General features: G+C 44.4%; 1 protein-coding gene across 3 annotated transcripts; it reads left to right on the top strand.

Annotated features, from left to right (window-relative positions):
- Positions 1 to 21,058: 21,058 nt before the first annotated feature.
- Positions 21,059 to 60,633, top strand: COG2 (component of oligomeric golgi complex 2). Of its 3 annotated transcripts, none has more exons than XM_019757371.2 (18): positions 21,059 to 21,283; positions 27,772 to 27,933; positions 29,010 to 29,075; positions 31,190 to 31,270; positions 32,812 to 32,915; positions 35,334 to 35,442; positions 36,017 to 36,196; positions 38,040 to 38,164; positions 41,580 to 41,706; positions 45,069 to 45,208; positions 50,897 to 50,958; positions 51,993 to 52,144; positions 54,044 to 54,241; positions 55,051 to 55,123; positions 55,413 to 55,555; positions 56,979 to 57,118; positions 58,336 to 58,516; positions 60,020 to 60,633. In XM_019757371.2, the coding sequence occupies exons 1-18, from the start codon at positions 21,212 to 21,214 to the stop codon at positions 60,119 to 60,121; spliced, it is 2,217 nt and encodes a 738-aa protein (XP_019612930.2). In that variant the 5' UTR covers positions 21,059 to 21,211; the 3' UTR covers positions 60,122 to 60,633. The 3 variants fall into 3 exon arrangements, with proteins under 3 accessions (XP_019612930.2, XP_019612931.2, XP_074172540.1); XM_019757372.2 differs by having other exon boundaries at positions 21,080 to 21,283; positions 55,416 to 55,555; positions 60,020 to 60,260; XM_074316439.1 differs by lacking the exon at positions 21,059 to 21,283 and having other exon boundaries at positions 27,861 to 27,933; positions 31,190 to 31,269; positions 32,810 to 32,915.
- The last annotated feature ends 315 nt before the right edge of the window (positions 60,634 to 60,948 follow it).

Raw genomic sequence — 60,948 nt, forward strand, 5'->3', positions numbered from 1 at the left:
AGTTTGGAAGGCACTTGCATTTGGCTCAGTGCATCCCAGTCTTGCTTCTATAAGCAATCCTCGTTCGTGACAGTGTTACCCGAGTCCCACATGAGTACCTTATTCTTACCTCTTCACCTGCTTCTGAGGCCTTGCAAGGTGGAAACTGGCCCAGGAGGAGGACCTGACTCAGATGGGTGTATCTGTTTCTGAGTCTAGGACTGACACTAACCAGGTACAGACATGGTTTATGGTCTTCATTGGTTCTACACGTATTAGTTATTCATGGCCGTGTAATAAACTATCCCAAAACTTAGCAACTTAAAATAATAAATATCTAAGTAATTTTTATCTCATACTTTCTGAAGGTCATGCATCTAGAAGCAGCTCAACTAGATGTTTCTGTCTGAGGGTGTCTCCTGAGGTTGCCATCAAACTGTCAGCCAGGGCTGCAGTTTTCTGAAGGCTGCACAATTCACTCTCAAGGTCACTCATGTGATTGGCAGGCCTCAGTTCTTTGCAGGCTGATAGGTGGAGGGCCTTGGTTCCTTGCCACATGGTTCTCTGCAGGGCTTCCTGAGTGTCCTCATAAGCCAATAATGAGAGAGAGAAAGAGGGAGAGAGAGGGAGGGAGGGAGAGAGAGAGAGAGAGAGAGAGAGAGAGAGAGAGAGAGATCAAAACAGAAGCCTTAGTGTCTTTTATAACCTAATCTTGGACTTGACTTACACTCAGTTTTGCTGTATCCTATGGTCCCACAGAGTGGGGGAAGGGTACCACACAGGGCATTAGTACCAGAATGTAGGGATTTTGTGTCACCTGGAGGCTAGCTATCTCGCCGAGTCATGTTTTTACCGCTCACATTCTAACATATTTGAAATTGAGCTACATCTTACTATCAATTGGGTATCATACTTTAACTGGCAAACTTCCCATTTAGTGGTGTATAAAATAGTCATGTGTCTTCTAATCAGAATGTCTGGATCAGAAAATATAGTACATGGAGCTTCAGGCTATCTATCAGGAGGCTCCCTGGCTCTTGGCTACTCGACCAGGTTCTCACGGTCCCATCTGACAGTCTTGCCATATTCCCCTCAGCTCCTCCTCTGTACCCTTGCCACACCAGCCCTTCTGAAATGCTCCCTTCATGACTTAAATGACCATGTCAGGCACTGAGCCCTCCAGAAGCTTTTCTGGACCACCTCAAGCATCACAGTTTCTCTCTCCCCTATATTCCTATAGCTCGTGGTGCCAGATCCACTCATGTGATTTTGTGCCTTGTAGTAATTGTTGAGTTTTCACGTGTACGTGTTTCATGTGTACCTACTATGTACCCACGCAGTATGCAATAAATGTTGCTGTATGCATTTAGGGGTCAGTTTTAATACAGTGGCCCATGAAGTGATCCAGCATGGGGTGGCTGTGGTCCAGGTTACGTATTTGTGAATGGTGCTTACATTCTGATTAGAATTCTCAGCAGTTAAAGTCAAGTTCAGAATGGAGGAATTCAGGAATTCAATTTTACAGAAGATGGGATGGATAAATAAAAATATATCACACATTTTAGATTAACTTATAATAAGATATGACAGCAATAAATAATTATTAAGTCTTACAGCAAATTAAGTAATTATTTAAGAAAATATCTTCTTTCAGCCATCATCTTACAGTAGAAATTCCAAGAAAGTATAAATACAATATCCTGAAAATATACGTAGGTTATATTCTATATTAAACCTTTCATGAATTATTCTTTATTAAACTTATTATTTTGTGTATTTACAGAAATATCTCCTCATGGTGCCATTAAGATAGATCGTCATTAGCTCTTCAATATTGTACATAAAGCCTTACCATATTTTTGTAATAAATTTAAATGCTCTAAAATATTGGTTTTAGATGAATAGATTAGTATTTAATCTATCACATTAAATTTTATGTAACTATGGATCCAAATTTAATTACAGGTTATCTGAGTTAATCCTGGTAGAGAGGTGTGGGAATTTCCGTTAAAAGGGCAAAAAAGTGTTCAACGAATGGATAAACTTTGCTTTTACAAAGGGAAATGAAGTATGTTATTTTACAAGTACTTGAATTTGTAACGTAAATGGTTCGTTTTGAGCACTTGTGAGCCACAGAGCATCAGGAACCTATGCCATGGTGGTGTTCCCAGGTAGCTGCTTGCCAGGGGTTACACAGTTCATTCTATTTACAGCATGATATTTCTAAATGAGAAAGAAGAAACAGGGAGTTTCAGTCTTTTATAAATGCATAGCACAAGTGTGAAATTGAATATTTATAACGTTTAATAGGAATTTTAATATGATGGCAGGAGTTGTGCTGGAATCGGCCAACATCTGTGAGGGGGGAAGGGGCTGTAATACAATGTGTCTGAGAAAAAGGCCCACTTGCCCGGTCCTGGATGGTACAGAAGATGGTAGTTCTGTGACTCAGTGCACAGTGGGAAGATGGGGCAGAGGAGGCAGGAGCCACGGGTTCCCGTGTGCTTCAGGCAATGTCCTGGCCCATCTGGAGAGGGTTTTGCTAGAATGGAACAGTGGTGGGTGTCAAAGAGATGTGGTGGCCCTTCTCAGAGGGTGTTCACCAGAGGAGACTGTGGTAAAGCTGAGTATTCTTCTAAATAACCCAAGGAAAGAGAGACAGACGGAAATGAGAGAACAGAGCACAAAGAAGGAAGCGTGTAGGAAAGAATAAACAAAGGAAGGAAGGAAGGAAAGAAGGAAGGACGTGGCTTCTGCGCCCTCTGTCACATAGGATAGGAAAGGGAAGGGGTGTCTGGTCAGTTTTTACTCACAAAAACAGGGGTTTTGTCAGGCCATGGGATTAGGAATAAAAGACCAGTACATATGAAACTCTTGTAAGTAGGTTTAATTTGTTGTCTTACAATGCTTAATTTAAACAGGTGAATTGATTTTATCTACAGAAGGCAATTAAAGAGGGGGTGGAGAAAATGCATGGAGTGCAATTAAACCTGATTAGAAAGCAACAGAGAATGTTGCTGAATTTGAAAACTTTCTTTCAGTGATTTGGATCATCAATCAGTCGCCCCCTCAGACGCAAAGCAGCACTGGACCCGAAGCACAGCAGGGAAACAGGGCTGGCTGTCAGGGACTGGCTGGCGAGCATTTCCATCTCTGGATGTATGCACGGGAAAATGAGTCATCACCTTTACTCATACCACATCCAAAAATGAACTAGAAACTGATCAGACTTAAACACAAAAGCTAAAACCAAAAAGCTGCTAAAATAAAACAGAACAAGACCTTCATATCCTCGGGGTACGCAAAAGTGAGTGGAGCCAGGTGGACTCTTCTCTGGGTTCCACTTTACAACTTGGGGGGCAGGAAGTAGGAAGTCCTATTTTGGTCTTGGATCTAAGTCATACTGACCCTGCTAGCTCTAAACAGTTGTCCCATTTAACTAGATTTGGCTTGTATCTATCATCACCCTAGGTGGGAACCCAGAAGAAAGATGACTCGTCAGCACCATCCCCACCATCCCTGACCTCTAAGAACACATGGATCTCATATGCTTTAGTTTTCCTGGACTTGGGAATAATTCCCTTATAAAAGGCATTGCAAGGGTGGCTGAGAGGTGTCTATACTCTGAGATCTCTAGAAAGACGCCTAAGAGCCACAAGGCACCACGGGCGTAAACGTTCTTCCCAAATACACATTCTGACTTGTTGCTAAGGGCCTGTCCTTGATCCGTGCTGGGATGTCTGTGTTTAAACATACACAGTGAATTACTGGGTTGGGGGTGCGGGAGGGGGCGTGGTCATTTAACACAATGTACCTCACCTCTTCTGTGCCCTCTGTCTTTCTCCCTGTCCTCCACCTCCCCTTTAGCATATGACAAGCAGAATTAGCTGGAATAAAGCTATCAAAGAACTCTCCAGTTAACTGTCCTCCCAACCCAGTGTCAGAACGAGCAGCCTAAGTCCCTGAAATATGAAACGGAGACGTGTCCCCAGCTTAGCAACGTAACACCCATCCCTTGCACACTGTGGGCAGCGCTAATCATATCCATTAGGGACCCAGTTGCAGTGCACATGTCAAAGGAGAAGGACGAGTGAGGCAAAACAATTATGTTTGTCTAACAGGCGGACTGAAACAATTCCTCAGCCACCCCGAGCACAGAGCTTTGAATGCGGCTTCAAAAGAGATGTGAACCGCTCAGCTGGGAGACTGTACGGCTCCCAGGGGGACAGTGATTCCAGAGCCCTTTTCATGGGATGAGTACACCGATGCTATTGGTTAGGGAAGTCTATTTAATTAAGTGTGTTTTTCCAGATCCCACCAGCTCCAAGTCAAGTAGTTGTGGAGGGCACAGCTCACAGTGGCCCATGTGGGGATTGAACCGGCCACCTTGTTGTTAAGGGCACCGCGCTCTAACCAACTGAGCTAAACGGACGCCCTGGTTAGGGAAGTCTAAAAGGTCCTCTGTTATCAGATCTCCTCTGAGTCTATAGTGATGTGTAGTCATCAGAAGGCGAATAAGAGCCTCATTAAAAGCCTACCTCTGGTGGCCTTATGACACCTAGTCACAATTGTCACAATGTGTGACTGCAAGCATCTTTTGGACACTCTCCTTATGCTTGAGGAATCCCCCCATTCTACCTTCCCTCTCCAAACACAAGCCAGAAATATACTTTCCCACCGTTCCTTGCAACTAAGGCAAGGATGTGACCTTGGCTCCACCGGTCAGACATGCCCACACGAGGCTTTGATGGGAGAAGCTGGCACCAAGTGGGGCCTGCTCCTAAGAGGATGGGGACAGAGGAATGCTGCTTTTCCCCCAGTGTGGCTGTGGCTCTTGTCAGGGCCACCATCGGGGTGTCACTGCAGTATCTCCTCTGGACAGTCCTGAGCCCAGTTCTGCTTGTGGCCCAGCCCCAAGCTGCTGCTGGTCCTCCTGGGGATTCTTCACGGCCCCTGGTAGCCTTTAATAAAGTCCTTTTCTGCTCAGTTAGAATGTAGACTGATACACATTGCTTTTTCAGAAGCTAACAGGAAAAGGACACATATGTGCTTTAAAAACCGTGAAAGGCTGTACCAAGCTATGGGAACAATCAGTATTTGGCTTTAAGAGGTAAGAAGCATCAGCTCAAGCTTACAAATAAAGAAACCCCTCACTAGCTTGCCAAACGTTTGGCATCCTACAAAGTAACATATGGGTCACAGGACAAGTGTCATAGATGATCCTTTTTAGCCACATGTCAAAAAGTCTTACCCAGGATGAAGAGGTGGGTTTCTAGAAGATTCCAAGACCACTCTTAGTATAGAAACTGAGATTATTCCTGTTTCCTGTCCTCTGACATTATCCTTTAGGAGGGCAGACAGCAGGACACACCAAATTGGAGGCCAGCCCCTGAGGGCTGCAGACTTCAGGTTGGTTCCCTATAACTGGGGCCGGTCGGGGCAGAGACAGTTCGCAGAGGTGTGAGGCCTCCGTGCTCTGTGGTCTGAGCCCATCAGCTAACCAGCTCACTAATCACAACCCCTTCTGTCAGCAATGAGCAGATATGGGGCAAGATTATTATATAGGATTCCCTAAACCAATGTCCTTACTGCAAGATCGTTCTACAAATATTAGGCACTGAACACGTGGAGCAAACCAACGGGCACTTGTCTAGGCAACTCTTTCGTGGTGTTTGGCCAGATCACGCTAATTTCACTTTGTGGCTATGTATTGATAGTTGGGGGACCTGGCAGAGGTGTATCTTTGGCAAACTAGTAAGGTTCCCTAAAATTAATTTTGGGATTCTGCACCAGGCCGTCTGTCTCATGTTAAAGAAAGTCTGCTGTTATCTCAGAAGATCAGGGCCTCGTGTGGAAAGAACTGGACACGTTGGGAAGCAGTGCTCAGTGCTGGCTGCCACTCAGGTGGGCTCTCAGCGGGAGAGGTCGCTCCTGGGCTGAGCTATCTGTGGCAGACGCCCTCAGCAGCAGACGCCGTCTGACTATAGGGCTCTGTCATGGCTGTGATTCGCCCATGTTGTCACTTCTTCCTCTGCTCCTGCCACTCTGAATTATCCTCTCTCTCTGCCCCATAATTCTATCTCATGGCTTTGCTTACTCATAGATGCTGCTGGCTTGTGTCTTCAGTTAGATGCCCCTTCTCTATGCCTTTTAGCTTCTCTGTACTCTAACTGCTGGCAGTAACTACAACAACTCTTGTCAAATTGCTTGTGAGAGACTCTGATGATTTTGTCTAGTCACCCTCTGCAAGTTGGGCAGAGCTCCCCAGCGGTCCTCCAGAATGTAGATCTGGGCCTCGGGATAAGCCAGAAGTGGTGATGTGCCTCCCTCCATCTGGCCAGTCACCCCCTTGTGTCCCATATTGAACTGTACTCATGAATGGATGCTTACACTTTTCCCATCAGCTCTCTATCACAGGTTAGAGACTGTGTAAGAGGTGAACCGCCAGCTCACAAACATCCCGAACCTACAAATAGCAAGTTGTGCCAAGCACATCTGGGTGGATTCCGTTTTCCAAAGATGGGTGCACCAATGTAATTCCATGCCACATGCTCTCCTTAGAAAGACATGTTGACACTCTGGGTCTGTGGTCCCTCCCCTTGAATCAGGCAGGCCTGTGAGCACGTGAAGTGAAGCTACATGACTGGCAAGGCTAAGTCACAGAAGGTGATATGCCCTCCACCTGTCTCTTTGGGGCCCTTGCCCTTGGAATCCAGCCGCAACATTGTGAAAAAGTCAAAGCCATGAGGAAAGGTGCTGTGGAGATGTTTTAGCCCATCCCCAGCTAAGGTCCTAGCTGACGGCCAGCATGAACCACCAGACACATGAGTGAGTGAGCTCACCAGTGAGTCAGCCTTCAGATGGTCCCAGCCCCAGGCCTCTGAGCCGCCCCAGCTAACGCTGAGTGGAGCAGGGACAAACTGTCTCCACTAAATGGAGCACAAATTGCAGATTCCTGGGGGGGTGGAGGGGACCCTTCATTTTGATCTACTAAAGCTTGGGGCACCTTGTTACATGGAACTAGATGACAGTGTCCCTTACTGTCTCCTCTGTGATTTTATCCCATCAGCAAATCCAGTTCCCTCCTGTATCTTCACTCTCATCCTCTCCACCTGCTCCTAACCATTAACCCTTAAACATGCTCTAGCAGTTTTCAACCTAAAATTCATCATCTTCCAACCTAAAAAAACATTCTTTATTAAACCAGAATCTTTCTAAAATCCAAAATATATACAAAGAACTCATATAATTCAATAGCAAAAAAGCAAATTCTGATTGAAAACTAGACAGAGGATCTGAATAGACATTTTTTCAAAGAAGACATGCAAATGACCAGCAGGTACATGAAAGGGGCTCAGCATCACTAATCATCAGGAAAGCCACAGTGAGATGCCACTTCACACCTGTCAGAATGACTGTCATCAAAAGACAAGAGGTAACAAGTGTTGGTGCGGATTAGGGAAGCCTCAGGCACTGTTGGTGGGACCATAAATTGGTGCAGCTGCTTGGAAAACAGTATGGAGGTTCCTCAAAAAATTATAAACAGAACCACCGTATAATCCAGCAATTCCACTTCTGGTGTATAAATCTGAAGGAAATGAAATCACTCAAAGAGATACCTTCATCCCCATGTTCTTTCAGCATTATTTATAATAGCCAAGACATGAAACAACCTGTGTCCATCAATGGATGAATGGATAAAGAAGAGGTCGTACATCTATACATATACATACGACAGAATATTATTCAGCTATAAAAAAGAAATGAAATCTTGCCATTTGCAACAATATGGATGGACCGTGAGGGCAGTATGCTTAGTGCAGTTATTACTCAGTCTCTACCTATTTAAATTTTTGTGTATGTGGTATAAGAAATATATTTGGTCTTAGTGCCCAGTTCCTGGCACAGGGCTCCTAAAACCCTTGGGATTTCCTGAGATAGGAGTGTGTTTTGCTATTGATAAGGAGCTCCTTTTGAGCATACCTGAGTTTATACTACTGTAGTGACTTAGGGTGTTATCCCTTGAGAGTTTCAGGATGGGACTGGTCACCAGAAAGACCAAGTGAGTAGAGAGATGGAACTTTCAGCCAACCCACCTACCTACCAGGAAGAAGGGTCAGGGAACTGGAGATTAAGCCCCATAAACTCTGGAGCAATGAGATTGGATGGGCTTCCTGGTTGGTGAATTCCTGCGTACACCAGGAAGGTGTGCACCCCAGACTCCAGGCGCACAGAGGCGCCTGTGCTCAGGACCCCTCTGTACCTCGCCCTACATGTCTCTTCATAAAGGATGTTCATTCATATCCTTTATTATATCCTTTATCATAAACCAAGGGTAGTAAGTAAGGCTTTTCCTGAGTTTGGTGAGCCCTAACAGCAAATTATCAAAACTGAAGAGAGAGTCGTGGAAACCCCTAATTGCAGCCAAGTCAGTAAGAAGTACTGGTGACAACCTGAGACCTGCAACTGACATCTGAATTGGGGACAGCCTTGTCAGCTGAACTAACTGCAGGTAGACAATGTCGGGATTGGGTGAAACTATAGCACACCCCACACATGTGGTAACCAGAATTAAGTGTCCTGAGTGTTAACAGATTATTGGGAGCAGAGAATTTTGTGAGTAGACAGAGAAAAATGGAGCTTTTTCTTTACACTGTGGTTACCAAGACACAATTCTTACAATGGCCCTCGAGCATAACAGGAGTGATAACAGTGAAGGGACCACTCAGATGCAGCAGAATTGCCTAAAGGTGACTTTAAACTGAAGACATTTGAAACACAGCAGATGCAGAAAGCTTTTCTCAGCTTCCTGTGTCTGACTAAAGACAGAGCCTCCCCAGAATGAAGCTGCCATCAGAGCCCCTTCTATCCAAGGAGACTGACCGTTAGCGCTGGGATGAGAAACTGTGTAACAAACTTGATGGAAACTGTCATGCCTTCCCTCTGTCCGCCTAGAAGCCCATTTGTTCCCACAAAGCTCTGTGTGGGGACAGAGCCCCAGAAAGTAGTTTACAGGCTCTCGGCCTCACGTGGAAAGGTGCTGGCTCGGCTGTGGCTGATTGGCTGTCGCCGGTTAGCTGATTGGCCGCTGGTATAACTGCTGCGGCTACGGAGGAGAGCCGAGGACTGACGAGGATTGCTGAGGAGCCGAGGAGCCGAGCAGAGCCAAGGAAAGCGGAAGAGGAGAGCTGAGGAGAGCAGAAGAGGAGAGCCGAGGAGAGCGGAAGAGAGGAGAGGAACAGAGTCGAGAGAGTGGAGGAGAGTCCTCGGTCGGTCGGTTGGCAGAAAGGCGGACGGCAGGTCGCACGTCCGTTGAACCCAGCCCCCAGTGAGACCATAGTGGTATGACTCCCCTACCTATGGCTCTGTGGGTGTTCCTTTTCGGCCTCACCATATCCTGCGTTCTTGTGTGGGGAGCGGGAGCAGAGACCCCGCAGGTCGCTCCGCCTGAAAAATGGCGCAGCGAGCAGGCCTCCGCGCACGACACTCTGTCTCCCTGCTCCTTCTCCGCTATTAAGCTGACATATAAACCCTTACTCCTGGCTGGTCAGTGAGTCACTCATTACTGAGTGCTCCTGTGTGCACAAGATGAAACTTTACCTCCTCTTCTGTTCGTCTGTCAGTGAATTCATGGTCCCCCCAACCCACCCACCACCACCTGGATCTAAATTGGTAGAGCAAAAGCTTTCCTCCCAATAGTGATATAGCCGCTTTGAGGAAGACGACAGGTGGTAAACTAAATTAGAAGGAATGAAGAACCAGCCTCATTAAGTGGGATTCAGAGAACCTGAGCTCTGGGCTCCATTTCATCAAATGCTGTGACGGCATAATGCAACTTCTATAGGATGCTGAGCGGGACCCTTCTGTCACCCTGAGACAAGAACTGTCACATACATGCTTGAGCCAATAAAAACTACTTCCTGTAACAAGAAAATTTTCAGAAAAATTCTTCTGAGCCAGCGTCTGCCTGCAGCCTGCTCTTACCTTTGATAGCAAACCAGCCACTCTGGCTTCCAACTTGCACAAAAGCAGGTCACAAATCTATCACCACTCAAATCATAAGGACTGAATATCACCTGCCCAGACATAGCCAATTTAGTCTTTCTCACTTTGTTCTCTGGTCTAGGCAGTCCCCAGGACCCGAGTGTGCTTACACTGGCCCCAGGCATCTGCCTTCTAGTCGCCTTCCACCTGCTACCCCTGCTGGTGCTCACAAAGCTTTCCTTGGGGTTGCCAGCTCTCCAGCCTAGAGCTCGAGAGAGGTCCTGAGTCCCTGGCCACAGGCCCAGGAGAGGCCGAGTCGGCACTGGAGCCATGTCTCTGGGTTGGAATGAGACCCGCGGAGCCTGAGGTAAGCATACTGGCTACAGCGTGGTTGGCAATGTGGAGAACAGCCTAAGCGCCATGCTGGGAAAGACTCCCCACATTCCCTCCTTAGGAAAACAAAGTCCTGTTGTTACCAAGGGGCGAAAGTTCCCTTTGGAGGACCCCAAACAGGGTTCTTTTCCCATTTGGTACCACCAAGCCAGTTACAAGACCAAAGATGAACATTAACAGTGCAAGCTTTTATTCTCCGGCCAGAGAATGGAGAAGTGGGAGCACAGCTCTCAGATCCACGTCTTGTCCCTTAGTAGTCCAGACAAGGCCGAAACAGGATAGTAGAAGTGAAGGGGAGGTTTAGGTAAAAAGGTAGGAGGAATATTCATGGGTTATTTTGAGAAAAGGGGTACCAGCTTTCTCCAGATCAGGGTTCCACCCGCTTTTTATTCATTTATGGTCTCTTCCAGCCATTGTCATGGTGACTGTCAAGTGTCAGAGCCCTGGTAGGTGTGCTATTTGGCATGCAAGTTATATTATAATGCTCTTTAAAATCTTTTGGAGGTCATTTAGACAGTCATCTTAGTTTTAACTGGTTTCAGCTAGTCTTGACAAGTTCTTAACTGCTGACCACAGGCCTCCCTGTTCTCAGAGATAGTTGGAGTTAGAGCTGGAAAGAGGTTCAGTCAGGCCCCTTAAACCTTCAGGCAGGCCCTGCAGGCCTGTCATGGGGTAACACTGTGCTTAATAAGACCCACCCTCTTTTTTTTCTTTCCTTTAAAAAAATGTGGAAAATATACATTTAGGTAGATCCAAGTTGGCAGAGTAGATGAACACTGTGCTTGCCTCCTCCCGTGACCACATTAAAATAACAACTAAATTATAGAACAGTAAACCTGGAGAATCACATGAAGTCTAGCTGAACAGAAGTCCTATAACTAAGAAAATAAAGAAGAAGCCATGTGGAGACAGCAAGAAAGGGCAGAGATGTGAAATGGACCAGTCCCATACCCATGTGTGGCGGTTGAGATGAAGAGGGATATCTCAGCCATGGAGATTCCCCCCAGAGGAGAGAGGGACCTCAGCCCCACACCAGGCTCCCCAGCCCAGAGTACTGTTGTGGAGGAGCCCCCACAACATCTGGCTGTGAAAAACAGAGGGGATTCTGGCCATCCAGGTGAGCTGGAAGGCTGTGGGAAACCCAGGCATCCTCTTAAAGGGACTGCACACAGACTCACTCGCTCTCAAGCACTCACCTTGGGCTCCAATGGAGAGACAGTAACTTGGGGGTGTCAGAGACATACAGGGGACAGACTGAGTTGTGTCACTTCCAGATGAGTCAGCACTTTCCCTATGTGGGTTCCTGATCCTGTGCAGCTGACAGGCTGCCGCCATCTTTGCTGTGTTGAACCCAAGCCCTCCCCCTATGCTTATAGCCAAATCTGAATCTAATCGGTCTGGTGAGCTCTGCAGCTCTGCTCTGCTGACTCACTGGGATCCTGACCCACCCAATTCCCCCAGTGTGGGAGGTACTTTCTCCAAGAGCAGCCAGCCCCACCCACATTGTACTCTTTCTTGGAAAACTATCAGAGTCCGACAGACCCCAGGCAGGTGGCAACTGGCCTCAGTGTGCTCTGAGACTTTTGCTGAGTAGCTTCAGGCTCAGCACTGGCACCAAACCGCATTTACATTAACCTGGTGACCACAACTTTTACCACTCTAGTGACTCCCTGAGAGGCTGTTTCACCCAAGTTCCCTGCTGCATGAGGTTTTATCAGTGGCTGAACCTTAGGGAGCTGGCAGGTGGTAACAGGCCTCGGGATGTTCTGGCATTTTGTGAAGCTATCCCAGGTCCAGTAGTAGTGGCAGACATCCTTGGTTTGCAGCATGGCCTCTCCCACGCACCTCCAGGGTTAGCACAGGAAGCAAACAACTGGGGATTGCTTTGTAGCTTTTACCAGATAGTCCCCAACCAGTCATAGGCAGTGGGTGACCTTGGCCTGCACCGGCGCCCTCCCAAGAGGCCCCAGAACCAATGCTTGGCTTCAGACCACAGCACAGCACTGCCCAATAAGCTCCATAAGCAGCACACCCAAAGGGTGGTCTCAACAGGCACCAGAGCCCACTGGGGTGGATCCCACTCAGTGAGGTAAGCCCTCCACAAACAGCCAAAAGCTGTGAACATGGCCAAACCCCACAGCCAGTCAGCCTGAGAGTCAATCCACCCTCTGATATGCCAATAGCAATCAAGGCTCAAATCTAACAAGAGGGCACTCACAACCCACACAAAGGACACTTCTGGAACACCCAGTGCAGGTGACCAGGGAGACTGTACAACTAAGCCTCACAGGGCACCAACTACATAAGTCCACCCAGCAAGACTGGGAGACATAGCAGATCTACCTAATACAGAGAAACAAACATAGGGAGACAGACAAAGTGAGGAAACAGAAATATGTCCCAAATTAAAGAACATGAGAAAACTTCAGAAAAAAACTAAATGGAATGGAGGCAAGTAACCTACCAGTTACAGATTTCAGAACAATGGTTATAAGGATGTTCAAGGAACTTAGTGAGAACTTCAACAGAGAGATAGCAAGCATAAAAGAGGACATAGAAATCATAAAAAGAATCAGTTAGAAATGAAGATTATAATAACTGAAATGAAGAATTCACTAGAAGGAATCACCAGCAGAGTATTGAATCAGTGATTTGGAAGACAAGGTAGCAGAAAACACCCAATCAGAATAGCAAAAAGAATACAAAAAAAATGAGGATAGTTTAAGAGACCTATGGGACAACATCAAGCCTAACAACTTTCGCATCATAGGGTTACCAGAAGGAGAAGAGAAAAAAAGCAAGGGATTGAGAACGTATTTGAAGAAATAATGACAATAAACTTCCTTAACCTAGTGAAAGAAATAGACATACAAGTCCAGAAAGCACAGAGAGTCTGAAACAAGATGAACCCAAAAAGATGCATGCCAAGACATGTTATAATTAAAATGCCAAAAGGGAATGGCAAAGAGAGAATCCTAAAAGCAGCAAGAGAAAGGCAACTAGGTACTTACAAGGGAGCTCCCATAAGATTGTCAGCTGATTTCTCAACAGAAACTTTTCAGGGCAGAAAGGATTGGCAAGAAACATTCAAAATAATGAAAAGCAAGGATCTACAACCAAGACTACTTTACCTACGACTCTAAATGAAGGAAGGCTATCATTTAAAATTGAAAGAGAGATAAAGAGCTGCTCAGACAAGAAAAAGCTAAAAGAGATCATTACCAGAAAACCAGTATTACAAGAAATGTTAAAGAGAGATCTTTAAGAAGAGGAAGAGAGGGGGAAAATAAATATGTATACATCAATAATCACTTTAAATGTAAATGGATTAAACACTCCAATCAAAAGACACAGGGTAGCTGAATGAATAAGAAAACAAGACCCATACATACAGGAGACCCACTTCAGATTGAAAGACACACACAGACTGAAAAGAAAGGGACTGAAAAAGATATTTCATGTGAATGGAAACAAACAAACAAACAAAAAAAGCTGGGGTAGCAATACTTCCATCAGACAAAATAGGCTTTAAAACAAAGGTTATAATAAGAGACAAAGAAGACATTACATAATGATAAAGGGATTAATCCAAGAGGATAAACCCTAGTAAACATCTATGCACCCAACATAGGAGCACCTAAATATATAAAGCAAATACTGACTGATGTAAAGGGGGAATTCAACAGTAATAAAGTCACAGCAGGGGACTTTAACACTCCATTAGCATCAGTGGATAGATGTTCCAGACAGAAAATAAACAAGGAAACAATGGCTTTAAATGACATACTAGACTAGATGGATTTAATAGATATTTACAGCGCATTTTACCCCAAAGCAGGAGAAAATACATTCCTTGCAATTGCCCATAAAATATATGCCAAGAGAGACCACATGTTAGGCCACAAAACAAGTCTCAATAAATTTAAGAAGAGTCAAATCATATCAAGTGTCTTCTCTGATCACCATGGTATGAAACTAGAAATCAATTAAAAGAAAAAAACTAAAAAACATACAAACACCTAAAGCCTAAATGGCATGCTACTAAATAATGAACATGTCAACAATGAGATTAAGGAAGAAATCAAAGACACCTTGAGACAAATGAAAATGAAAACACAATGACCCATATTTATGGGACACAATGAAAGCAGTCCTAAGAGAGAAATTCATAGCAATGCAGACCTACCTCAAGAAACAAGGAAAATCTCAAATAAACAATCTAACCTTACATGTAAAGGAACTAAATAACAAACAAAAACCAAAAATCAGCAAACAAGGCCCAAAGTGAGTAGAAGGAAGAAAATAATAAAGATCAGAGTGGAAATACATGGAGTAGAGTCTTAAAAAAAACAATACTAAAGATCAATGAAACCAATGGCTGGTTCTTTGAAAAGATAAACAAAATTGATAAACCTTGAACCAGACTCATCAAGGAAAAAAAGAGAAAGGACCCAAATAAATAAAATCAGAAATGAAAGAAGAGAAATGACAACTGGCACCACAGAAATATAAAAGTTTATTAAAAAAATACTACATACAATTATAACAATTATATGCTAAGAAATTGGACAATCTAAAGAAATAGATAAATTCCTAGAAACATACAATATTTCAAGTCTAAATCAAGAAGAAACAGAAAAACTGAACAGACTGATTACTACAAATGAAACTGAATCAATAATAATAATAATAATAATAACAATAGTAACAATAAAAATAAAACTTTCAACAAATGAAAGTCCTGGAAAGGATGGCTTCACAGGTGAATTTTACCAAACATTTAAAGAATTAACACCTATCTTTCTCAAACTATTCCAAAAAATTCAAGAGGAGGGAAAGCTCCCAAACTCATTTTAAATGGCCACCATTACTCTGATTCTTAAACCAGAGAAAGACATTACAAAATTTAAAAAAAAGAAAATTATAGGCCAATATCCCTGATGAACATAGATGCAAAAATCCTCAACAAAATATTAGCAAACCAAATTCAGCAATACATTAAAAAGATCATATACCATGATCAAGAGGGATTTATTCCTGGGATGCAAAGTGGGTTCAATATCCACAAATCAATTAACATGATACATCACATAAACAAAATGAAAAATTATATGGTCATGGGGCGGCCGGATGGCTCAGTTGGTTGGAGCACGAGCTCTGAACAACAGGGTTGCCAGTTCAGTTCCCACATGGGCCATTGAGCTGCACCCTCCACAACTAGATTGAAGACAATGAGCTGCCACTGAGCTTCCAGAGGGGTGGTTGGATGGCTCAGGTGTCTAGAGCGTGAGCTCTCAACAAGGTTGCCAGTTCAATTCCCACATGGGATGGTGGGCTAACATGGCAACTGGACTTGGAGCTGAGCTGCACCCTCCACAACTAGATTGAAGGACAATGACTTGGAGCTGATGGGCCCTGGAGAAACACTGTTCCCCAATAAAAAAGAAAAAAAAAAACAACCTTAAAGTTTAAAAAAAAATTATATGGTCATATCAATAGATGCAGAAAAAGTATTTGACAAAATCCAGCATCCATTTATGATAAATAATAGTTGAATAAATAATTTAAAATGAATTAAAAAATAGATACAGATGCAGTTATAGATTTGATTTGATGGTAGGAAGATAAGGGAATTCGTGCATAAATTTTCTTTTATTTTCTCAAAGGGTAACACTAGGGCATGAGCTGAGAGTGAGGGGATGTTGTTGGGAAGAGGTGGGGTGTTGAGACAAGTCTTGGAGGTGTGAAATGCTCATCTCCGTCAGAAAGATGGCAACCCATTGGAGAGACAAGCAGGTTTGCAGTCAGTGCTGAGTATCCATTTGAGGTTTGCAGTAGAGTGTTTTAAAATGTGACAAGCTGGCCCAGTTGTGATTGATTCCTGGGTTTCTGGCCTGTGCAACTGCAATTCAGTGGAGCCATTTATCAAGAAACAAAATGAAGGAGGATATGCAGGTCCTCATAAAGACGATGAATCATTTTGGACATGCTGAGTTTGGGGCACTGGGAGGCCATCAAAGTGAAATAAGACAAGCAGGTGGTTGCTTACATGGTGGGCAGGAAAGAAGTGGATGGTGGACATGCAGTGGGAGAGGTGTTAGCGCGTGGATGGGAGCGGAAACCAAGGGCATTGTAGAGATCACTACAAGAGAGGCTAGCATGGAAGAGTGAGGTTAACTGAACCCTGAGGAACACGGATGAGAGTCACACATGTGTCACATGTGACAGTGTCTAAGCAGATTACGGCTTCTCAGAGTCAGATGCCAGGTTCAAGCTCCATCCCTTCTCAGCCTCTGGGACAGTGCTGGCCACACTGAAGGAAATTCTAAAATTCGCTTTGACTTGATGTTGCTGCACTTTCATTCACTAGACTTCTACCGCAATTTGTTATTTGAAGTACTGCTGGCAGGTAATTTATTTAAAAAATAAATTTTATTGGGGAATACTGGGGGACAGTGTGTTTCTCCAGGGCCCATCAGCTCCAAGTAGTTGCCCTTCAATAAAGTTGTAGAGGGTGCAGCTCTGCTCCAAGTCCAGCTCCAAGTCCAGTCTCCATTTTCAATCTTTAGTTATAGGGGACGCAGCCCACCATCCCATGGAGGGAATTGAACTGGCAAATCTTGTGGAGGGCTCGCTCTCTAACCAACTGAGCTATCTTGCTACCCCTGCAGAAGCTCAGCAGCAGCTCGTTGTCTTCAATCTAGTTGCGGAGGGTGCAGTTCACCGGTGCATGTGGGAATCGAACTGGCAACACTATTGTTCAGAGCTTGAGCTCTAATCATCTGAGCCATCTGGCTGCCCCGCAGGTAATTTTTTAAACATGGTAAAATCATGACTTCATGCAACTACAAAAGATTTTATTTAATTCATTAATTAATAAGGGAACCAGAAAGATGTTATCACCACTTCAAGGGAGAATCCAAAGAATAGACACATATGTGATCAGTGATGCACAAATGAATTTGGTTTTATAGATGCAAATAGATATGCAAATAAAATGTAGATAGATGCACAACTGGCTTCTTCCAAAGGAAAGAGGGGGTCAATTGTAGACAAAACTGTAGACAAAAATTCATTTCCATGTCTATAGACAAGAATCATTTGCATTGATGTTAATTATCTACCATTTACAGAATTGTAAAATAGCTCAAAGACAAGAAAGGCACAAAATGCTCCTCAGAATCAGATAGCCCAGAAGGATGCAAGACAACCTTTGAAGACTCTGTAATCTTTTAGATTCATTTCAAAGTCTTTCCCAATTTTCCCTATAAGGCTAAAAACAACAACAACAACAACAACAAAAACAGTTATCCCTAACTTTTCTACTCATTGGGTCTGTTAGAAAATATATATGGACATAATTCCTGTACTACCACACCAAATTCAAGGTCTAATTGATTAGGGACATGAGGCAGAATTTGAGACCCCTGAGGATTATCTGCCTTCTAGGCGGAATGGGAAATATTTAAGAATCAAACCAAACCACCTCACATCCACTCTGGAATGAAGCAGGGTATAAGTAAAATACTGAAGATGTTGAAATGCCCTGTTGGCTCATTGTGAGTTGGAATGGAGGCCTTGACCCTGATGATTGCCCCCCTCCCCCCATGTCTGCCTTCTTCTCAGGATGAAGGACTGGAAGCCTATATGCACAGCCTCCGTTCAAGCGCACGATCCATTGAAAAATGAACCCTCCTGTCCCGTGGTAGTGAACGGGGACAACCCTGATTGCCATCGGGAGATTCGGCTGTTTCAGTACAATAGTTCAGAAGGGGGACAGACGAAGAACCTATTGATAACTGGAGAAAATGCTCATATGAACTTCCTGAGCACAATATTTGTCTCTGCAATTTTTGCGCGTTCTGTAGGAAATCTGCCAAAAGTGTGAAAACTATAAACAGGGAAGAATGGGAAGCAAAAATGGGGACCTGTCATAATGCCACTGAAAATAGGGAACTAAGAATTCTCCAGAGATTCAAAATGAAAGAGCGATTAATATTTACTTAGAAATGAAGCAGCAGGCACATGCTTTATAACAAAATGAAGGTAAGAAAGGGTGAAATTAGGGAATATACATGTAAGAGAGACTTGAAGATAGACACATGTTTCAGCTTAAAGTCTTGTTTGTAAGAAATGTACAGATCAGAGCTCACGGGAAGGCGATCAGGACACGGTGACCACTTACTGTCTTGCACTGACTGCATAAGAACTTCGTGCTTACTTTTTAATTTAATCTTCCAGCTCTTATTTCCTAGGAAATAGGTATTGCCAAAGATGATATTTGAATATATAGCAGTAGATAAATATTTAACAGCACAAACAACTAACCAACCAGAAGCCGGCCAGAGGACCCCTGCTGAGCCAGGCACTAACCCTCTAATGGCTGGGTGCTGAGGCCACAGAGCGGACTGTGGGAGGGGGACGGGCAGCAGGTGCTGGGCAGAGGCTGCTCACCAACCTTCGCACGGCTGTTGGTGGACCAACTGAGCATCAGCTCCAAGTGGACACCTGGGGAGGCTTAGGCTTACTGTCCCTCTTACCTCTGTCCTCTCCAGGCTGCTCCTCTAGTGTTGGGGGTCTTTCCTGCTGCTCCTGGTCTGGGGGCTACACCTCTGCCACAGTCTGGCTCCAAGAGGCAGCCCGCTCTCTGGGGTCTTGGCTGCTGCCTGCTGACGCTAGGGAGGAGAGCAGGCAGCAGAGACCCAGAGACCCTCCTTCTCTTTTGTCACCTAACCCCTTGATTAGCACACCAGGCTGTACAAATTTAGGTTTTTCTATACAAAAGGTCTGGAAACAATTTCAGAAGGGAATTAAAATGAAGGAAGGAAAGAGTTCAAATTCTAGCTCATCTCAATGTGTAGAGAAGGCAGGGCTTCCCAGGCATCTCTGTTTGGACTCCCAACATTCTCACCACCTCCTGATGCCGTCATTCAGAGCATGGGCTTTGAAGTTTGTGCTGTCTGGGTTTGCACTTGTCACTTGTTAACAGTGTGGCCTTGGGCTAAAAGCCATGCTTCTCAGAGCCAATGTGGATTGGTGATTAGAACTGGATTTTGTCAGGTGTGATGATGGTGTTGCGGGTGTGCACGGAAACATCTTTTTTTCTTCTTCTGTGATGTGCAAACTGAGGTATCTGGAGGACAGGAGATGCTGCAATGTTTGGCATTTGCTTTAAAATATATTCCAGAAAGAAAATGGGTGGAGGTGCGGTGATAGGAAGAGGACAGATGAAGCAGGCACAGCAACACGTGGGTGACTGTTGTTGAAATGAGGTGATGAGTCCGTGGGGGTAATCCTTGTGCTCTGCAGAGTTTTATGTAGCCTTGAAATTTTTCATAATAAGAGGAAACAAACAAAAACCAAATAACAAGGCTTTCATTCCCCGTGTCCAAACAAGCACACCAAGGGCCAGGATGCACTCGTCATAATTGCTCCTCTGTAATTTATTTTGATTCTCGGGTGGATTCCAGCTCGCATCCTCCCCACCGTCTTCACTAGACACTGGCAAGGTGTATTCTCTTCAACAAGGCTTGCCAGGCCCAGTGCTAAGTAGTACATCGTTTCTGATTCTATACCCACACTTTTAAAGCGACCAGTTTCCTCTTTGGAGTAACCTGAATGCTGGAGTCTCGTTTTAAGGTATTACCTTCCTCTGTGCCACTCCTTTTGGGGGGCTACTCGGGGTTAATGTTATTTCCAAGGGGAAAACAGCGTTGGGAGGAACAGCCTAGACTGGTCTAGAGTCTGCAGGAAAAAAACGTGAAGAGTGTGAGTTCTCAGAATCTCAAGGAGAAAAACAGAAATGAATCATCATCATTTGACCATGGTATTCACAGCTAGAGGAAGGAACAATGGGAGAAAGGGCAAGGGAAGAAAAAAGAAAGAAAATCTGGGAATAAAATTGGGATGCGTAAGGGGAGGGGGAGGAAAAAAGTCTGAGAAATTGGGGAGGGGGCACTAATACTGGCCACAAATACAAAAATTTGCTTATGCCTGGTTTCAATTAAAAATAAGCATGCATGCACATATATTTGCCTGCTGTGTTTTGACTAAGCAGGTAGTGAGGCACTCCTTTAAGAACCTGGATACCCAAGGTGTGCCCCGAAGCTGCCCACCCTGGAGCTGAGCCCAAAGGTGAGCAGGTCGCTGCCCAGCTGACCACCTTCTTCCCTCCAGCTCCCGGAGCTCCCTGACCTGTCCCACTCCTTTTGGGGGCTACTCCTCCCTGGGAGGAGATGCTACGCTCGCCTGTGGGTGCCAGGGCTAAGCGCAGAGGCCCGAGTCTCACACAAAGGCCTCAGCGCCCAGGAGGCAGCGGCGGCGGCAGCGCACCTGGATGAGAGGAATGAGAAGGTGATGTGCCCGACCCTGGAATACGGGCCTGAGAACCGAAGGGCTGACATTCGGCCACGGCTATTCTTTCAGTGGAGCAATCTAGGGAGAAGACCGTAGAAGAGTGCTGCGGTAGATTTTTCCCAGTGGAAACGGCGGGACCGGGAGGGAGTCCCACTGGCCTCTCTGGCGCGTGACCCCCCAGGGCTCAGCCTCATCTCCCCCCAGCCCAGCAGGAGCGTGCGCGAGGATGCAGTGCCAGCCTCCGCCGCACGGGGGCAGCACCGCCTGCCGGCGAGACGCGGAGACAGCGGTCCGCGCGCCCCTCTTAGCGGCGGCAGGTGGAGGCCGGCCCGCGGCGCCCTCGCTCATTGGCCGCGGCACGGGCGCTGCCATGTTGGCGGAAGCGGTGCCTCCTGTGAGGTGGAAACTGGCGGTGGCTGCGGCCGCCCCGTCCGTGGGCGCAGTCTCCTGCTTCTTTGCCTCGCTGGTGTCTCGGCGCTGAGAAGCAGCGGCCGACGGGATGGAGAAAAGTAGGATGAACCTGCCCAAGGGGCCGGACACGCTCTGCTTCGACAAGGACGAGTTCATGAAGGTGCGCGCCGGGGCTCCGCGCCCCGCGGGTGGCCTGCCCTCCGCTGCCCTCCGGGGCCTCCTCGGGCTTCTGCCCGCGTCCCCTCGGCGGGGACGTCGCTCACTTCGCAGTGAGTCTCCTCGCCTCAGGTTTGGCAGGTGCAGCCTGGAGAGCGCACTTCTGTGAAATCGTGCGCATCGAGTTAAACGGCCTGGAAGTTCTGGGCAAGTGGTTTTGAGCTGAATGGAAACGCCCCTGTTATTACCCGACCCTGGTACCATGCAGTGCAGTCAGGTGGCCTGTCCCCTTGCCGGACAGAAGCTTTATGCCGATGTCTTGTACCTAAAGCTCAGTAAGAATGTGCGGAGCAAATCCCTGAACCCTTGTACCTACCCGGGGATCGGGTCGGAAAAAAGGCCACTTACTCTACAGTTTGCCTAACGTTCGTCTAAAGCTTCTGGAATGAGATGTTTAAAAAATTCGGATTTTTTTACTGATTTTGCTGCGGTACAACAAAACAAACCATCCTCTTCTCAAGTTGCCCTGCTCGTTATGAGGTGAACTGGAAGTTGGTGTGCAGGTAATTGTAGGGCATAAACTTACAGAATAGACACATAAACCGAAAACGTTTTACTGATAACAAAGGTTCATCAGGTACAACCTTGAAAACGTCCAAGATTTGAATCGGAGCTAGGAAGAACTTTGCCCATTTGGTGAATTTCTCTGGGTCTGCGTGTCAACCATCAAAAAGTATATTTGTTTAATTTCTAAGGATTGAGATTTTTGGCACAACTTAGTAGCTGGTTTCAGTGTTAGAACGTTAAAAGTTTAGGCTCAGTAAAGAGCTAAAATTTTGAGCAAGTGAGTTTAAATCTCTTAGTCTGTCTTTTTGATGATTTCAAGTCATAATGTTTTTTCTCCCCTAGGGTAGTTAGCTTTTTTTTTTTTTTTTTTTGGTATTTACATTCAGATCACATCTCCAAAACTGTGGGTTGTTTTTTTTTAAAAAAGCATTTACATCTGGAGCCTCTCCAGTGTGGCCATGTCAGTTTTAATGTGAGGGCTACCTAGACCCGGGAGTGCTCTGCTCTTGTTCTTTCTTGTACAGCGATTTTCCTGCTAAATCACTAATAAAACATGTAACTTGAATGGGAATATCTGAAAGAGAGTACAGGGTGAAGTTACCATTCCAGAAACCCTTTGTTCCACGACCCTGATGCCAGGGTAGAAAGAAAGAACTAAGGATACATGATGGGGAGGGGAGCACTGGGAGAAGCAAAGGCACACGCAGAGATCAGGGCCTCTGACTTCAGGAGTCTTGGAGTACAGGAAACTCTTAATTTGTCCATTTTTTGACTTCAGCTTTCTTCGAGCCCAGCACTGGTATCCTTTCTGACTCACTAGCCCCACCATCTTTCTCTAGAAAGATTCTGCACCTTCTAGGTCTCAGAATATAAGTCCTAAAATAGGTAGAGGTAGGGAGAGGCCAAACGGGAAGTGGCTGGAACGCCAGCCACTTCATATTCTTGCGTGGCTCTTACACCTGAGTATGCCATACAATTTGGAGTGCTAACAAGTGCGAGCACTTCATATGTTGAAGAAAAATGCATAGAACAGCTGTTCTGTGTAAAATATTGATTTTCTAGGTGGGGTCTGGAGATAAAGGTTAATTGCAATTTGTTTCCTTTAAAGAGATATTTTACAAGGGATAGTTCTGTGGCACAGCATGGTGGAGAGCTTGCTGTCGGGGTTATAGTTCTGCATTTGTGTCGCAGTCAACATATTTTGTAATTGGATAGGTTTTATGTATGTGGGAAAGTTAGAGAATATCAGATTTATATTAGGAGTTGATGTTACTTGAAATCCAGTCAGTTGATTGGAAACGTCTGCCAAGCATGATGGGACCTGGTAAGACAGTTGTAACAATTGCTCATTTAACTAACAGGCTTTCATTGGTCACCTGCCAGCCAGCAGTCTAAACATGGTGGTACAAGGCTGGATAAGGTAAGGGTTGGCTCTTGAGCATGGTGATAGAAAGACTGTACATGCTGAAAAACTGCCCTTAGAACAGAGTGGTTGGAGTGTGGCAGCATGGCCAGGAGCGAGACTGGGAAGGTAGAAAGGCAGATGGGGGGGCTACACAGTGTACTGGGCCTTGTTACTGTAGTGAGGGGTTTGTGCTTGATGCCGGTATTCATTGTGGAGTTACAGTCAAGTTTAAAGCAGGAAATTACATGGTCATTTGTGTTGCATTGGAGCTGACTGGCCTCAGAGGCTACTCAAAATGTTCTTTCAATGGTCCTTTGAGATCTAATGAGAAATAGAGTGGAGCGGGACAGGTTTGTGAAAGATGTAGGTGATCAAAAGGCAGGAGTGACAGAAGGAAGAATCATTTGGGGCAGAGGTACTGGCAGCATACTGTTAGCTTTGTCAGCTTTAAAAGGTACGGAAATCCTCAGAGGGTTGACAGCCAACTAATAGATGAAATAGGACCTAAGGCAAGCACAGCAGGAGGGAGAAAGCGGCACGCTAGGATCAGTGAGACCCGTTGCCTTAATGCGCCGGTGGAGTCACAGCCGCCCTCCCATGTCAGCACGTGACTTCATCTCCTGCTTCACAGGAAAAGTAGAGGCCATCGAAGGGGAACGCCGTCCGCCTGCTGGTCCCAAGCCCGTTCTCTGTCTCCTCCTCACCCTGTGTAGAGGGCCTCACCTCCTCCCAGGTGAACTCTCCCCCCTGGGCTTGGAGCGCATGCCCCTGGTCTTCTCAGGATGCTGTTATTGTCGTCCTCTGTGCTCCCCGTGGCTGTCCCACACTCCTCTTTTAGTCTCTTCTGCTTGTTCCTCCCACCTTTCATTAGTGCCCAAATGCTCTCACCTTTCACTGGGAAACACATTCCATTCTGTCTTCTGGCACCATCATTCCACTAATGAGTTGGCAGCAGAGTTAATCGAGCGGACCTTTTCCTGCCTCCTTGCTTGACCTCAGCAGACCAAATGCTCTCATCACTGCTTTCTGGTTTCCTTCATACCTCTCTGGTCTCTCTGTGTCTTGTACATAATCATTGCCCTCCTTGCAGCCATTAAATGGCTGGTTATGGGCTCAGTCACATGTCCTCTGTTTTCCCTAGCTAACCCATGAGCTGCAGTGACCACCTGGAGGCAGGTGGCACAGATTCCTATCTCTGGCCCCAGAAGCTCCTGAGCTCCACTCCCACGCACCACACTTGTCTCTCGTTGGGTATCTCCGTGGCACTCATGTTCAGCTGGATCCGGGAGTGCTTTCTCCTCTGCAAACCAGCTCTGTGTCACCTGTGTCGGCCAGGGTCCCACTGTCCACCTGGCTGTGAGTGAGAGCACCGGGGTCACGTCCTCTCCATCACCTTTCCAAAACGCCATCTGTTACCAAGTTCGAGGGATCTCGCTTCCTGACATGTCTGGCCTCCCTCTGCCTTTCTCCACCTGCTGCCGTGCAGGCTGTCCTCACGCCATCTACCATGGTGGTTTCTCACCTGGTGTCCTGCACCTTCTTTCCTTGTCCAGCCCGTGTTCCCACGCAGGCAGCGGGCTGTGTTCAGAACACACATCGCTGTAGTAACAGGCGGTGGATTGTCCGCCTGGTCATGAAGAAGCACTTTCCAGAACATTTGAAAGTGTTTCAAAGCGGTGCATTCCACTGTTGGGTAGTTTTTACTAGTGGACAGTTTGTCTCTGTGCTGAGCCAGACCTGCCTCCTTTGAACTTCTGTTCATCAGTTCCTTTCCGAACCTCTGCCTTAGTGGCTCGTTTGGCAACTGGTAGGCACCTTGCTTCAGAGAAATCAGCCCCCTCCTTGTGGTGACTGAGCGTGGCAGTGTGTTAAAGAACTAGTAGAAGGTAAACAAGTCACGGAGGCCCCTTTCTGTTCTCGTCGGATGAATCATGAGTGTTGAAACAGGAAGGCCGTTCCAGGGCGTCCCAGTTCTCAAGGAGCGTGTATTCTGACGGAGAGATGAGAAGGGGAAATGGCCAGCTGCTCAGATCTGGGTCGTGCTGGAGAAGGTGGTGGCCTGGAGATGTGGGTCCCTGTTTCGGTTCTGCTACCCCCAAGTATGCGCGTGGGGCAAACCCTGGTCTCTGGGCTTCAGTCCCTCCTCGGTGTAACGGCTGGTGCTCGTCCGAATAACTTTGCAGCTCTTGACATTTTATGTTTCTGAGAAAACACAGTGGTCATTTTCTCTGGTTTGCAGTTAAGGAAACGGAGGACAGGGGTGTCATGACTTCCCTAAAGTCACCCAGCTAATTGGGGAAAATCGTGGCCCTTCTCTCCTGACTCAGCCTTCAGTCCTAGGAAAATAATGTAGCACTTTGCTTTCCAGAGGCCACAGCTGGAAACTTTGGGAAGTGGGATCATCGGAATATGAAGAATAGCCCAAAAGATGGAACCAAGTCTGTACGCCAGAGCTCCAGCATCCTACCAATGGGGAAGAGATTGAGGGCCGCCTGTGATCTTAGCAGAAATTCTAACAAGTCTACGCATAGTGAGCTGGACTCTGGTCTGCAGATTCAGTATAGGAAGTAGGACGAGAGGGAGGTGGTGGACTTTTAGGTAATCATTACACGTTATGGTTGGTGTTAAATAGGGGCAAGGAGTCAGAAAGGAGAAGTCAGCCGCTGGAACAGCATATTTAGGTACTCATAGTTGTTAGATGGATGAATACATTTGCAGAATAGACGTTTTCTTTGCCTTTTCATAAATATGTCAAACACGGGTGGGACAGTTCACAGAGGAGTTGGATGTAAAACGATGACTCCGTTAGAACGGAAGCTCCTCAGAGTTGACGTGTTACGACCTCAGAGTCCTTGTCAGAGCCGCTGTCCGTGGTGGTGCCAGAACTTCGTGTACGTTGTTGACCCTGAAGTTGGAATAATGTGCTAACCACATAAACATGTGGAATGAGCTTTGGGAGACTTCAGTTCTGGGCTGACTATGGCACGTGCCTTGGGGTCCCCCTGCCTCAGTGACAGGACTGGATTTGAGGGCGGGAGCTGCAGGGAGGTCCAGGGACGTACTTGCACACATGGCATCCCCTCGTCCCCTCGGGCGGAAACCCTCTTCTCTCACCCTTTCCATGGCCAGAGAGCAACTTGTGTCATTCGGATGTCAGCTCAGCGGGTCGCTGTTCTGTGGGGTCCTCCCTGTCCTCTGAGTAAAGCTCCTCCCCTCTGCCAGCCCCCTCTTCAAGTCCCAATGTATTTGCTTTTCAGCATTTATCATATTCACTGATATCACACTTTGTTTACATGTTTATTTGCTCCTTTTCCCGTTAGAACATATGCTCCATGAGAGCAGAGACTTTGTCTTCCTTTTCATGTCTATGGCTGTGTCCCTAGTACTTAGAACAGAGCCTGAGTCACACGATAGATATTTAAGGTGTATTTATTGAATATAAAGAACATTTATTTGTCTCTGCTGTCCACTGGTCTTTAAGAATGGTTCAAAACACACATGAGCTCATGCTAATCTCTTAACGTTTTCCAACCCCTATTTAGTGCACAGTTTAGCACTTACTGTTTTGTATTCATTTTTGTCTCAGTGAAACAGCATGTTTTGAGGACAGAGTCCTATCTTGAACTTCTCGTCCCCTCTTATTATGTACATCCCATGATTATTAATAAAGAATGATGATGCCTGAGGAATTTGCCAGAGGCGGGGGTGGGGAGACGGGTGCAATGGGTGCAGGGTCAGATGGTGCAAACTTCCAGTTAGTAAGAAGTCCAGGGGATCTAATACACAGCAGGGTGACGCAAGTAAACTACTGGCTTGTATGTTTGAAAGTTGCTGAGAGTAAATCTTACAAGTTCTCATCACAAGTGAGAAGAACTTTGTAACTGTGTGATGGATGTTAACTAGACTTCTTGTGGTCATTTCACAACCTGTACAAATACTGAATCATGTTGCACCCCTGAAACTAATATAATGTTATATCGTATGTCAATTACATCTCGATTTTTTATAAAAAGTAATTTATATTTTAAAGGGAGAGAGTAGAAAGTCTGGAAGGATGTGAACCATAGTGCTAAATAGGGAAAAACCTTGACGTGCTTTTCTGGGGCACGTCACAGAGTGGGTGCATTTTTACTCTGTTGTGTAATCCTTTGTCGGTTGAAAGTTTTAGTTTGAACATTTGTTTTCAAATTAAGGGAAAAGCTATTTCTATTTTGAGAAGAGCCTATGTAAAATGTATAATAAAAAAATAGAATCCCTTGTAGAATTTAGGGAACAGGAGAGGATGCTTTTGGTGGGGGGTAGGGGGAAGGGGTGCCCTTGAGGCACCTTTTTGAAGTGAGTGGCACGCCCCATGGTGTCATCGCATCACCGAGTCATCGTGTGTTCCCAGGGGTACTTTGCCCTGCAGCGATACAGCCATTAAATGAACAGAGCAGCGCTTCCTTCTCATGCTTCCTCTCATTTTAAGTGTAAAATGAGATGCCATTGCAACAATGTTTGCCTTTCTGTTCTGTTTTCAGGAAGATTTCGATGTGGATCATTTCGTGTCAGACTGCAGGAAGCGCGTCCAGCTGGAGGAGCTGAGAGATGACCTGGAGCTCTACTATAAGCTTCTGAAAACGGCCATGGTGGAGCTCATCAACAAGGATTATGCAGATTTCGTCAACCTGTCAACCAATTTGGTAAACTTTATCCAGCAGTTCTACCCACACCCACACTTCTCGCTCAGATTTATTCGGAAAAGTGCTGAGTGTTTTTAGAAACCTATTAGTTGATTTTCCCCTCAGAGACTTGAAGAGATTACTAATCTCATTAATTAATAAAAGAACTAAATTTTCCTGGTGTACATTTTTTGTTTTTAGTTTTTACTCATTTGAGATTGTTCTAGCTTGATTATTTTTTAATTAGTTATTAAGAAATGGTGAAAAATAAAGGATAATACTATCAGAGTGGTTGTTTTTGCTAGTGCTAAGTGACTTCCCTGAAATCTCCCTGGTTTAGACTAATTTGCAAGAACAAACATCAACTATTCTTAAGGAAATGCTTCATTTATTTTGGGGCAGCTTTAGGGTGAAGGACACTTTGCCCGCTCTGTAGGTAGGCGGCTGGCTTTGTAAGAATGTGAGACTGGTTTGTAAGGAGCATACCAGTTTTTTTGTGAAAGTCATTTAGAAGTGCCTAAGGTTTAATACTTGCAAAAATGTTGTTTTGTTCATATTTTATTTTGTTTTTAAATCTATTTGTCCAAAGCAGTACAGAAAGTAGTTATCTCTGTGGGAATTTCAAAAGACATGAGAGTTCATGAGCCATACTTGCTTTGGGGGATACACCACTGAGACTGTTTCAGTGGGATTATAATCCCCCCACCCCAAAATTTTATTTCCTCTCTATTTAATTTGGATTTTTCTCAAGTCTTATAAGTACGTGTAGGGGAAATAGAACCCATCCATCCGACTAGAAATATTCACCTCCCATTAAAATTTTTCAAATTTCATATAAAGTTTCATCCAAGGGTAAATTGTATATAAGAAAGCTTTTATTTAATATGACTTCCCTGATTTTTATTGTTTCATGTGTAGCAACAGATTTTTTTGGTTCTCTGAGCAGTATTTATGGCAAAACGACATTTCTGCTATCTAGTTATGTAGCACTACGTGGCTGTGCAGAAAGAACAGCCCTGGTGCTGCTTTGATCATTAAACCGATACTTCACTGTTCTTCCCGGTCGTGATGTTTGTGCCACATGATTGTGCCTTTAGGTTGGCATGGACAAAGCCCTCAACCAGCTTTCCGTGCCTTTGGGACAACTGCGAGAAGAGGTTCTGGTAAGTCCCTAAATCGTATTAAACAATCTGCCACAAGCCATGTTATGTTTATTTGCCTTCTGGAATCCCTGTTATCTGGTTGGTTGGTTGTTGTTCAGTGGTCCATAACTACAGCACTCACCCTCAGAAAGGTCATAAATGAGTCTCTTTTTTTTGCATGTGATATTACAACCTAAAAAACATGTTTGATTTGAAGGTAAAAGATTCTCAGTATATAGCTTTAAAATGTCAGAGGAGGGAAAGGAGGCTATTTCAAAACTTGTTAATGCCACCGCACTCCTATGTAAGTGGTCTCCAACTTAGGGATAGCTTATATTTTTAAAATTTGTAGGAATGTTACAAGTAATTTCCCAGACAGTATTTTACACATGGGTAGGTTCCTGGAGCAGTCCATGTTAGGGGATAAACAGGATAATATAAACGTAATGTACTACCTAAGGAACGCTACATTTTAATGTTTCTCAGAGAAAATCTCTGCTGTGGGAATAGGACTCCCACCCCTAAGCCACTGGGCTCAGGGACTCCACATGGATGAGCAGCGGAGGGAGCTTTAGCTTCGCTTCCAACAGAAGACGGTGCCGCCCAGTCCTCCCTGGCCCCCAGTCTGTGTGCGGCGCCCTGACTTCCAGGCTCCCCTAAACCTGGCGCACTACACTTCCGGTGTGTGTCACCACTAGACCATGCCCCTTGAGTGGCCCCAAGCACCTAGCCGCTCAGACAGTACCTGGCACCTTTGATGCTTTCGGGACATAACTAAGTAAAGACAAAATGCATGGAACAAGCTGACAAAGTACAGACTAACAGACTGGCAGTGCTGAGAAGTCCACAGGAGGGGCAGGCAAGAAAGAACTCATAAAGGAGAGACATTTTGAGCTGTGCCTTGAGCTGGCAGACATTTCCGGCTGTTCTTTCTGTTTCGTTTGGATGTTACAAAAGCTCGGGATGGGGGAGAAGTGTTTATGGTCCACTCCTGGTCCCACATCCGCCCCTGCGAGGCTGTCCTGCCTGCCCGCTCTCCCTCCCCACCCGCAGCTCTGGTGTTTCCTGGGCCTCGGCCTTTGTTAGCCTTCCACTGTGTCCTCTGAACTCTGCCTGTAGAGGTACATTCGCTCCGGACCTGGAGGACCACTGTCACACGCAGTCTCGAGTCCCGTCCTGCCACGCGCCCGCCCTCCTCCGGCAGCTGTCTGCAGCCACCTCTTTCCCCATCAGCCCAAACCTTACCTCCCTTTTTGAGCTCAAGTCATAAGGCTACTGTGAATTCCAGGGTTACTGAGGGATACGTGTTTCTGTCTTGCTCATTGTCGTGTCCTCACTGGCTGCCTCAACAGCTGACATTTAATAGGGGTTTTGTACTGTTTACTGGATGAATGAATTCACTTTCCTGTAGAGTGTTTGTGATTTGTCCAGTTTGTTGTAGTTCTTCCTTACCTTCATTTGGCCCCCATTCCTAACAGTCTCGTGCTTGGCTCAGTGCGTGAGCTCCCGGACACGCTCCTTCAACGACAGCCTCTCCCTTTTCCTAGCCATGCTGTTCCTCATGTCTTGGTTCCTAGTATTCCCAAACAACATCACATCGTGAGATACCAGCACTTAAAAATCTCTAGATTTCCAAAGTAGGTAGGATCTAGTCTGAAGACCTTGTTGGAATAAGTCTCCTGCATCAGGCACTCCCTTTTTTCCTACTTCTCTCCGAAACGAACCCTGCAGTGCACCAGGCGATGCCTTTCCACCCTGAGTGTGTCGTACTCAGTCACAGCCCTCTGCCCTGTCAGCCTGCACCCGTGTCAGTTGAACTCCAGTCCTATCCGGTCAGCTACTCTCCTTTCTCTACCCTGACCACCTGTGACAGTCATTGCATATTTGTATGTATTAGCATTCCTTTGGCCATTAATCCTGTGTGACCTTGGCTTTCTGCGTCATTTTGCCCCCAAATCAACAGCAGTTGTATCTGATACTTCGTATTTTTTGTCAATACCTGCAAAATACTGGCCTGTACTGGAATTGAATTAAATATATGAATTTAATTCAGTTCTGTGGAATTGAATTAAATGTGTAAATTTCATAATGTTACCAAACAACTTTTGCAATACATGTTCTTTATTCTTTTAAAGAGTCTTAGGTCATCTGTGAGTGAAGGAATCCGGGCAGTAGATGAACGAATGTCTAAACAAGAGGACATTAGGAAAAAAAAGGTAAAGTGTCATCCTATTAAAACATGGATCGCGCTAGCACCTTGGAGTTAGTTAGGGCGCTTTTGTGCGTGTGGTCTGGGTCCCTCTGGGCGCCTTAGAGAAATGTGAGGCCTCTGATCTTTAGAGACCGGTGTCCAAGCAGGGCTGGTGAGGACAGAGCGGCGGGGCTCAGGTCTTCTCACTCCTGGTCGGATTTTAGTCCTGTTAATAAGACGGGTGGGGTAAAGTAAATAGTTTTTTTTTAAAAAGACAAAGAAAGTTGTATATTCTCCTTGTGCTTTAATTTATTCATGGTAGCATTAACATTTTTAAAGAAAACTGGATTTCATATGCTGCATGCGAGCTAACAGCCCTCTCTCATGTCTTCTCATACTTTTGAGTCCTATGAAACTGACTTTTTCAAAGCTCATTTGCATGTATGGATGTATGTATTATAATGTCATGTTATCTGTTTGAAATGATAAGACAGAATTTTAGAGACACCCACGTGGACACAATTAAAATTCCTCATTTTCTCCAGAACAGGAAATAGTAATAACTGACCTCAGTGAAGCACTTTACAGTTTCATAGGCATGTAAATTTGTAGCACACCTATAAAGGTGTTCATACTCTAGACATTAGGGAGTAACGGGCCTTTCTAAAGCAAACTCTTTCCATATTCTAGTGTGGGTTTATTACTTTAGGAAGAGTAATGTGTTGCTGTCATTCTGCCATGCTTATTTCTTCCTTTGTTTTCCCTTTAAATATACCTGTCGTGCACTGCCTTTACTTTTTAGTAGTCCTGTGTTTTAATTTTATAATCGTAATAATATAATGGCAGAGTTGGAATTAGGATCAAAAAGGACTTCTGACTCTAGTCTGGTGCTACATCCAGTAATTTCTACATTTATTTATTAACATACATCTTTAAATGTCAATGGAGAGAAGATTATTTTAGAAACCTTCTGTTTAATTCTTTAGATCTCCCCTCAGCTATTGTCTAAAGATTTCGAGACTGGAGTGCAGGAAATTTTTCTGTTTTATTCATCCATGTCCCACTGTCTAGAAGAATGTCTAGCTCATAATAGGTGCTCAGTAACTATTTGTTTGGTGAATGACCTTATATCTTCTTCTTTTCAGGATGAGAGTTTTTATAATATTCCTCAACCTCTTTGCTAATGTTTGTCACAGTGTCTTTAATGAATTGACACATTAAAACATGAAAAGAAGGGTTGTAAGAAAATAAATGTATCAATACAGAGGTTCACTTAAGATGGGGAAAAGAAGGAAGGAATAAGCGTACAGAATATGAGAAAGCAAAAAAGCCCAGTTTTGTTTTAACTATAAACTTGCAGTAGAATATTGAAATATGCTTGTACTAGAAAGCCAAAATTAAGGTTTGCATTCTTGGGAATTCAGTGTTAATGTAGATATTCAAAATGTAGGGTGCCCCAAATATTCTGAGTTGACTTTTGGCTTTGTATTTTCCTGCATTAGGCACAGGGAAATAAGATCATTAAGATTACACATCGTGATAAATTTTCTTGCTTGTTTTTCACAGATGTGTGTGTTGAGGCTTATCCAAGTTATTCGATCAGTTGAGAAAATTGAAAAGATCTTAAATTCTCAAAGTTCTAAAGAAACACCTGCGCTAGAAGTACGCAGGTAAGTGTTTTTTACTGAATAGTGCATCAATTCACACCTAGGCTAACAACACTTGTTTAGTTAGAACTCATGTCTGCAAAAGAAGAAAATCCCAGTGTGTGGCTTAGTGTTTGTGAATGTAGCTCAGGAAAGGGGAGTGCATGGAGCGCCTGCATGTGTGCTGTGCCGTCACAAACTGTTGTGGTCACAGCCTCAGTTAACAGTCACCTTCCCGGGAAGCAGAAGGAGTGTGCGGTCAGCGCAACTGCCTTCCCTATGGACCAGCAAGACCTTGTGGACCTTCACTGTGCGGCATGGCATAGGTCGTCTTTCTTAGGCGTCTTAGGCATGCTGGGAGCCTTCCCACTGCTGGACCTTGCAGCAGCATTACGTCAGTAGGAAACAGTGTAGGCACGTTTAAGTTACAGTTGATAAACAGGAAAGAAAAAGCTGGGAAATAAGAAAAGATGACCATTTCCTCAGCCGTACGAACTGTGACTATCATTCCTTCCTAGCCTGAGTTGTAAATCACCAGGTGAAGAGTGACTCAGAAGGGGAGTTGAGTAGATTGTAGCAGCAGCAGTGCACGTGCCCTGGAGCAGTGGAGGGAGCAGAGGTTTGTGCCGCGGGTCCCGCTGGGCAGGGGGTTTCAGCTCCGTGGCATCCGTAGCAGAAGGCTAATCATGACCCTACAAGTGCAGACTCGCCTGCCAGTCACTGGGATGCTGGCAGCCAGTGCCTGGCATGCAGCCGGCCCTCAGGCGTGTGTAATTTGGGTCTGACCCCCGCTTTTCTTAAAGTCATGTTGATAGCCCTGACATTTTTCCACGAGTGATATTGGATAATCTGCAAAACCAACTGAAGCCAAGTTGAATACACCTGTAGTTCAAAGTCTTGGTCATACTATAAAGGTACGTTGGATTTCTGCCCAAAATTTGAGATTTGGAAGGGGCCTTAGAAACAACATGCTCCATATCTCTCCTACGTAGATTAAGAAATGAGGCATCCAGAAAGGAGGCGATTCTCATGTCCTGGGCCTCCATGCCTTTCATAACCCAGATGTATAAGCAGAGCGTCCGTCCCCGCCGTGTTGGTTCTTCAGCCCACCGCACGGTGCTGCACCTTGTACCCCCTCCCCATCCGAGCTCGTCATCACCATTCACAACCACCCTGACCAGCACGGCACGGTCCACTGGGTGGCACTGCCCTGCAGCCCCTTCGAGCTGCGTCCTCACGCAGCGGCCATGATGTCTGCCTCATTTCCTGCCCGTCTGCCCGCTCCTACCCGTTCCTTTGGTAGGAATACCTCGGTGACCTCCATTTCTCTAATACTAGTTCTTGACAGTGTTCCGTCTTTAACGTAATAGGCACTGTGCTCTTTGCCGCTCAGAATCACCTCGTAAGGACCTTTCCTCTCATTCAGGTCCACAACGTTGAGCTGTAGAGAAGGGAAAACCCGGCAACGTGAGTGAGTAGTAAATGTATCATACTTGGTAGGCCAAGAAATGTTTCGATAATATATAACTAATGAGTCCACATTAGGTTGTTCAGGAAAGAGGGAGGGACTAGCCTTTTGGGTTGATCGTGCTGGGCTATCACGTTCCCTCTACACTGGTTTGGAAGCTACGTGTTCAGGACTGGGTAGCCCACTGCTGGTCTCAGCATGCGTTTCCTGTTTCCTTATGGTGTGCCTCTTCCCCCCACTGACTGACTGGTCATTGTCAGAGGTAGGCTGCCCCAGATAAGTCCACGGTGCTTCAGTGCCTTCTGGGTTTTCTCTTTTGCTGTTTAACTTCCTTCTGAATGGTAGTGATGCTTTATAATGTGTGTTAGAAAAAAGAAGGGCATTTATTAGACTGGAAGATGCACAGTGAATGTCCTCTCACTAGGACCCAGAGCACATAAGCCGGCTGCTCTTTCCGCTATCTGAGAAGCGTACATTTAAAGGAAGCTGTGTTGAGCTATTTCCTTTATTGCTGTTAGAGGTCCAGTTTCATTTTCTTTAGGAGACAACACTATTTGGTATTTGAGAAATCTTAGAGGTATTTTAGCAGAAGTGTGAATAATAGGATAGGGTGAGAGAGAGAAGGGAGGTTAGAGGTGAAGAAGGTCGTGAATGGAAGAGCCTGGAGAAGATGGTGGAAATGGGGAACTGCAGAATGAGGACTGACCTGGCCCAACTCCTGCCCCCTGGGCCTGTGGCCCGAGGCCAGGCTGCACCAGTGGCTTATGTAAGGTCCCCACTGTGCCTAGAACAGGCTGTGCATATGACTGGTGTGAAAAGTGATGGCATGAAGGACGCTTTTGCTTTCACCTTGTAACAAGGAGGGCATGGAAAAACACTCTCGGAGAAAGTGACAACAGAACTCATCACATGATGCTTTCTCTTGGAAATTGAAAGAACTTTAGGAATGAAATTTCTGTCATTGTGTCTACTAGCCCACTTCTGACTGGACAGATTTTGGAGAGAATTGCCACCGAATTTAACCAGTTACAGTTCCATGCTGTTCAGAGCAAAGGCCTGCCTCTTCTCGACAAAGTGAGACCAGTAAGTGTTGTTTTGTTTTCACTTTGGTATTTAGGGATCTGCTAGATAATTTTGGTTTAACCTAGTCAAGCCTCTGGTAATTGATCTACAGGATTTTGAAGCTAGCTTTGACTTTCATCTTTCAGTTTTTGTTTTTTGGACCCCTGCTTCCTAAGGGTCACACATTGTAGATTTTGCATAAAGACACAGGCCTAGTCTCTGAATTATAACAGTAAAATTAATTTGGGAATTTCATGTAACTTGACACATGATATTATGTAGTCAGAGTTAATTTATCCATAGCCCTTGACTGGGCTTTAAATTCACGTTTGTCAGATTTACTCTGTAGCTTAAGAGGAAAATAACTTTTTTTCTTATTCTGTAATTCTGTCTACACTCACCTTTGCTGAAGCAAAGGTTTACTTCTAAAGAGATTGTAGGGAGGAGGAAGTTCACTGTTACTCACCAGGAAATGTTAATATTTTGCTTTTACATATATTGTCTCCTATTAGAACGAAAGCTTTGTTGTTACCTGTTTGTGTCTTTAGCAGTCATTCCACCTGGAGCTTTGTTTACTTGGTGTTTTCCCTTGCAGCGCATAGCAGGCATTACGGCCATGTTACAGCGGTCGCTGGAAGGCCTCCTGTTAGAAGGGCTTCAGACTTCTGATGTCGACATAATACGGCATTGCCTCCGGACTTATGCCACAATAGACAAGACGCGGGACGCAGAGGCATTAGTGGGTCAAGTGCTCGTGAAACCCTACATGGATCAGGTGTGTGCACCCCAGGATTTATTCAGCAGCCATTCATAGAGCATCTGCTCTGTCTTCCATACTCCACTGGCTGTGAGGGGCAGATCAGAGGTGTTTCTGGAAAGGGTCTCATAGTCACTACAGTGTCAGATGGAAGAAAGTGTCGGTTAAAATCAGCGTGCTGGGAACCGGGCTTGCTCGCTTATCTTTTCTAATGATGCTGTAGCCCTGGGATCATCATAATTTAGTGGGGTGAGGGTCTCACCTGGGAAGAAGGTATGTATCAAAACATTTTTAGGTCAGTTTTATGGTATGTAAATTACATGTCAGTGAAGTTTTGTTTTTTAACTACTGGTCTAGTGGGTGGAATAGAACAGTTCAGCAGATAACGACACTGCAGTGCGTGTGCGTGGTGCGGTGCGTGTGCATGGTGCGGTGTGCGGTGCGATGTGTGTGTGCGGTGTGTGTGCGGTATGTGTGCGCGGTGTGCGTGTGTGCGGTGCGGTGTGTGTGTGTGGTGCGGTGCGTGTGTGTGGTGTGTGTGCGCAGTGCGTGTGCGGTGCGTGTGCGCGGTGCGGTGCGTGTGTGTGGCACAGAAGCGTGCGTGGTGCGGTGCGTGTGTGTGGCACAGAAGCGTGCGTGGCGCAGTTGCATGCATGGCACAGGAGTATGCTGAAAACTCCGACACGTGAAGGCATGAGAAGCAAGGTCTTCACAGAACAGATTAGGCCCCAGTCATCAGAAATGTGGAGGAGTTGGCCCAGCCAGGAAGGTCAGGGGGAGAGCAGTCAAAGCCCGGGGACTTGTATAAGCAAACTGCAGAATAATAGCATCAACCCGGAACTTGGCTATGCATTGTCCCCCTCCTGTTCGGATACAGTGAAAATACCCGACATAAGTATATTCTGCCTTGAGTAGCCAGGATGTAGATTGCACCACATGAAGTTGCCAGTACTCAACTATTTCTGACATACAAAGATGGCAGTTTCATCTGGTTCAAACTGGTAGAAGTCACAGAGCCCATCCACAGCAGGTTCAGACCTCCTTCCAAGCACCGGTCAGGGTGGCAGTCCCCTCTGTCAGTAAGTGCAAAGCGTCTACTCTGTGACTTCAGGGTGAAAGTCTCCTGCTTTTAAAAGGGGAAAATTGAATCCCATTGATAATGAAATTTAAGGATTAATTTCACTAACCATGTGAGCTCTTTTAGGGTTACTAAAAATGATGATATATCCATTCCCTCTTTGTATTGTATTGTATTTCATAGCTGTCTTGATTGGGCTGAAAAAGATAAATTATCTATATTGTTTCTTATGAAGTGAAAATATTTGTTACTAATTTTTGCCTTTGTTTTTCATTGAATTGAATCTAATGAAGTTTCATTGGTATAGTAAGTAAACCATGGCCACATTTTTATTTTATTTTGCTTGTCATCTTGTTATTCACCCCTTGACTGTCAACCTTACCACAAAAATAAAATAATGAAGAAAATAAAATGTATTTTTTTCATCTTTCTCTGTCTCAAACCTTCCCCTAATCTGAAGAGATGGCCAAAGCAGTAGGAAGCTGTTGTCAAGCGGGCTCATTATTTTTCAAACTCAGAGGGATGCACATGGATGGGCCTGGTTTTTCAGCTTCAGGCCAGTCTCCATTGCCACCCTGTGTCCCCACGGGGTCAGAACTGTCTTGTCCTAGGAACTATCATAGTTTTAAGTGAGACTATTATTTACCTACTGTGTAGAAAACATGTCAGTTGGGGAGGAGGGTGGGTACGAGGAAGTATTTTTTTAAGGTTTTCTTTATTCTTTGTAGTATGTTGTTCATACTTTTAGGTGCTTTTTTAAAAAAATGATATTCCTTTTACCAGGTGATTATTGAACAGACTGTTGAGTCTCGTCCAGACGGCCTTCAGACCATGTACAAGAAGCTCCTGGACTTTGTCCCTCACCATTGCCGCCTTCTCCGAGAAGTCACAGGCGGAGCCATCTCCAGGTACTTCACACTGCAGTGCGCAGAGCGCGCCTCGGCGTAATGGCGGCGCCTGTCGCCTGGAGTGCCCGCTGCTACAGGCTGCCTGTGTCAGCCGGGTACATGCACACCTCGGAGACACTGCGGGTTCGGTTCCAGGCCGCCGCAGTGAAGCCGGTATCACAGTAAAGTGAGCCACACGGATGTTTGGTTTCCCAGTGCACATAAGTTATGTTTGTACTATCCTGTGGTCTATTAAGTGTGCAATAGCCTTGTGTCTAAAATAACAACATGCTTAGTTAAAAATTGCTTTATTGCTAATAATGCTGACCATCATCTGAGCCTTCAACGAGTCTTAGTCTTTTCACTGGTAGAGGGTCTCCCCTGCAATTTGTAAGCAGTGCGAAGCACAGAAAGGTGAAGTGCAGTGACACGAGGTGTGTCCTCCTACGTGTAACTCCCCACGTGCTGCGGGCGGTGTCATCAGCCTCGCTTTGCAGAGAAGGAACTAGTAGGTGGAGCTAAGCTGACACTCCTCTCTGAATCCTACCTAAGCACGTGCTTCTTCCCTCTGCACTCTTACCTGAGTCAGTTTGAAATCAAAATTGGTTTCCTTCCGTTTTTCTAGCATCATAATACCAATTCAGTTACATTCAACTCGCTTTATACTAATTATGATTGAAGTCAGCTTCAGTTTTCCCTCCTTCTTTTATGTAATTTCCATGGCTTTCCAGTTCTGTTCATAAACATCCCATTACTTTTGACCATTGCCATTGTCCCAGCCCAGGCCTTTGTCCTCTTCGCTCCAGAGTAACGGGCTCTCCCCACATGCTCTCCCTGCCTCCTCCCTGTTGCTCTCAGTCCAGCCTTCAGCATCACTTTATCCAGAAGGCCGAGTTTCAGACACTCTGCCTTCTTCCTGAGTCTTTGTGGCTTCTCGTGGCTTCATGAGGGAAGTCCAGGCGTCGTGATGCAGCGTGGACGGCCCGGTGTGCCCTGCTGGCGCCTCTCCACTCCAGAGCTCTCTGCCGTGGGACTTGCCCTGCACCACTTGGTCTCCAGCCACACAGTACCTCTTGCTCTTTCCTAACACACGCTATATGGTGTGTGTATGCGTTTTGCCTCCCTCTCCCCTGCCCTTCCAATTCCCTTTGTCTTTCTGTTTGCTGTCACTCCATAGGAAGCTCCACCTCCAATACCACTTCCTTCAAGAGACCATCTTTTATCTTGACATTCGGCATTAATGGTGTCCTCTGGATTCCACCACATGTCGCTTTCACTTCCACTGAGCACTGATTTCCATCTCAACAGTGTGCTCACCTCCTGTGCCATGTCCCACATCTCCCCCTCCTGCACAGTGTCCTGAAGGTAGCAACTGCCCAGTGTTTGCAGAATTAAAGAATGAATTTATATGCAGCATTAGAAAGGCACATAAGGTCCCTGTCTTCATGTGAGCAACATATTTGGTCTTGAATTTTTGTTCTTTGAAAAGAAAACTACCTGGGATAATAAAACACTGCTTAACCTTTGAAGTACCCTCTCTGTTTTCAGTACACGAGTTCAGATGAAGCCTGGCTTTGCCACTTTTGTTTAGTAATCATTTGGATTAGGGGTAAGAATTTAGTAGAAGTTAGGATGTAAAATTTTAAAAGCTACGGTTAGGAAACAACTAGTTATTAGATTTGACTGGGCTAGTCTTCGTCCTGAAATGTCAAGTTTCAAAGCTCCACAAGTTCTTGTCCACAGTTGTCAGCATGGCAGAATTCATATGGCAGCCTCAGGAACGGGAATCACATCGTCCCTTGGTAGGTCATCGTTATTTGCTCCATGCCCCGTCACTGAGCTGCCCCTGCCCCTCCCGGGCTCAGGTTCTGCTTTTCCATTTCCAGAGCCTCAGGGCCTCCCTGTCCATCACCCTCAGTGCCCTTTATAACTGGCAGTGCCAGCGGCATTCAGGATTTACCTTCCAAAGAATACGATTAGCTCTTTTCATGTTAATCTTGCAGGTTCATGTTTTCTCTTTGGGGCTTTCATTAGGTACTTAAGGGATGAGGAGGTCTTATCATTTAATATTGCTTATGCTATGGGCACTTACGGTTTTAAAATCCATAGTTTTGTCCTTTCTCCAGATACCTTAGCAGATTTAGCTCTTCCATGATTAAGTCTGTAATAGGCTATATGCCGGAAGTGGCATCTTCTCTACCCTCCTCCGCCCTCCTCCAACCCCACCACTAATTTCTTATCAATACTTAACGATGATAAGATTATTTGATCACTCTTTCTGGACAGTAAAGCAAAGCTTCCTTGATAACCTATCTTTCTGGGTAATTTTCGCTAAGCAGGAAAATGATGTAAATTTTTTTGTTTGTTTTTAATACTTACCATGATGTTAAGTCCCATTTGATATTGATGATTTTACAACTTAAAACTATCAGTTTTAGTAAAATAAGACCATATATTGAATGGCTCACCATTTTTAAAGAAAATTATCTTAAAATAGAGCATATTATTTTATATACAATCAAAGTAGGTAGGTAGATCAGTGATATTTACAGGTCTTTAAGTTCAAGAGACATTTACGGAATCTGCCTTAACTTACTTCCGTAGTTAGCCATTACTCACACAGCACTTACTGTATGCTAGGCGCCTTGCTAAATGCTGTACAAATATTAATGCACATAGTGATCCTATGAGGTAGATATTATTGGCATCTCCATTTTAAGATGCAGAAACCAAAACAAATTAAATGACCCAAGGTTTGAGCTCAGAGTGCATGCTGTTATCTCAGTGTTGCCTTTGAGTTTGTGAATTAGAAATCCAAAGTCCAACCTTTTGGTAAAAGATGCAAAATAAAGCTGCATACACACAAAACATTAATGTGATCAGTTTTTTGTATCAAGACTTTACGTGAGCTGAAGGTAATCTTAGAGGTAGCTTAATCACAAAGCTGTTGGTAATTGGTAAATTAGCATTATTTACAATGCTTTAGGGTTTAGAGGTGTTGAGGTTGAATGCAAAGATTGCTATTCTTGTGGTATTAGACTGCTGCTTCTCTAGGACAGAGTGTAAATGTGTTATCCCATTTTAGGGGAGAAAATTGTGTCAGGCAGTTTGAAGTAGTAATTTTGCCTGTCCTCACCACCAGCTTGTTAGGGGAGTGGATACAGAGGATGTGTCAGGTTCTGTCCTCACCACCAGCTTGTTATAGGAGTGGATACAGAGGATGTGTCAGGTTCAAGGTGAGGCCGAGATCAAGGAGTGAAGCAGAAGTTTGGGTTTAGAAACAAACTAATTGACAAATATATATATATATATATATATTTAAGTTGTAATAAGTTTTAGGCTGAGGAACTTTCAGTAAAAACACCACAGTGGAATTTTGGTCTTTGTGAGTAGTAGATTATGTGTATTTGACTGCAATTTTGCTCTTATCTTACAGTGAAAAAGGTAATACTGTTCCTGGATATGATTTTTTGGTGAATTCTGTCTGGCCAGAAATAGTACGAGGATTAGAAGAGAACTTGCCCTCACTTTTCAACCCTGGGGACCCAGATGCATTTCACAAGGTACCTTTCACTCCTTTGTCTTGATTCTTGAAGATGTTAACCTGAGGTTTTAGAACAATCATGTTATCTGCACGGTCTTGATTCTGTGGTTTATTAAAAATAAAAATTTGAGCTGCCAAGTGAGCATTTACCTTAAAATACACAGGTTGCTTTATCCTAGTAACAGTTCCTGATACCTTTGGGAATAAGAATATTTTAATTTTAGAATTTAAAGTAAAAGTTAGTGTAGACACAATTGTGACTAGATACGTACATTGTTTCCTAACTTTTTAAAAAGATCTTGGGACCATTAGAAGCCAGTCTCGTTACAGGTGTTTTTCATGACACATCAAGTTTGTGTTATTTCTACTGTATAATTTTGAAGGAAAACAAAAAGTATTGGTTGGATTTTAAAACGTAGTCCATAAACGTCCTATATAATTTAAAGATTAGGAGGCCCAACTTGTTTTTTAAATCATGTTATCATTTAAAAGATTTCATGGTTATTTCAAAAGTAAATTCAACTTGTTTATTTTTTGTCGTATCATGTTTTAAAGGCAATACATAGTGTCTCAGTGAAGAATAAAGTCTTGGGCCAATGACCTGAGTTCTAGTCCCAGCTCACCACTCTTGTTGCTCAGCCTCTTGGGCCTGTCTTCCTTCTTCCCTGGATTTTGGTTTTTTTATTCAATATGACAGTCTTTGTCTTTTAATAGCTAATTTATTAAGTTTATAATGACTATAATCACTGATTCTTTGGGTCTTACTTTGTACTTCCTCTTTGTCCCACTTTTCTTCCTCCCTTCTTTCCTTCCTTCCTTCCCACCTTCTTTGTATTTTGGACTTTTGGGAATCTGGTTTCCTGCTGTAATCTGTGTTTTCTTCTCCACTAATTTAGAAGTTCTGCCCTTATGTCTGTGTATATTAATGAACCTTAGTAGTTACTTAACAGAATCTAAAATTCACTGGTGTTCTTCAGCCTCTAGAACAGTAAGGAAACTTAGAGTACTTTAATGCTAATCACCCTACTCCATAGTATATATTATTGTTTCCAGGGCAGGGTCTTAGTTCTATTTTGACTTTTTTAATCCCCCCAAATAGGCATTATTTTGTTGTTGTTTTATATGGTCATTATCCTCTCAGAATTATCCCCCAAGTTTATCATTTCCTTTGCGTACTATTCCTTCTTGGGTATTAGAACTACCTTCTTGGATCATTTCCTTCTTTCTGAAATTCATCTGTTAGAATATTTTTTAGTATAAACTTCATCTTTTATAATAAACCCTGAGTTTGTGTTTGTTTGAAAATTACTATTGCTTTCATGTTTTAAAGGTAGTTTTGCTGGAAATAGAATTTTCTACACTTTGAACATTGGTTTTTGACTTCTGTTATGAAATTAACCGTTAACTTAATTGTTGTTTCTTTGTAGTTAATGCCTTTTGTCCTCTGGCTGCTTTTAAAATCACTGACTTTCGTGTGCTGTTTTATTATAATATATTTAGTATGAGCTTCTTTTTATTTATTGTATTTGGGATTTAATGGGTTTCCTGAATGTGAGGATTGGTGTCTTTTATCAGTTGTGGAACATTTTAATCTATTATCTCATCAATTGTGCTATTCTCTCATTCTTTTGTTACTTCCTTCTAGAACTCTTGATTAGACCGCCTCATTTTATCCTTTATGTTTCTTAAATGTACTTTTATATTTTTCATGTCTTTGCTTCTGTGCTGCATTCTGGGTAATTTATCAGGACCTGCCTTCTAGTTTACCAATTCCTTCTTCAGTTGTGTCTAAATTGTTTTTTTACCTGTATGTTGTTTCCAATTTTAGTTATTCTAATTTTCATTTCTAGAAGTTCTATTTGCTTCTTTTTCTAATCTGCCTAGTGAGTTTGATTGTTAATTTTTAAAGTGTAAAGAAACACAAGGTAAGTGTGGTGTGAGCCTGGGGCCTGGCAGACTTCAAAACAGATAAGGCAACAAATTGGTAGCTTATTGTCCCAGAAATATCATTTAGCTGGGCTAATTGTCCCATGTTACAGTATGTTGACAGTTACTTTTGTGATTTTTAAAAATAGGTTTTTTAAAAAATAGATATCATAAACAGAATAATAGTCTTTAGCATTTACAATTTAAGACTCTTTACATTTTGCTGTACTCCTTAGAGAATCATATTGATTATGTTAGGCTAGGAGATGTTTCAGCTCAGAAATGAAGTTTTCTGATAGAACTTTGACTTTAGAATTCCAAACCAGTATTTAATATTGGTGGGTACAGTTTCCAGCAAGCATCTATTTCTTTCAAGAAATGCTTTCCGCTTTCAGCTTTAATGTAACATGCTTCTTGTGAAGAGGGAAATATTCTTGTATTCCATTAGCATCCATTATATGCAGAGGTATAGTTTCATCCCAAAAGGAATAAATAATACCTTTGTCTCAACTCCACACACCTGACCATACTCAGATGATTACATAACTGTTGCTCAAAACCAGTTGAAAGAAATTTAAAACCTGTAATGTTTATTGCACTAAAATTCCTGTTGAAGCACAGACATCAGTATATTTAGGTGAATGGTTTTGTTATCGGGAATTGAGCCCCTCTGAATTGTGAGGTATATGGAAAGTCCAGCAGTATTTTCCTGAGAGCCTGAGGGCCTGGGGAATAGAGTGCCCTTCACAACAGCTGCAGTTTTGCTCTACTGACTGACCAGGGTTCTGTTTCCTCTATTTCCTAGCTTTGTCTTCAGGTACATTCTCTCTGAGCCTAAACAGAAGAGGAAACATCATTTGTAAAATGGGGGATGATAATAATTGTAGTTACCTTATAGGGTAGTTTTGTGGGTTAAATTAAATAGTACAATTTTAAGCACAATCTGTAGGTGATAAGTGTTAAGTAAGTGTTAACTGCTGCTCTTAATGGTGCTGTTAGATCCCCATCAGTTTCTGTGCTGCCTCATCTATAAAAATGATGTAATAACTCACATGGTTTGAGTCTTTCTTTCCTTCTTAAATATGTTCTCCTCCGTCTGGAGAGTCAATGAAAATTACAGCACTTAAACTGCCATCACATCCAATTCCAGTGGACTGGGTTAGGGGTGCCCTAGAATATGACAGCTGTCCCTTCAAGAGCACTGGATTTAGAGTCCCTGGGTTTCCAAATGGACTCACCGTGTAAGACCTTGAGCATGTCACAGAAATACTTGGGACATTACTTGACGTTGAAGTGGGAACCTTGGAAGGAAGCTCCCTTAAGGTCCCTATCAGCTCTAGAAACTATGATTCTGTGTGTTGACCTTTTTTATCTTGATTACAGTTTCCAGTATATGCTCCCAATTCCGGTTAGTTTGCTTACAATGAAAATGCCATGTGTTTGTTCTTATTTTAGAAATACACCATAAGTATGAATTTTTTAAGAACATTTGAACGGCAGTGTGGATCCCAGGCCAGTGTAAAAAGGTTAAGAGCACATCCTGCCTATCACAGCTTCAATAATAAGTGGAACTTGCCTGTTTATTTTCAAATAAGGTCAGTAATTTATTCACCTCCCTCCTCCACCTTTCTAAAATAGAATTTGAAACGGGGATAATGATGTTGTCCCAGTTAACAGCCCCTCCTTTGTGATCACCATACTGTTCTCTGGGAAACAAAATTTAAAGTGGAAATGTACAAGAAATATCATGATTGCCAAAGTTGTGGCTTGCATGACAACAGGATAAGATTTATTTTTTGATAATTAGAGAGCTGAGAACACTGGAATGAGCAGGACTCCAAGCCTAGCTTCATTTTCACGCTCATGTTCTCTCATTCATTGGGGAAAAGACAGAGGAAAGTAAGAATTACGAAGTAGTTCTTTCTTGCCCTTTTCCCTGTCTCATCACCTGCCTCAAATAGTGGACCTGTCCACATCTATTGTCTTTGCTCATCTGTAACATTGTTTCCCTCAGGGAGTGGGTAGAGCATCACTTTAAGTATTCTTTGCACCTGATTCAATCTACCAGTTTATCAGAATTCTAGTTACTATTTTTGCTTCATTTATAATCTTTGTGACATTTGTTTTCTGTTCTGGAAAATGGTACCACTTCTAGATATTATGATGCTATCACCTGTGTCAGTAGGTGATTTTATTAACTACTTGAGGAATTTTATGATAAATCCATTACAATATATATGTTCCATTAGAAAAATAGGTGATAATAGCCATTTTTGCAGATTCTCATGAATGAGGTCATGGTAAGTTCCTCTGTAGAGTGGCATTAATGAGAGCGTTTTAATTGAAATGCTCTGTAAAGAATCAGGGTTTTTGTTTAAATTTCTGGGTGCTTTCGTTCATTGTGATGCAGTCCTTTTCCTGAGTTCTGAGGGAAAAGTACAGAGGGGAATACAGTAAGAATCACGTACTGTGATTATGATACGTGTGTGATTGAGAATGTATGTAGTCACCTTTGGTAGTGAAATCACAGTTTTCCGAAGATTAGTAAGGCGCCCTTTCACACGTACAATGCTGTGGCTTATGCTTAATTTCCTGGGGTTACATCATTATGTATCTTGTCCTTTAGTAGGAAACTAAGGACTTGTTCATCTAAAAGTCATGGACTACACTGGGGACATGATCAAGATGAAGCCAGGGCAACAAGCCCTTTTGATTCATGATCAGAATTTAAAATAGTGAAAGACTGCAGTAGAGAAATAACGTTTACATTTTACCATTTCTTTTGTAGTCCAAATTGGGAATTAGATTGCCTTAGATATCTGATGCCATCACAGCACATCCTTCTTCCTCCTGCCTCCAAACTCCTCTGCTGGACTGGGCCCCACAGTGGTAGCCCAGCCTCGCTGCAGCCAGTGCCCCTCATTCCAGGTTCTCCCAAAGCTAGTACTTCAGCCTTAACATGTGTTGAAACTCAGCCAGTTTCCTGACTTTTTTCCTTCCCCAGATTTTAGACTTAAGCATTCAAGGGGTTGGTTAACTTTTCTTTATAAACTGTTTTATTTCAAATTAATGAAATTTTTAAAAATTATGTTTGAGTTATAAAGTATGGGACTTGTTCTCAATATGTTTGTTTTTCCATTTAAAAAATAAACTCAAGTAATACTTTGTAGGACTCGCCTATTGATTTTTGTCAGGCGTTGGATTGTTTACCTTGAGCCATGACAAAAAGTTCTGCACACACGGCTGAGTCAGGGTTGCACTGTTACCCGTCACTTCAGGTTATTTAAAGTAAGCCTAAAACCGGTGGGGTGGGAATGTTTGACATGTTTCTAAGGAGAAATATTAACATTGCGCTCTTAGTAACGGGTCTGTGCCTGGAGCTGACTATGCCTCCATCCCAGGCATCTTCAGGGTAGAGGGCAGCTGCCCCCCCACCTCTGTGAACACATTGGTCCCCTCACTGCCCCTAATACCCTATTGTGTCTGCATTTCTTTTGTTCTTACAGGAGTATTGGAAGTAGGTTTAGGATTCCGTTTCTCATAGGAACAAAATAAATGCAAATGTGATTTTAAAAAAGCAGCCTCAAATTTAGTGAGTCAGTGGCTACCTGGAAACTGGTATTAACTCCTTAAATGCCAAAGTCTACGTTTTAGGTCTTTTTTAATTGACATCTTTCTAGATTTTATGTATTTCCAGAACATTTGTATGTGTATTCTGTATGTTTTCTTCAGTACATACTGAACATACCTCCTTTGTGATGTAGAATTCATAGTGTTAACGCGCTTCCATTTCCCTCTGCCCTCCTTAATTAATTATGCACGCGCAGTGGAGACGCGCGGTGCGCAGAGTGGACGTGCACTCCACAGGGTTTCCGAAACTCAGGGCAGTTCCTTGCTCTCTAGCCACAGCCACAACTATTATTATTACCCTTTTCATTTTTTGATAAGTACTTTTATATTATTGTAGGCCTGTGGCATGCATGGAGTAATATGTCTAGACACCTTGCCCAAACCCAAATTTAAGAATTTAGAAATGTTTGTATTTGGAGTCGGCCTTCTTAGAAATATCTATCAAGAGTAGAATGACATTCCATATACATGTGAAAACTACAGCACAACTTCTCAAGTTTCACCAAAGTATCTATCCTCTCTCATGTTTTGCCATTTTCCAAAAAGAAACATGACCAGATGTAACCTTCATTCCTGGAAGTGACTGCCCAGGAAAGTTACATGAGGCTGTGCTGGGCTCCTGGCTGGGGAGGCACAGCTCTGTCAAGTGAAGGAGGCAATTCAACTTTCATGGATCTTTCCACTTGGTCAGAATCAGGATGTCTCTGAACTGCTGTAGTGCCTGCTGCATCTGTTTTCTGTATTTTTTCAGAATTATCATAAATACATAAAATTTCGTCTCCCATGTCTTTACTTACTACTAAATCTCACCTACTCCTCCTTGTCATTGTAGAGCTTCAAGCTGACTGCTTGTCATACTGCATTCCAGTGTGACAGTGCCATATGTTATGGAACCATTTTCTTGCTTGGGACCATTTAGGTGGCTTCCAGTTTTTCCCACTTATAAGCAGTGCTGTGTTAGCTGTCAGGCTTGTTCTTTGTTGGAGGTTACTTCCTATACTTTGCAGAGATTTTGAAAAAAGGTGGAGTTAGGGGCCTGGGTTGAGAGCTCAATGCTGGTTTGCTCTCCCAGCTGCAGAGCTGTCCCTTGTCCCTTCTTTTCATTGTGCTTACGGTCACTGCTTCCTTTTGCTGCCATTCAGGGGCTAGTGTCCAGTGCTCTTGTCTCTTATCCCACTTTTCTATCTGTCACTTGTTCCTTCTGTGCCTCATTGCCACATGGAGTGACTAGCATTACATGAGCTTCGTTAGGCAGTCATAGGATTCCTTTCTTTCCATGGAGCATATAGGAAGCTGCGGGAAACTAGCCAGCCCCAGTGGTCCCAGGTGCCCTTAGAGGCTCCTGCTCTCAGCTGCTTTGCACCCTCGTTGAGGGCAGGGCTGCTGCTTTTTGTCTGAAGTGCTGTTTCTTTTACTCTTCAGACAATTTCCTTAAACTCAGTCTGAACTGCTTTTTAAAAGCATCTATGTACTATCAGAAAACCAAAATTACCAATTAGGTAAATGGAGCTTAAGCGTGTATCAGAACTTACTGCTAGCAAGGGCCTAGCAGGTGATAGAAGAATGTGCTGGTACAGAGGTTTGAAGATGTCAGAGTTGTATGGTTGGGGAACAGAGCTACGTCAGCACTTAAATAAAGTGCAGTCGTGTGCTGCATGGCAATATGTCAGCCATTGACAAATCACACGTATGACGGTGGTCCCGTAAGATTATAAAGGAGCTGAATTTCCTTTAAAAGATGGAAGGGTATGTGGTTCGGGGGGATTTTTTTTTTTTTTCTCTGAGGGAGCAATATCTGTGCGCTTGGCAGTAGATGCCCTCTCATAGCACCTCAATCTTGGGTGCACGGATGACACCGCAATCAGCCAGCCACTGACCTGTCTCAGCACAGAGGAGCCCCACCCCCACCCCCGAGTGCTACATATTCAGAGGGCACCACAGCCCTCCCAGGTCCAGCTCGACGGTCTTCAGGACACTGCTGTAACTTCTTTGTTGAGGACCCAAGATGCTGCATGAGGACACAGGTCCCCAGGAGCCTCCTCAAGTAGTAAGTGCCACGGCCACTTGAGTGAAAGCTTCCGGTGGTGGTGTGGAGCCAGCCTGTCCCTGTGCTTGGGAAATAGTTTCAGGTCACAATGATATAAAGCATAGGTAAGTTTTATGTCTTCCATCAGTTCAATGCTAGAAAGAGCCCTTTGTGCTAGATTTGGTCAATGGAATTGAAAAATTTCCAAAGTCAAAATATTGAGTTCTCGGTTCTACACTGTCCATGTGCAACACCTCTTCTTTTTTTTTCTTTTTTTTTTATGAATACCACAAAGTTTCTTAATCTCACCACTGCTCCAACATGCAGTAGCCAAAGCCACATTGCCATGAGAGTTCCCTGTGTGTCTTTATCTCTCCATCTTGATGTGTGATTCCTACTGGTCCTCAGCCAGTTTCTCTTCAATATTTCCCATCAGTCCAGCCCACATCTCTGTTCATGGAGCAGCATGGACAGCTTCCACGTCCTGTTTCTAACCTTTCAGAAGGAAGCGGGGGGAGGGCTTGTGGGACAATGTTTAAAAGTCTCCAGGAGTGGGTGGTTTTGTCCTAGGCCTCACGCCACTCACACTCACTGTCCGACTCACCCAGAGCAGCTTCCCGTCCTGCAGGCTGCATCCAGACTGAGTGCCCTGTGCAGGTGGACCATTTGGTATCTTTTATACCGTGTTTTTGCTGTGCCTTTTGTAAGTTTAGATACACAAATACTTACAGTTGGCTACAGTACCCAGTACAGGCACGTGCCATCCGTACAGGTTTGTAGCCCGGGAGCAATGGGCTGTACCACCGCCGAGGTGTCCAGTGAGCGGTAGCCCAGGTGTGTGCGTGTGTGCCTCTGTGATGTTCGTGTAGCCATGAGGCGCCTAATGATGCACGTCTCAGAACGTGTGCCCTCGTTAAGCAGAACATGACTATATATTTATACAGTTTCATTTCACAAAGTCATAAATGTGTCCACCTCAGTTATTAAAACAGGAGTATGTACAAGGTGATCTCAGATGCGGGGTGGGCCAGCTGTCAACAGGAAAAGCAGAAGCTCGCTTAGGAGCAGTGGTGCAAACACTGAACAGCTGCCTATAACAGGGCAGCAGAAACTCAAGCACCAGGCACCGAGCCGTTCTGGCTTTAACTGGCTACTGCAGTGTGTTTCTCAAGCTGCAAACAAAGATATAGAATACAGCTTTCCCATTTCTTAATTTGGGGCCATTTCCTTTCCTGCTGATACGGATGGATTGGAGAAACCACAGTCTCATCACCTTGAGGTGATCACGTTATTATGGTCACAGGGGACTTGCCAGAATTGACTTCTTGGTGGAGACAACGAGGCAGATTGTTTGGTATGAAAAACATCGGGTTTGTTGTGATTCAGATCGGCTACAAATAACCGGCAGACCCTATATGACAACAGCTTAATCAAGATAAGTTTATTTCTTGCTCGGTAAAAAGAAGGCTGGGAGAACAGGCAATCCAGGGCTGGCTGGGCACCTCTGAGCGTTGGCTTTATCGACAAGCCAGTGCCAGAAGTTCCTGGTACTTAGCGAGGGAGGAAAGCAGATGCGAAAGGCGTCTAGTGGCAGCATCAACACTAATTGGCACTCTTGTTGTCTCAGATTCAGAGAAATAGCGGGGTCCTTAGAAGCAGCACTTACAGATGTACTGGAAGACGCTCCAGGTAACTTCCCCAAAGTGGTAAATGACAGGCTATCCCTGAATGTGTATAAGCTCACCAAGGCATGTAGACCTAATGCCCGAAGTACTTTCACCCTTTCCTATCATAGAGTAAGTTAGACATTCAAGACTTAGTTTAACTTCTTTTTTTTTAAGAGGCAAAAAGAAATCCAACTTGTTGCTGTGTAGTTTCTTGTTTTATAGAGGTGATAGAAGATGCTTTAAGAATATAGGACGCAGAGTTCATTTTCACTCCTGAATATCAAATATCAAGGGAACACAGCCCCTGGTGTGCTTAAGGGATATGCCCTTTTCATAGCAGACTGGCCACGAGCTGCCTTTCCCCACACGGCCCTTCATCCCTGAAGACGGCTCAGCTGGGGCTTGGGGCTCCAGGACATTGGGCACCAGTCCTGGGACACAGGGCAGGCAGGTGACAGTGGTCAGTGTGCAGACTTTCTGAACGTGTTTGCATTTTTTACAGCCTGGTCAGTCTCGTGTTATGTCGTAGTCATTTCTAGTGGCCAGTCACGTAATGTGTGGCTGTTTTATAGCCACATAGATCTCTAGGCTGCTGCACTTACATACGTGCCCCCTTTCCTGCAGCTATGTCAATCTGAGCTGCATCTTTTCGCCTGAAAGTTTTCATCTGTCTTTGCCCAAAATGGTCATATGAGTATGTGATTGACTTCTTACTTACAAATAGTATGTTCAGGTCGGGGAGGGGTAAACACATGAAAGAGGACAAGTTCAAACCCAAAGTTTAAACCCCTGCAAGTGACTGGCACTAGGACTCATGTTTGTTGATTTGGTGTAAAATACTTATTAACAAATTACTGGAATCATGTGAAGTCAGAAAATGCGTTGCCGTGAGAGGTGGTGTAGTGACGGGATACGGCCACCCGGTCATCCCTGGCACCTCCACTCACAGCTCTGCTGCCCAGAATGCCACTTTCTTCACTCCTGAATTTCACCTGGAAAACATTAGGGTGTAGCCTTAATTCACTGAGATGCCTTCAGTGTGTGTGTTTTCTCTAGCCGGAAGTTCGTTTTGCCTCTTGGCTTCTCAGAGAACATGGAGCAGCCTTCAGAGGTGCTGGTCAGACGCCATGTTCCTGCCGTCACTCGCGCATCGTCTGTGGAGACTCACGCTGCAGATTCTGGCGCGGTACTCCGTGTTTGTCAACGAGGTGAGGGCTGGTGCAAATTAGTACCTTAGGTTCGATGGCTTAACTTTTCAAAGGCCACATTGTCCTGAGAGGTTAGATTGGAGGACAGCAACAGGCTCCGTTCTCAGGTCTGCATCCGTCTCTGTCTGGGCATTCCTTTTCCATCTAGAAGTTGCCTTCAGGCCTATTTACCATCTCATATTCAGTGGAAAGCACCACACTGATGGGCTCATTTTCCCTGCTCAAAACCAGAATCTTTGAGGTGCTTCCAAATTAACACAAAGATGCTCGTTTTAATGAAAATGATTAGAAATGAAAATATACATATATTAATAGTTAACGTTTGGAAATTTAAAAGTCATATGATCATTGAGATTAAAAAGTAGTAAAATGAACCTTTCCTTCATTTCACTGTATCCTGCTTTTCCCCCTCATCACATGGTTGATTTTATTAAACGTCTACATGCCTGTGGTGACTTACTAGATGCTATGCTAAAGCCATGAGACTGCCCCACACGTCACTGCTGAGCACAAGCCTCTGCCAGGGCCTGCACCAGCCTTTCAGCCTCACAGATGCCCTGTCTCCATGGACAGTCTCAAGGGACAGACATATACCCTGGCCGTTGCAATGTGATGAGTGTGAAAGTAGAGGGGTGTGTGTGTGTTTGTTTTAAGGAAAGGCACCGTGAAGACGGCATCCACTGAAAGAAAGACCGTCCTTGTTAACTGGACCACGAGGGACCCTGGTCTTGCACAGGCTCCCGAGTCAGACAAAAATCAGACCTGCCTCTACCACCTTTTAATTTGTGGCCTTGGGAAAATTAGAAATTAGCTCCACGAGTCTCAGATTCTTCATCTGTGATATAGGGAAACAGCTTCTACACGTTTGTCCTGGGGAGTAGAGATGCTTGTTGACCAACAACCTGTTGACTTAAAGTTCCTGGCAGATAATGGGAGCTCAGAGGAAGTTAGTTCCCTCCCTTCCTTTTGGCTTCTCTCTGCTCAGAGGGGTCCTAACAGACCAGCCTAGTCCGTCAGTGTTTCTGAAGACAGGCGGGATGGACGACTCTTCAGCCAGGCCTGGGCCTGCTGCGCCAGCGTTCCTGCCAGCCAGTAGTACCTCTTATAGCTCTAATGAATTACTTTACCTCGAACATTCAGTATATCATTCTTTCTTTTTTTTACATACATTTTATTGGGGAATACTGGGGAACAGTGTGTTTCTCCAGGGCCCATCAGCTCCAAGTCATTGGACTTCAGTCTAGTTGTGGAGGCCACAGCTCAGCTCCAAGTCCAGGTGCCGTTTTCAATCTTTAGTTGCCGGGGGCACAGCCCACCTTCCCATGCGGGAATCGAATGGGCAACCTTGTTGAAAGCTTGTGCTCTAACCAACTGAGCCATCTGGCTGCCCCCATTCTTCTCTTGATACCAGTGTACTTCTCTTTGGTTATTCCCTTGTAGCAATCCATTGTGCAAAGAACACTTTTGTTTGTGTCATTTTAAGCATAGTGAGGTTTGAATTTTGATTTTTTCACCCTTATTAATATTATAATGATAAATTTGTTAAGTAAACTCAGTAAATTACCTAATATAGTTAATTATATGTTATGGTAAATTTAGGTAAATGCAGTAAATTATTTACCTAATATAGTTAATCTTTAAAAACCTGTGATGTTCCAGAAATTAATTTGCCTTTGGTTTAGTGACCTGTTATTTGACTTGGCCTCGTGTGAGTGTTTCTCCCGAGGAATCAGCCGCAAGGTCAGGGAGGCTTGTGCTCGTCTCTCAGGGCTTCACGCCGCCTGGAGAGACGTTTGGTGTTCTTTCATTACGAGCATCTTAGCTGACTTGTTGACCCACATATAAATGCTTGTGAATCTTGCTCGTGGAAAGTATTTAATCACTGAAACCCTTTTTCAGCTTTTACTCAGGCCCATCTCTAATGAAAGTGCCAAGGATATTAAAAACCCTGTGGTAACTGGTAGCAAAGACCCTTCTGTTACCCAAGGAAATAGTGAAGACCAGGGCAGTGGCCCCTCTGAAAGCAAGCCAGCGGCCTCCATTTCCAGCACTCAGCTCGTGCATGTGGTCGCAGACCTGGACAGGCTCCAGGAACAGGTGAGCTGTGTCCCAGAAGCATGCCGAGTGCTCGCTACAGTGTCTTCTCCAAAAGGAATTTGTGCAGAGATGACGCCATCGCCCCGTGGGGCTTAGATTTGTGGCCCAGGGTTCCTCCAGAGAACATCTCATCCATCTCCCTTTCTTGGTGCTTCTCCCACTTTCCCTGCTGGTCTGGTATTGTGTCAGCCTGGAGCCTCTGCCGCTTTTCTGGTGGTGACGTTCCAGGCTCAGCTCAAGCTGTGGGCCACTTGCTTTTCCCATTAGCTCAGTGCACTGTGCAGGCACGCTCATTAGTGGACTGGATTTTAATTGTTTCTCATTCACTTACCAAGTATTTCATGGTAGCATTCATTCTGCAGCTATACTTTGAAAGTACTGAGCTATTAAAGTTTCTTCCTGTTTTCTGCATATGAGTCCCATGTTTTTGCTTGTACCATTAAGAGAACTTTGTAGGATAAATTTCTCTTTTAAGTGCTCTGCTACACAATTGTGCTTTCCTCAAGTTTAAATATTCTGTGGTACTTAAACAAATACTTTATGTTTTGCGCAAAAACATGGTCTTTATCGGAGCTTTTCCGGTACTGGGAGAGCCCCAGAATAGAAAAGATGTTGCTTATTTTCTGGCCTGTGATGTCGGAGTCTCTCGTGGAGGCATTCATTGAGAATTTTGCTTTTTTCTGATGAGTCACTGCAAGTCCTACGTTTAGTTTCATCATTCATTAGCAGTGTTCTAGAGTTTGTAGATGCAAATTGCCTCTTCCTTTGATTTATAAAAAGTAACAATATATAACGTGCATATTTTTCAGCTTCCAGAACTCTTGGAAACAATCAAGCCAAAACTTGAAATGATTGGCTTTAAGAATTTTTCTTCTGTCTCAGGTAAAAACAAATCTTTAGACTTAGCAAATCTTTGAATAAGAAAAGAATTTGAATAAAATTGTAGAGACTGTTGGATATATTTAAGCTGCCATGCTCTTCTGTAGTTGTAAATCCTTGCTTGTTTCTGTCTTCTGTTCTATGATTATAACTTTCCTAAGAGAGATACTGTGTTTACTTCTAATTGATTTGATGTATTGTAGTACACGCTCTAGATACTCTGACAGCATTTACACTAAAGTTCATGCCTGGACCTGAGTGCAGGCTAAGCCCAATATGTGTGTGTCCGCAGCAGCCCTGGCGGACTCCCAGCTGTCCCTGTCGGCCTGCGTACCGCCCTTGAGTAGCAGGATCGTCCGAGACTTGAGTGAGTCTTGCTTCAATTACCTGAAAAGTGCCCTGGAGGTTCCCCGGCTCTACCGAAGAACCAATAAGGTCAGTGCCGGCGGCCGTTGAAAGGAGGTGGGGGGGGGGGGGGGCAGGATGCCACCGGCTGGGGGAAGCTGGGCGACAGACGCAGGTCAGGTCGGCTCAGGGTGTACCCCTGCCCAAGACAGACGGAATCTGTCTCATCAGAGAAACCAGTTTGAGAGGCGGCATCCACACTGGGTGTTCAGGTGCTTTGGTAGTTGGACCTGGGCAGTCTGAACTGTTTCTGGATTCTTTTGGCCATAAGAAAGATTGTATTTTCAAAAGAGGCATTTTAATAAATTATTTTGAGTCCTATTTTTTTGTCTTCATATCTTGTATTCGAAGAAATTAGAATTGACCTGTTCCCGTCTGTTGCCATTGGAAGTACCTGCTTTTCTCCTGTCTCTTTACTGGATGCATGTGGAGAAGCTGCATCAGAAATACTGAAGGCATTTGTAGCGTGAAAAGTTCAACGCACACTGGTGTTTTCTCATTTTATAGACTGGTGATTTGGGAATTCAGTCTTACCGGTGTTTTAGTTTCCCTATTGAACTCTCATTTTCACCAATTTACACTTACTTCATTCTTGCTAGATCTCACTTAATTTTCCCTCAGATTTTCTTCTTTCCCAGTTGTGGGTTTGGATTTTAGGTAGTTTACGACTGAAATTATTCTCGGGAACTGTAAAGGTCTCCAAGACGCAGTGCTGTTTTGGAATTTCCCTGGAGCTCCTACAGACATGCCTGGTGTAGGGCCAGCCTGTGCAGGGCCCTCGTCTGCTGTGTGTGTCACTGCCACCCGCCTCAGGGCTCTGGATGAGTGCTCTTTACTGTTGGCTGAGATTGAGCTAATCTCTGTGCTGTTCTCTTCCTTTTAAAATCTGGACACGCGGTAGAATTACCACTTCTAGCAAGAGTACCTTGTCATCTGATTTTTCTCTTTCTGGTCTGACTCAAAGCACCCACATACAAGTGGGGCAGACAGACCTATTTTATGTTGCCGAATGCATTTTTCTTTAATCTACCAACTTTCCCTTCTGTTCGCTAGGATGCTATATTTACCAAGTGCTTGCACTGTAGGTCAGACAGTATCCCAGGCTCACTCCACCCATATCACACACTGAGTCAGACCTGGACTTGAATGAGATTGCCCGTGACCTGTGTGCACGTTGAAAAGATGGGAGCAGCCCCCAGGGTATGGAGCGGTCAGTGGTTAGCCCAGCACCTGAATCCAGTCGGGCTCCAAACGCGTCCTCCACTCTGTCCTCTTCCAGACCTGCCCCTGTTCTCCAGGCTTCTTTCTGTAGACAACACTAATGTTATTTTTTCAAGGAAGGGAGATTGTACAGGTCTCAAAACGAACAATACTGGTGTCGTTTTGAACTTGAGGTTCAAATCACTTTCTCTTTTTTCCTATGCATCCTTCACCCCTACCAACATTACTCCAGGAGGTGCCAACGACAGCTTCCTCGTACGTGGACAGTGCCCTGAAGCCGTTTTACCAGCTTCAGAGTGGGCACAAGGATAAGCTCAAACAAGCACTAATGCAGCAGTGGTTAGAAGACGCGCTCTCTGAGAGTACGCAGAAGTAAGTAACCTGCAAGCAGACCGTTCTGGACTTGCAGAGGGTGGCCTGAAACGATGATCAGAGCATCAAATCGCTTCATCACTGGACAAGTCAGGGAGGCACGCACTCCCTTCCCCTCTGTGAACAGTTGATCTGTGCCCGCTCCACTGGCCCCACCCAAGGCTCCACCTGGGCTGCAGCCAACCAGGCAGGGTTCACACTGGGCCTGGCATCTCCCAGGTCACGCACCTGTCAGGGGGCCGGGCATATTCCGCTCCCCTGGGCACACCTGCCTTTGCTGTCCCTGATGCCATCTCATACAGGCATCAGTCTACGAGTCATGTCACAGTTTTTGTTTTAAGATCCTTTTGCTCCTGGCTCTCAGGCCAAATGGCTCTAATCATGTTAGATAATCAAAGGACTTACAGAGGGGAGACCATTGTAATCAAGGAAGAAACAATGTAATTACATCTGGTAAGGGATCGGTATCTAAAACCCTCCAACCCTTGAAAATATGAGAAAGTCTTCAGAATCACTGTGGTTGAACGTCTCATTTTTAATTCATTGTACTTCTCCCCAAATGCCAGCACTGGGTTATGTCAAAGAGTATATTTATTATTCAGTTTTATTGTTGAGTTTTGTTTAATTATTAATTTTGCAACAGTGTTTTATTTCAATTAGTTGTTAAGCAGCATTTGTGGGTTAATTTAGAACATAAAAATGAATTATAATGTTGTTTCTGTGGGCATATGTATTTTAAATGCCAAGTAATCAGTTTGTAACCAAAGTTTTTAAATGTAACTCTTTTATAATTTAGACAGCATATTGAGACTGTTTTGAAGACAATGAGTTTTAGTTAAAATTTTGAAATGCTTTTACTCTTTAAAAGATGAGCTGTGCCTAGAACTGATTGTAAATGAACTTGTTAACTTGCATTTGGGGAAGAGGTGCAGTTGTCCATCCGCCATGTAAGAAGACACTTTGCCCGAGGTTTTCTCTTAGTGTCCAGGAGTACAATTTTAAACAAAGTCCAGGTACATATTTCTGAAGTTCTGAGGGACTGCAGTGCTAAAGAGTCAAGACCCTGTTTTTCTTTCAATCTTAAGAAACGTTAAATATTCACTGTGGCTGATTTTTTATTGGAAGTGCATTTTTATCTTAAAAATCTCTGTTTTTGGTCCACAAAGCCAGTTAGTGTACTGTGTGGTACACATGCCCCGGTGTGTTTTGTGCTCCAGGTACTGTGAGACGGTGTCTGACATCCTGCATTCCGTGAGGAAGATGGAGGAGAGCCTGAAGAGGCTCAAACAAGCCCGGAAAACCACCTCCCCCAGCCCCGGCGGGTCCGGCGGCGGCATGAGTGATGATGACAAAATCAGGCTGCAGCTGGCCTTGGATGTTGAGTACTTAGGAGAACAGGTAATCGGGAGCCATCGTCAATTTCAGGGACTCTGAAACTGCATTCTGTGGGTCCCTGGTGGTTCCTGTGCACCCAGAGATGCGGCTAAGGGCCCATTCCCTGTGCTAGAAAAAAGACCTGGGCCCCACAATACTTGAAGGTAAAGGATTCGCACCTGGGAATTAGGAGAAAAGAGAGAAGAATACTGAACATGGACTTTTGAAATCCAGTAGATTGATCTTTGGTGCAATGACATCTGCTTGGTCACCAGCGTTCATGTTTGCGAAACCCATAGAGTGGGTGCTCAGAGTTGGTGTCCTTCTGGCCACTGCCGGGAGAGTGACGGGTGCCATCTCGGTGCCACATCGGGATCTTCTGAAATATTTGTTAGTCGGCTTAGAGTAAGTAGGAAAGCTTTAGCCCATGGAGCCTGCAGTAGGCCACGGGAGAAACCCTCTGAGCTCAGCCTTGTTTCCTGCCTGGGCTCGTAGGTTTTCTGGGAAACACATTTTGTAGTCGCAGCGTGTGGATGCATACTAAGGTGTGTATTGTCACTTAGGAGGCAGATACACGTTACATAGAAGGCCTTTCATTCTGTCACTGAGGTGACTTCCTTGAGTATCGTAAGACTTTCAGACACTCAGAAAGTGACTATACACTGTTCACGTTTTCTTTATCATGGTAGTTCCTCAGGAAAGGCTTTTTTGCTAGAGAAAGAGAAATAAAATTGTAACATTTCCATCAGAAGATGCTTGGTTTTCTAGCTCACTAATAATCTGCTTTTACACATCAGGGTCATCAATGAAAATCTAAATTTTTCTGCTTTGAGGTGAATTTAGACATACTCCCTGGCAAAAGTTCATTGTCATGTTTATTTCACAAGAGAAACTTAAAGTATTTTTATAAGCAAGAAAGTTTGTACAAAAACAAGAACAAATAAGCACAAGAAAGAAAGGGCGGATGGCAGGGAAGACGGAGGGGGTGGGGGTTCCTCATCCCAGGGCCCAGAACGAACCACAACACACAAATACTGAATACTTGATGCAGATTTTCCAGTACTTCCTGTGCGTGTGTGCGCGCGTGCATGCATATGTGTGTACGTGCGTGCCTGTGTGTGTGGGTGTTTTGATGTTGTCACACTGAAGTAGAACACGGAGTGCTGAGTCTCAGTAACCCAGTAATCCGCAGCAGTTGCTACGCCAAAGTTTCCCATTAATCAGATGTGGTGAATTTTCTTTTCCAGTCCACAAAGGAGGCTCTCGCTATGTTAGATTCTCATTTGATGGACCGACATAAATTAACACACTTGCTTCTAGAATGCCAAGTGATTGACCCAAAAAGTAAAGTAAAATAAGTAAATCCTTTGTTCTAAAAGGAAAAAATATTCTGCCAGTCTTGAAGGAACTGTTTTTATCTTATTTAGTAGAGGGTGGGGTTGGATATTTTGTTGTATTTTTTATAAAGGTCTTTTTTCATAGTCATTTTCAGTTGCAATAACTGAATTGCCCTCTTGGCCATTGCAGATACAGAAGCTGGGCCTGCAAAGCAAGGACATAAAGAGCTTCCCAGCTCTCACTGCGCTTGTCGCTGCTGCCAAGGACCAGGCGACAGCAGAGCAGCCGTAGGCATCTCTGCGGGAGGAGACGGCTCTCCTGTCACCAGCCGCAGCCTCTGCAGCAGAGCTTGCACCAAATCTCAGCGACACGCAGTGCGGCCTGCCCAGCACGCCTGGGGCTCCTCACCCAGAAACACAAAGGCCTTTTCCGTTATATGGAAGATCGTTTTTAAGACGTGAAACTTTCTACTATAGTTTACAGAGCAAATTATTTTATTTTTATCGTAAATCTTAGTGAGGAAGAGGTGATTTCTAAAATATTGAAGTAACTATGTGTGCACATATGAAGTGCCCTCTGACCCTGCAGCTAGGAGCTGCTGGCTGCAGTGGGGGACCCATGTGTGCACCACGCTTCTCCAGACGAATGCTGCACGTTGACCAACCTTCAAAAGAGGCTGTAAAACGGCAGCCCTCCCTCCTCCCACGGGATTTAAAACAGGTCGCGCTCATCACCCAGATCTCCATCGGGAGCTGGGACCGCTCCGGAGGATTTATTTTCTAAATAAAAGGAGTGTCCGCCAAGTTGTGTGCTTTCCTTTGTGAATTCAGCACACGTTGAGTACCCTTCCTCACTCGTGCCCTGGGATGACACGTTTTTTTTACGGGCCAGGCAGGCCCCTCTCACGCCCCTTGGGAGGGTCCTGTCCATCCTTGAAGTTCCTTTTAGACTGTGGAGTCCTGGAAGCCAGCAGCCCCCGCCCTTCCTGGCAGCAAGTCCTGGGTGTAGGGGAGGCTGAAGAGCTGGGAAGGGAGAGGAGTTCAGGGCACGCAGTGGGCTCGGTAACGCAGCCAGCACAGGCCTGCCAGCCCTCGCGCTTGTGTGAAGTCTGCCCTCAG

This window comes from Rhinolophus sinicus, linkage group LG12 (genome assembly GCF_036562045.2).
Source record: "Rhinolophus sinicus isolate RSC01 linkage group LG12, ASM3656204v1, whole genome shotgun sequence".
In the NCBI taxonomy this organism is placed as follows: Eukaryota; Metazoa; Chordata; class Mammalia; order Chiroptera; family Rhinolophidae; genus Rhinolophus; species Rhinolophus sinicus.

What these genes read in the sequence shown, in the direction of transcription:
- COG2 (XM_019757371.2), top strand. Translation starts at nt 21,212, where the DNA reads ATGGAGAAAAGTAGGATGAACCTGCCCAAGGGGCCGGACACGCTCTGC. An exon ending in TTCTCGACAAAGTGAGACCA is followed by an intron (nt 35,443 to 36,016) that starts GTAAGTGTTGTT and finishes TTTCCCTTGCAG; the next exon opens with CGCATAGCAGGCATTACGGC. An exon ending in ACCCAGATGCATTTCACAAG is followed by an intron (nt 41,707 to 45,068) that starts GTACCTTTCACT and finishes TTCTTATTTTAG; the next exon opens with AAATACACCATAAGTATGAA.